Below are 66,323 nucleotides of genomic sequence, written 5' to 3' on the forward strand. Positions count from 1 at the left end.
GTGTCCCACTTGTTGTTGATTCTTCACAAAAAAATACAGTTTTATATCTTTATGTTTGAAGCCTGAAATGTGGCAAAAGGTCGCAAAGTTCAAGGGGCCCGAATAATTTCGCAAGGCACCCCCAGTAATGGGTACAAAATTCTTTGGCTAAATCAAATTATCTGGTGTAACAATCTGTAGCTAGGTGGTCAAGAGAACATTTATATTCTAAAGAAACACAGTAAGTTCAGGAAACAATTCTACAGCCGCCCCACCCAATTCAGATCCCTCCAACTTGAGGAGAGCATATGAGGTATGCGGTCAGCTGTAGGGCTGGCTCAGGGAAGAGGTCGCCCCTGCCTTGCATAGTCCCGTGGGACATCTTAATTGGGCATGGGACACAAGCTAAGGCTTGATCACCCTTTAGCTGGACACCTTTGATGAGGGTGTTTAGTGATTAAAGGCCGAAACACCCACTGATTCGAAGGCACAATACTGAGGATGTGTCCCAAAATTGACATCTTAACCCAGTCTAAGAAATAAACCTCCCATGCCACTCTGTCAACATCACGGCAAATCTCATGTGAGTGCATTCCATCTATTGGCACAATGGACAGTTTTTAACATCTCGTCCCGTGTTTTATGATTCAAAGAAACACAGTAAGTTCAGGAAACAATTCTACAGCCGCCAGAGCCGCCAGTCAGCCAGGATCAGCCAGGAGCCGCCAGTCAGCCAGGATCCGCCAGGAGCCGCCAGGATCCGCCAGAGCCGCCAGGATCCGCCAGAGCCGCCAGTCAGCCAGGATCCGCCAGTCAGCCAGGACCCGCCAGAGCTGCCCCTCAGTCCGGAGCTGCCCCTCAGTCCGGAGCTGCCCCTCAGTCCGGAGCTGCCCCTCAGTCCAGTGGGGCCATTTAGTAGTGTTGCCAATCCTAGGTCGGCGGCGAGGGTCGCCGTTCCTAGAAAGAGACTAAAGCGGACAAAGACTATGGTGGGGTCCACGTCCCGCGCCAGAGCCGCCACCGTGGACAGACGCCCACCCAGACCCTCCTCTATGGATTTGGATGCGCGGCCGGGAGTAAATGTAACAAAGTGTTGGTACCATGTTTCATGAGCTGAAATAAGATCCCAGAAATGTTCCATATGCACACAAAACAATTCTCAAATGTGCACACATTTGATTACATCTCTGTTAGTGAGCATTTTATATTTTGTCAAAATAACCCATCCACCTGACAAGAAGCTGATTAGACAGCATGATCATTGCACAGGTGCACCTTGTGCTGAGGACAATAAAAGACCACTCTAAAATGATCCGTTTTGCCACAACACAATGTCTCAAGTTGAACGAGCATGCAATTGGAATTGCTGACTGCAGGAATGTCCACAAGAGCGGTTGCCAGGTAATTGAATTCAATGCTCTACCATACCCTGCCTCCGTCATTTTAGAGAATTTGGCAGTGCGTCCAACTGGCCTCACAACCACAGACCACAGTATGGTGTTGTGTGGGCGAGTGGTTTGCTGATGCCAACGTTGTGAACAGAGTGCCCCATGGTGGCAGTGGGGTTATGGCATTAGAAAGCATAAGCTATGGACAACGAACTCAATTTGAACGTACAGAGATACCGTGAGGAGATCCTGAGGCCAATTGTCGTGCCATTCATTCGCCGCCATTACCTCATGTTTCAGCATGATCATGCACGGACCCATCGCAAGGATTTGTACACAATTCATGGAAGCTGAAAACGTACAAGGTCTTCCATGGCCTGCATACTCACCGGACATGTCACCCATTGAGCAAGTTTGGGATGCTCTGGATCGATGGATACTGTCGTACGCGTCGATCCAGTTCCTGCCAAAATCCAGCAACTTCGCACAGCCATTGAAGAGAATGGGGGGGGGGGGGGGGGGCAACATTCCACAGGCCACAATCAACAGCCTGATAAACTCTATGCAAAGGAGATGTGTCAAACTGCACTAGGCAAATGGTGGCCACACCAGATACTGACTGGTTTTCTGATCCACGCCCCTACCTTTTTCACAAGGTATCCATGACCAACAGATGCATACATGTATTCCCTGTCACAGGGCCGGTCCTGGCCAGTCTGCCGCCTAGGTGAGGCATATTGCATGAATGAAATTCAGGACATTGAAAATACATTTTCAGGATGTTGAAATCAGGTTAATTTTTGGTTCTGAATGAAAGTTGAAGATACATCATTTACAGACGTCTATGTTGGGACCAAATTAAGGCCGGTCAAGACTGAACCAAATCTGAAACAAACATGTTTGGGCCAAATCGAAGCTTGCAACGTCTGTGGAAATCAAGGCTGGTCTAGACTGCGTCAAAAATAAATAATCCAAAAGACGTCGGCCCGTGCTTATTGGGGTGTAGCCTACAGTGTTGGCCTGCAATGGATTTTTTAAATGCCTGTCCATGTATTAGGACCACTGTTTGTAAAAACAGGCCGTTGCATTGGCTTTATTATTCCTGATTCCTGCGACTCATCAATTTGGCCAGTTAAGCTCTGAATATCAGCTACCCAACTTTATCAGGAGTTATCCTGAGCCTATTACACAGTGGGAAATGCACAATTATTTTAACATGTCAGCAAATGTTTTATTTGATTGGGTGCCATTTAGGTTATTTGATTGGAGAAACCTGAAGTAAAAAGTGTCTGTCTCATTACATTGTATCTCCAGCCTGTAAGCTACAGAAAAGGCCACATACAGTACTCTATACCATATACTATATCTGTTACATGATTTATGTTAGATTTTTAAATGTTTTACTGAATGTTGATGGAGCATAGCAGTGATGCAACAGCACCATTGAGGTGTGCTGCGAATGGACAGAATAAATATTTTACACCCCTGACTTTGACAAAGAAAGCACTGCTTATCACAGGGCGGCTTCAGTGCTGACCTAAAAAGCCCATATACTGGTTGAGAGAAATTGGCAGAATTGTGTGAGGTTCTATGCGTTTAATAAATAAAAAAAATACTAATAATGATGTATGCAGTGACATAACAAGGGCTGGACTTCGGATTTAATAAAATAACTTGGGACCTTTTATATTTACTCAGAAACATCCGTTATGTTCCTGTTGTCAACTTCTGTCTGCAAATGCATTAATAAAAGGTTGTTGAATGATTTAAATTAACCTGTTGAATCTAGGGGTCATTTTATTTTTGGAAAAATAACGTTCCGAAAGTAAACGGGCTATTTTTGAGGACCAGAAAATAGAATATGCATATAATTGACAGCTTAGGATAGAAAACACTCTAAAGTTTCCAAAACTGTAAAGATATTGTCTGTGAGTATAACAGAACTGATATTGCAGGCAAAAGAATGAGAAAAGTCCAATCAGGAACGCAGCGGTTTCTAAATAAGAGTCCCTTCCTGTGCTTCCCTATTGAGCAGTGAATGGGATATCAACCAGATTCCTTTTTCTATGGCTTCCTTAATGTGTCTAGTATCACAAGACATAGTTTCAGGCTTTTATTTAGAAAAATTAGCCTGAGCGACAACATTGCGTCAGTGTCCACCTGATGGCGCTTTGTGTATTTCTCGCGCAAAAGACAGAGGTAGCCATTTTTCCACCCGGTCTTACTGAAAAATGCTCTGTCCCAATTGATATATTATCAAATATAAAACACCTTGAGGATTGATTATAAACGTTTGCCATGTTTCTGTCGATATTATGGAGCTAATTTGGAATATTTTTCGGTGTTGTCATGACCGCAATTTCCGGTCGTTTTCTCAGCCAAAAGTGAAGAACTAACGGAGCTTTTTTTGGCTACAAAAAAATAATTTCTGGAAAAAAGGAACATTTGCTATCTAACTGGGAGTCTTGTGAGTGAAAACATCCTCAAAGGAAGCTCAAAGGTAAACGATTTAATTTGATTGCTTTTCTGATTTTCGTGACCAGATTGCCTGCTGCTAGCTAGGCATAATGCTATGCTAGGCTATCGATAAACTTACACAAATGCTTGTCTTGCTTTGGCTGTAAAGCATATTTTTCAAAATCTGAGACGACACTACATGATTAACAAAAGGCTAAGCTGTGTTTGAATATATTTCACTTGTGATTTCATGAATATTTTCTAGTAAGATTTTTTGTCCGTTGCGTTATACTACTTAGTGTCAGTTGATGACAGTTCTCCTGGATCCGGGATGGGTAGTTACAAGAAGTTAAAGGGAGTCATAATGCTAATTTCGCCATTGAATGACAAGGAAACGAACACCAACACATCAGTGTATTGTACGAAGTTATCAGGCATCAGGAAAGCCGAGATGTCAGAGGCACCTGCCAATAACCTTTTAGCAAATCTAACTTACTAACGTAAACAGCCGTGCCAAGTCTGTCAATGCAGTCATCTAAGGTAGGTAGAGAATCAAACTTTGTAACGGCATTTACACGGCGATAGTCTGTACATAAGCGGGACATACCATCAGGCTTAGGAACAAGAATACACGGGGAACTCCAGGAGCTGTTACTGGGTTTTTTCATGTCATTCTGTAATAAATAAGCTACCTCACTTTTCATTACCTCCCTTTTCTTAGCGTTAACCCGGTACAGATGTTGACATATTGGAGCAGCGTTCCCCACATCCACGTCATGGTCCAAGATGGATGTGCGACTTGGAACGTCCTGAAACACATTGAGACAACTATTTATCAATAGGATAAGATTAGTCTGCTCATTATCCAAATGTTCCATTTGAGAAGTTAACTTTATCAACATTTGAATTACATAAGCGTTCACACTGCTGTAACTCCAACCTGTCCTCCATATCCTCCTCTAGGTCCCAGCCAGGCTTCAGCACCACCGCAGCCACACTGGAGATGGCAGGCTGGACCAGCTTACCTGAGGAGCTGTCTGGAGCACCACGCACATAACATGCTGAAAGCATATTAACATGACACACGGGATCTGGGGTCTATCACATAATTGGTGTCACAGTTTCTTTTCCACAAGATATGGCACAGAAAAACATGCTGACAGATGAGCCAGGGATTTGCAACAAAACTAAAACTTGATCCCCTGGTGCAAAAGAACAGCCAACAGCCTCTTTGGCATAATAATAACTTTTTTTGAGGCAAGGAGAGACTTTTGGGCGTGCAGTCTTTCCCACATCTTACTGGCAAAATCCAACACATTTTTTAGAGGCGCTACTGGCGGTAGGAGATGCTCCTTCAATGCTTTAAGCGGACCCTGTGGGGTGTATCCAACACAAGGTCAGCAGGGCTGAACCCTAAGGACTCTTGTATTGTTTCCCTGATAGCAAATAGGACAAAGGGCACCCCCCCATCCCAATCGGTACTGGAATCCATTGAGTACTTGCGTAGCATTGCCTTTAGTGTCCGCTGCCAGCGCTTGAGTGCCCCTTGACTCTCCGGATGATAGGGACTGGAGACCTGATGGGAAATACACATCATCTTTAACACATTTGAGAACAGTTTTGACAAAGTTAATTCCCTAATCAGTTTGGATTACTTTAGGGAGTCCAAACGTAGAGAAGATCTTCACTAGTGCCTTCACCAGTCTTAGCCCGTATAGTACGGAGGGGGATAGCCTCTGGGTATTGAGTAGCACTGCACATTATTGTTAGTAAGTACTGGTTACCTGACCTGGATTTTGGTAACGGAATCAGGCAGAGAGGCGCACGAGGAACTGTTTGATTCGCTTTCCCAGTGAGTTGACATACATGACAGGTTTTACAAAACTAGACCACGTCAGACTTCAAACCTGTCCAGAAAAAAATGTTGAAGGACTCGGTTATAAGTCTCCGTGATCCCCAAATGTCCGGACCAATCCTGGTCATGGGCGAGTGAGAGTACCTGCTGTCGGAACGGTGTAGGAACAACCACACTAACAGTGTCATGAGCTGCCCATTTATGCATCAAAACCGCTGCCACAACTGGCGCACTAACCAAAATACAGGGGGATGGTCCGCCCAGGTCTTACCTAGTGTGCATAGACACAGTATATACTGCGGGTATATGTATGCCCGCAGGTCTCTTGTCTAAGCACTCCCAAGGTGCCTTCCCCTTCCCCCCTGGGAACAGAAACAGAATAATTATAAACGTAAGTAAACAATTTCACTAATCAAAAACAGTCCTATGACTACAAAATACTTTACAAAAACTTATACAGACTAACAACGAAGCACAGGACATACCAAGAAACTCTCTGAGCAACAACCAACACAGGACATCCAAGAAGCTCTCTCTTCCTAACAAAGGAACTCTGGCTTTTAAAGCTGCAGAAGGAGTCTGTAACTGTAGACAGCTGTAACAAGAGGGCGGGATCAGACCTCCACTCTGCAATGGGGTCGACCAATTAGCTGCTTGGGAGAATCCAGGAAGCCATTTCCTGAAATACACACATATATATATACACAAACCCACAACATAGAAACTGGGGAACGTAACAGAGTTGTTGACCTCACAATAAGCCAGATTGCTGAAACTTGAAGCAGCAGCCGCAACACAATCAATCGGAAATGGTCAGTTTATGGTGCAAATTCAAGTAGGCATAATTCATTTCAACCACCTTCATTTTAATTAGACTTCACTAACAACAAGAGGGCTATGTGTTGGAGCCTATTTCTTCCTATTTAAAAATGAAGAGGTAGGCCTACCTGTTTGACAAATTAAATTAGGCTATAGGCTGCTATATCAATAGAGTTGCCAGTCAATTCCTTACCCACCATACACTCTTTAAATATCCTTCCTCTGTGTCAGTGAAGGGCTATTAAGTTTAAACCATGACTCAAATTTAGGGGGTATGAGAGGGTATGCCATTGGCCTACCTTTTATTAAAGAAAATAACAAAAAGCAGAGGCCTTCCCCAATGTTAACTAAAAAGTTTGAAGAAAAATTAAATGGATCAGATTATATAAAGTGATCTAAAACAGTGCTTTGGCCCACAATGCTTTATGCAGAAACAAGCAATCCGCATATGGGGATATCATTGAATGTCAAAGAATGTGAAACAGAAGCTGAGTTAAAACCTTCTACAGCCGAGGAGATAAAAATAGATTTTACTTGGGAAGTAATCTAATTCTGTAGGTATCAATTGATTAAGCTATTCACTTTTTGTACAATAGAAGATGTTTGAAGCCAGACAGCTTTTAAGGAAACACTTGTGACTTTCTCTCGTTGAGTAAAGCCACAGAAGAAGAGTAGCCAGCGGTTACAGCTTAAAATGTTTCTGTGACAGCCTCACTTTTGAAAGTACCATGCTCAGATGACCAATGACTTCTCAGATTTAATTATTTGCAAACAGGGACAGTTTCATTGAAAACAAGACACTGATTTGGTATTGGAGAAACATGATAGGATGAACACATAGGCCTATCTCTCTGTCCATTCCACACATGGAGACGCATACAAAGCTCTCTCTCGCCCTCCATTTGGAAAATCTAACCATAATTCTATCCTCCTTACAAGCAAAAACTAAAGCAGGAAGAACCAGTGACTCGCTCAATACAGAAGTGGTCAGATGATGCGGATGCTACATTACAGGACTGTTTTGCTAGCACAGACTGGAATATGTTCTGGGATTCATTCAATGGAATTGAGGAGTACAGTATACCACTGGCTTCATGAATAAGTGCATCGACAACGTCGTCCCCACAGTAACCGTATGTACATATCCCAACCAGAAGCCATGGATTACAGGCAACATCCGCACCGAGCTAAAATCTAGAGCTGCCGCTTTCAAGGAGCACAACACTAATCAAATCAAATCGAATGTTTTTTATTTATTTTTAGGGGTGGATCAGCTTAATATTTTGGAAAGAATATTGGTTCCATCAATGTAATTGTCTGCTTCATTTCCAATCCTCCATATATTCTTTGGATAAATATATATATCCGTACACGCATGCATACATATACACATATATTGTTGGGGATGTATCAGAATAGTTGGGTAACATAGATAAGATGTTTTATTTTCATTATATGCTTGTGAGTTACTTCTCATTTAGAATGTATCTTGTTGTACTATAGTGGTGGCCATTTGCAGTTATCCTTTCTCTGTCCTGGGTTCAGTTACTTGGGCCGCAGAGAGGAGAGAGGTCAAGCTTGTCTTCATATGTAAACATATCTTTTAATCCATGTGAAGGGATGATTGAGGGGGAACCAATTATCTCTTGGCTCCACAATGTCTGTGTGCCAGTCACTGTGTCTCTGTGATCCTGTCCAGGAGGGGTGTACTTGATATATGCTAGTGGATGAGGTTTTGTTTTTGGTCCTGAGTGGTACTAAGAGCGAGATAAGAACATAGTTTAGGAGACAAAGCGGAACGATAATTTATAGCCAATGCTGTCTGGCTATGGGATACTCCTCTCTCAAGTAAAGTCTTCCTTTGTAATGTTCCTAAGATCTGTTATTCGTCATGTGAGTTCAGATGGGTGTGTCTTGGCTATAAATGATACTAAGAACTGTTTTGTAAGCACTCTCAGAGAATTCATTTATAGACACTGAATTAATCTGAGAGTCACAGGGTTGTGATGGAGCTCATATAATTAAAGATGGACTTTATGATAACTCTGACTTGTGTGTGGTTTGCTCTCATGATTTGGTAAATACAGGAAATTTCCACTACAATATACATACACATACCTATATAGACATACATACTTTTTTAAAGAATATACCTTTTTATTTTTCCCCGCAAACCCTACCACCGATCCCCCAATTGGAGTAAACTAATAAACACTCGGCTTTTACCTTCAATTTATACATCTTATACACATTTTACAGACAGTCTATTTTACAATAGTTATTTTTTGTTTGTTTTTAGTCCTGCCTCTATTTCTGATGTCCATGCAGTTCTATTTGTAACTGTGCTATTTCCCAAAAGTTCTGAACCTATATACATTTTACAGACCCCGTATGTTTTACATGTTTTATCTTGCTATTAGTCCCACCCTTCAGCTCCAGTCAACCTCTCCCATCTATCTCTACAGCATCCTCCATTTTGGGAAAAAAATTAAAATAATCTAATGTTATTTGTCACATGAGCCGAATACAACAGGTGTGAAATACCTTACAGTGAAATACTTACTTGCAAGCCTTTAAAACTTCTTAAGGATTGGTGTCCCGCTAGCGGGACAACTTCCGGTGAAACTGGAGGGCGCGCAATGCTAAAATCGGTTTCCTATTGAACATACTTCTTTCCAAAAGAAATATTATAGTTTGATTACATTTTAGAGCATCTGAGGAGTAAATAGAAGTGTATTTTGACTTGTTGAAACAAAGTTTAGGGGTATATTTTCGGATTCATTTCTCTGCAAGTTGAACTAGTGGATTACTGAAATCGACGGTGCAAACTAAACAGACTTTTTGGGATATAAAGTATTTTATCTAACAAAACGACACTACATGTTATAGCTGGGACCCTTTGGATGACAAATCAGAAGAAGATTTTCAAAAAGTAAGTGAATATTTAATCATTATATGTGAATGTATGAAACCTGTGCCGGTGGAAAAATATTTTGATGTGAGACGCCATCCTCAAACAATTGCTTGGCATGTTTTCGCTGTAATAGCTACTTTAAATCGGACAGTGCAGTTAGATTAACAAGATTTTAAGCTTTCAGCCAATATAAGACACTTATATGTACATAAATGTTTAAAATCCATCATATTTATGATTATTTATTTGAATTGCGCGCCCTCCAGTTTCACCGGAAGTTGTCCCGCTAGCGGGACACGGATCCTTAATAAGTTTTAAAGGCAATGTAATTGCAATGTAAAGCAATTCAGGCATTCTTGAAAGTGAAGACAATCCTTGACCTGCAAAGATTATTATTGTTGAATTATAATTTTTGTTTTGAGTGGCAGCCCACAGTAACATTTCTGAAATGATGAATTGAAAATATATAGAAAATGAAATTATATTATTTTAAATATTGTACTTGAAACTGGACAGATTTGATCTAGTTTTAGTCACAATAATTTTAGTCCCTAGCTAGCTAACTTTAGTTAATTTATTGAAACCAATATTGTGTATTGGTGTCTAACTTACTGTTGTGTTACAGACGAGACAGAAATGGACATCTCCCTACCCCGTTCGGTCGCCTGGTTCAGCAGGCTCATGGTTACAAGCGTAACCATGCATCCGGAGTCTAATTGTGCTTCCGTGTCGTGTCCGTCAACGTTCACCGGGACCATGGGTGCAGTTGACTCGTGGTGTGCCCAACAGGAGGTGACATAGTTCACGGCGTGACCCACCTCGCCTCCGGGGCTAGCTGATGGCGTCGATTCCTCTCGAGCCGGGCAATTCCAGCAAATGTGCCCCCGGGCACCACACTGAAAACACCTCCTTTGGTCTCCCTCTACCTGGGGTCGTCGGTGACGGGTCAGCCATACCCCCGCCGTCTCTCCACAGGTTTGCGGTCCTTTGCCTTGCCGACTGTCGGTTCGGGGTACACTACAGTGGGGCTGTCCTTCCGTCCCTACGGACGGGTCGCCGACTCGTCCCGGCTCCCACTCAGCAGTGACTGAGTGTTCTTCTGCATCTCCACTGCTTCCAGGAGGCCTTCCAAAGTCTGGGGTGCGCATAAACTCGCTGGGGTAGCGCCCGTAAGAAGCGATCCAGGACCACTTTGTCGAGGATCGATACGTCGGTGAGGAGCCATTCCCTGGTGACGCGCACTATGTCGCTCATCTGTGCTCAGGGTGAGGGGTCGGGTACGAACCTCCAGTCATGGAACCGTTGAGCCCGATGGGCCAGGCTGTACCCATAGCGGCTGATGATCTCCTGTTCGAATCCATCGTAGTTATCCGCCTGTTCGTCGTTCAGGTCCCAATACGCCTTTTGGGCATGCCCAGAGAGGAACGGGGCCAGCAGACTTGCCCAGTACGGCCTTGGCCATCCTTCCCGTAGTGCTGTCCGTTCAAATGTACAGAGGTCATCGTCTTCCGTTAGCTTGATTAAAAACTGGTTGGGATGTGATCCAGGAGATGCTCCTCCTTGCAGCATCCTGACTTCCTCAACGAGGCGGACGTTTTGTAGTCATTTTTCCTTCCAGCATTCGTTCCTGATCCGCCTGTTGTGCTTGTTGGGCCCGGACGAACTGAGCTATCAACTCGTCCATGCTGATACTGTGTAAACGTCAACCCTGATCTGACCATGTTATCAGAGTGCTCGCATTCTCCACCACTTGTGGCAAGACCAGGGGGTTTGGTCAAAACGTTTACATAGATCAGACACGGACAGAGCTCAGTTTCAAGGGTGTTTATTAAATAATAAATCAAAAAGAAAAGGTCTCCCCCATGAGACCCTCTCGGGATACCTTCTCCTGGGCTCCGGATCTTCCTGTATCCTGTTGGGCACACAAACTCAAATCCCTCGGCTTAGCTCGGGTAACCGTATCCAACCACATAGAAGTCCCCTCACTTCCCCTAGTCCTCTCTCTGTGTGCTGCCTTGATTACTCACCAGCTTCCAATCAGCCCAAATTAGTCCTGTCCGGAGAGCCCGTTGAGACCTGGCACGTCCAGCAGATGAAGCCACCGCCTTGTGATGTATACTCCATCTGTTACCAGGCCTCAACGAGTCTCCCCCTGGTGGCTGACCTGCTGTAGGCCACAGGACATATTACCTCAATTACCTCGACACAGGTACCCCCGCACATTGACATTGACTCTGTACCGGTACCTCCTGTATATAGTCTCGCTATTGTTATTTACTGCTGTTCTTTAATTATTTGTTATTGTTATCTCTTACTTTTTGGGGGAAGGATTTTCTTAAAACTGCATTGCTGGTTAAGGGCTTGTAAGTAAGCATTTCACTGTTGTATTCGGCGCATGTGATGAATAAAATTTGATTTGATTTAAATTGATTGCATGATCTCGAACTGTGTTTGCTAGGGATGGGGGAAAAGTGTGACACCACTCCAGCCCCAAAGGATGAGAGTTGCCCATCCCTTTTCTGGAAGTTCTGGAGCAGGTTTTCACCAATAATCTCTCTGTACTTTGCTCTGTTCATCTTACCCCCGATCCTGACTAGTCTCCCAGTCCCTGCCGCTGAAAAACATCCCCACTGCATGATGCTGCCACCACCATGCTTCACCGTAGGGATGGTGCCAGGTTACCTCCAAACGTGATGCTTGGCATTCAGTCCAAGGAGTTCAATCTTGGTTTCAGACCAGAGAATCTTGTTTCTCATGGTCTGAGAGTCCTTTAGGTGCCTTTTGGCAAACTCCAAGTGGGCTGACATGTGTCTTTTACTGAGGAGTGGCTTTCATCTCCACTCTACCATAAAGGCCTGATTGGAAGGTTCTTCCATCTCCACAGAGAATCTCTGGAGATCTGTCAGAGTGACCATTGGGTTCTTGGTCACCTCCCTGACCATGGCCCTTCTTCCCCGATTGCTCAGTTTGGCCGGGCGACCAGCTCTAGGAAGAGCCTTGGTTGTTCCAAACTTCTTCCATTTAAGAATGATGGAGGCCACTGTGTTCTTGGGGACCTTCAATGCTGCAGAAATGTTTTGGTACTCTTCCCCAGATCTGTGCCTCGACACAATCCTGTCTCGGAGCTCTACTGAGAATTCACTCGACCTCATGGCTTGGTTTTTGCTCTGACATAGACTGTCAACTGTGGGACCTTATATTGACCGGTGTGTGCATTTCTGACAAACTAATAAACACTCGGCTTTTACCTTCAATTTATACATCTTATACACATTTTACAGACAGTCTATTTTACAATAGTTATTTTTTGTTTGTTTTTAGTCCTGCCTCTATTTCTGATGTCCATGCAGTTCTATTTGTAACTGTGCTATTTCCCAAAAGTTCTGAACCTATATACATTTTACAGACCCCGTATGTTTTACATGTTTTATCTTGCTATTAGTCCCACCCTTCAGCTCCAGTCAACCTCTCCCATCTATCTCTACAGCATCCTCCATTTTGGGAAAAAAATTAAAATAATCTAATGTTATTTGTCACATGAGCCGAATACAACAGGTGTGAAATACCTTACAGTGAAATACTTACTTGCAAGCCTTTAAAACTTCTTAAGGATTGGTGTCCCGCTAGCGGGACAACTTCCGGTGAAACTGGAGGGCGCGCAATGCTAAAATCGGTTTCCTATTGAACATACTTCTTTCCAAAAGAAATATTATAGTTTGATTACATTTTAGAGCATCTGAGGAGTAAATAGAAGTGTATTTTGACTTGTTGAAACAAAGTTTAGGGGTATATTTTCGGATTCATTTCTCTGCAAGTTGAACTAGTGGATTACTGAAATCGACGGTGCAAACTAAACAGACTTTTTGGGATATAAAGTATTTTATCTAACAAAACGACACTACATGTTATAGCTGGGACCCTTTGGATGACAAATCAGAAGAAGATTTTCAAAAAGTAAGTGAATATTTAATCATTATATGTGAATGTATGAAACCTGTGCCGGTGGAAAAATATTTTGATGTGAGACGCCATCCTCAAACAATTGCTTGGCATGTTTTCGCTGTAATAGCTACTTTAAATCGGACAGTGCAGTTAGATTAACAAGATTTTAAGCTTTCAGCCAATATAAGACACTTATATGTACATAAATGTTTAAAATCCATCATATTTATGATTATTTATTTGAATTGCGCGCCCTCCAGTTTCACCGGAAGTTGTCCCGCTAGCGGGACACGGATCCTTAATAAGTTTTAAAGGCAATGTAATTGCAATGTAAAGCAATTCAGGCATTCTTGAAAGTGAAGACAATCCTTGACCTGCAAAGATTATTATTGTTGAATTATAATTTTTGTTTTGAGTGGCAGCCCACAGTAACATTTCTGAAATGATGAATTGAAAATATATAGAAAATGAAATTATATTATTTTAAATATTGTACTTGAAACTGGACAGATTTGATCTAGTTTTAGTCACAATAATTTTAGTCCCTAGCTAGCTAACTTTAGTTAATTTATTGAAACCAATATTGTGTATTGGTGTCTAACTTACTGTTGTGTTACAGACGAGACAGAAATGGACATCTCCCTACCCCGTTCGGTCGCCTGGTTCAGCAGGCTCATGGTTACAAGCGTAACCATGCATCCGGAGTCTAATTGTGCTTCCGTGTCGTGTCCGTCAACGTTCACCGGGACCATGGGTGCAGTTGACTCGTGGTGTGCCCAACAGGAGGTGACATAGTTCACGGCGTGACCCACCTCGCCTCCGGGGCTAGCTGATGGCGTCGATTCCTCTCGAGCCAGGCAATTCCAGCAAATGTGCCCCCGGGCACCACACTGAAAACACCTCCTTTGGTCTCCCTCTACCTGGGGTCGTCGGTGACGGGTCAGCCATACCCCCGCCGTCTCTCCACAGGTTTGCGGTCCTTTGGCCTTGCCGACTGTCGGTTCGGGGTACACTACAGTGGGGCTGTCCTTCCGTCCCTACGGACGGGTCGCCGACTCGTCCCGGCTCCCACTCAGCAGTGACTGAGTGTTCTTCTGCATCTCCACTGCTTCCAGGAGGCCTTCCAAAGTCTGGGGTGCGCATAAACTCGCTGGGGTAGCGCCCGTAAGAAGCGATCCAGGACCACTTTGTCGAGGATCGATACGTCGGTGAGGAGCCATTCCCTGGTGACGCGCACTATGTCGCTCATCTGTGCTCAGGGTGAGGGGTCGGGTACGAACCTCCAGTCATGGAACCGTTGAGCCCGATGGGCCAGGCTGTACCCATAGCGGCTGATGATCTCCTGTTCGAATCCATCGTAGTTATCCGCCTGTTCGTCGTTCAGGTCCCAATACGCCTTTTGGGCATGCCCAGAGAGGAACGGGGCCAGCAGACTTGCCCAGTACGGCCTTGGCCATCCTTCCCGTAGTGCTGTCCGTTCAAATGTACAGAGGTCATCGTCTTCCGTTAGCTTGATTAAAAACTGGTTGGGATGTGATCCAGGAGATGCTCCTCCTTGCAGCATCCTGACTTCCTCAACGAGGCGGACGTTTTGTAGTCATTTTTCCTTCCAGCATTCGTTCCTGATCCGCCTGTTGTGCTTGTTGGGCCCGGACGAACTGAGCTATCAACTCGTCCATGCTGATACTGTGTAAACGTCAACCCTGATCTGACCATGTTATCAGAGTGCTCGCATTCTCCACCACTTGTGGCAAGACCAGGGGGTTTGGTCAAAACGTTTACATAGATCAGACACGGACAGAGCTCAGTTTCAAGGGTGTTTATTAAATAATAAATCAAAAAGAAAAGGTCTCCCCCATGAGACCCTCTCGGGATACCTTCTCCTGGGCTCCGGATCTTCCTGTATCCTGTTGGGCACACAAACTCAAATCCCTCGGCTTAGCTCGGGTAACCGTATCCAACCACATAGAAGTCCCCTCACTTCCCCTAGTCCTCTCTCTGTGTGCTGCCTTGATTACTCACCAGCTTCCAATCAGCCCAAATTAGTCCTGTCCGGAGAGCCCGTTGAGACCTGGCACGTCCAGCAGATGAAGCCACCGCCTTGTGATGTATACTCCATCTGTTACCAGGCCTCAACGAGTCTCCCCCTGGTGGCTGACCTGCTGTAGGCCACAGGACATATTACCTCAATTACCTCGACACAGGTACCCCCGCACATTGACATTGACTCTGTACCGGTACCTCCTGTATATAGTCTCGCTATTGTTATTTACTGCTGTTCTTTAATTATTTGTTATTGTTATCTCTTACTTTTTGGGGGAAGGATTTTCTTAAAACTGCATTGCTGGTTAAGGGCTTGTAAGTAAGCATTTCACTGTTGTATTCGGCGCATGTGATGAATAAAATTTGATTTGATTTAAATTGATTGCATGATCTCGAACTGTGTTTGCTAGGGATGGGGGAAAAGTGTGACACCACTCCAGCCCCAAAGGATGAGAGTTGCCCATCCCTTTTCTGGAAGTTCTGGAGCAGGTTTTCACCAATAATCTCTCTGTACTTTGCTCTGTTCATCTTACCCCCGATCCTGACTAGTCTCCCAGTCCCTGCCGCTGAAAAACATCCCCACTGCATGATGCTGCCACCACCATGCTTCACCGTAGGGATGGTGCCAGGTTACCTCCAAACGTGATGCTTGGCATTCAGTCCAAGGAGTTCAATCTTGGTTTCAGACCAGAGAATCTTGTTTCTCATGGTCTGAGAGTCCTTTAGGTGCCTTTTGGCAAACTCCAAGTGGGCTGACATGTGTCTTTTACTGAGGAGTGGCTTTCATCTCCACTCTACCATAAAGGCCTGATTGGAAGGTTCTTCCATCTCCACAGAGAATCTCTGGAGATCTGTCAGAGTGACCATTGGGTTCTTGGTCACCTCCCTGACCATGGCCCTTCTTCCCCGATTGCTCAGTTTGGCCGGGCGACCAGCTCTAGGAAGAGCCTTGGTTGTTCCAAACTTCTTCCATTTAAGAATGATGGAGGCCACTGTGTTCTTGGGGACCTTCAATGCTGCAGAAATGTTTTGGTACTCTTCCCCAGATCTGTGCCTCGACACAATCCTGTCTCGGAGCTCTACTGAGAATTCACTCGACCTCATGGCTTGGTTTTTGCTCTGACATAGACTGTCAACTGTGGGACCTTATATTGACCGGTGTGTGCATTTCTGACAAACTAATAAACACTCGGCTTTTACCTTCAATTTATACATCTTATACACATTTTACAGACAGTCTATTTTACAATAGTTATTTTTTGTTTGTTTTTAGTCCTGCCTCTATTTCTGATGTCCATGCAGTTCTATTTGTAACTGTGCTATTTCCCAAAAGTTCTGAACCTATATACATTTTACAGACCCCGTATGTTTTACATGTTTTATCTTGCTATTAGTCCCACCCTTCAGCTCCAGTCAACCTCTCCCATCTATCTCTACAGCATCCTCCATTTTGGGAAAAAAATTAAAATAATCTAATGTTATTTGTCACATGAGCCGAATACAACAGGTGTGAAATACCTTACAGTGAAATACTTACTTGCAAGCCTTTAAAACTTCTTAAGGATTGGTGTCCCGCTAGCGGGACAACTTCCGGTGAAACTGGAGGGCGCGCAATGCTAAAATCGGTTTCCTATTGAACATACTTCTTTCCAAAAGAAATATTATAGTTTGATTACATTTTAGAGCATCTGAGGAGTAAATAGAAGTGTATTTTGACTTGTTGAAACAAAGTTTAGGGGTATATTTTCGGATTCATTTCTCTGCAAGTTGAACTAGTGGATTACTGAAATCGACGGTGCAAACTAAACAGACTTTTTGGGATATAAAGTATTTTATCTAACAAAACGACACTACATGTTATAGCTGGGACCCTTTGGATGACAAATCAGAAGAAGATTTTCAAAAAGTAAGTGAATATTTAATCATTATATGTGAATGTATGAAACCTGTGCCGGTGGAAAAATATTTTGATGTGAGACGCCATCCTCAAACAATTGCTTGGCATGTTTTCGCTGTAATAGCTACTTTAAATCGGACAGTGCAGTTAGATTAACAAGATTTTAAGCTTTCAGCCAATATAAGACACTTATATGTACATAAATGTTTAAAATCCATCATATTTATGATTATTTATTTGAATTGCGCGCCCTCCAGTTTCACCGGAAGTTGTCCCGCTAGCGGGACACGGATCCTTAATAAGTTTTAAAGGCAATGTAATTGCAATGTAAAGCAATTCAGGCATTCTTGAAAGTGAAGACAATCCTTGACCTGCAAAGATTATTATTGTTGAATTATAATTTTTGTTTTGAGTGGCAGCCCACAGTAACATTTCTGAAATGATGAATTGAAAATATATAGAAAATGAAATTATATTATTTTAAATATTGTACTTGAAACTGGACAGATTTGATCTAGTTTTAGTCACAATAATTTTAGTCCCTAGCTAGCTAACTTTAGTTAATTTATTGAAACCAATATTGTGTATTGGTGTCTAACTTACTGTTGTGTTACAGACGAGACAGAAATGGACATCTCCCTACCCCGTTCGGTCGCCTGGTTCAGCAGGCTCATGGTTACAAGCGTAACCATGCATCCGGAGTCTAATTGTGCTTCCGTGTCGTGTCCGTCAACGTTCACCGGGACCATGGGTGCAGTTGACTCGTGGTGTGCCCAACAGGAGGTGACATAGTTCACGGCGTGACCCACCTCGCCTCCGGGGCTAGCTGATGGCGTCGATTCCTCTCGAGCCGGGCAATTCCAGCAAATGTGCCCCCGGGCACCACACTGAAAACACCTCCTTTGGTCTCCCTCTACCTGGGGTCGTCGGTGACGGGTCAGCCATACCCCCGCCGTCTCTCCACAGGTTTGCGGTCCTTTGGCCTTGCCGACTGTCGGTTCGGGGTACACTACAGTGGGGCTGTCCTTCCGTCCCTACGGACGGGTCGCCGACTCGTCCCGGCTCCCACTCAGCAGTGACTGAGTGTTCTTCTGCATCTCCACTGCTTCCAGGAGGCCTTCCAAAGTCTGGGGTGCGCATAAACTCGCTGGGGTAGCGCCCGTAAGAAGCGATCCAGGACCACTTTGTCGAGGATCGATACGTCGGTGAGGAGCCATTCCCTGGTGACGCGCACTATGTCGCTCATCTGTGCTCAGGGTGAGGGGTCGGGTACGAACCTCCAGTCATGGAACCGTTGAGCCCGATGGGCCAGGCTGTACCCATAGCGGCTGATGATCTCCTGTTCGAATCCATCGTAGTTATCCGCCTGTTCGTCGTTCAGGTCCCAATACGCCTTTTGGGCATGCCCAGAGAGGAACGGGGCCAGCAGACTTGCCCAGTACGGCCTTGGCCATCCTTCCCGTAGTGCTGTCCGTTCAAATGTACAGAGGTCATCGTCTTCCGTTAGCTTGATTAAAAACTGGTTGGGATGTGATCCAGGAGATGCTCCTCCTTGCAGCATCCTGACTTCCTCAACGAGGCGGACGTTTTGTAGTCATTTTTCCTTCCAGCATTCGTTCCTGATCCGCCTGTTGTGCTTGTTGGGCCCGGACGAACTGAGCTATCAACTCGTCCATGCTGATACTGTGTAAACGTCAACCCTGATCTGACCATGTTATCAGAGTGCTCGCATTCTCCACCACTTGTGGCAAGACCAGGGGGTTTGGTCAAAACGTTTACATAGATCAGACACGGACAGAGCTCAGTTTCAAGGGTGTTTATTAAATAATAAATCAAAAAGAAAAGGTCTCCCCCATGAGACCCTCTCGGGATACCTTCTCCTGGGCTCCGGATCTTCCTGTATCCTGTTGGGCACACAAACTCAAATCCCTCGGCTTAGCTCGGGTAACCGTATCCAACCACATAGAAGTCCCCTCACTTCCCCTAGTCCTCTCTCTGTGTGCTGCCTTGATTACTCACCAGCTTCCAATCAGCCCAAATTAGTCCTGTCCGGAGAGCCCGTTGAGACCTGGCACGTCCAGCAGATGAAGCCACCGCCTTGTGATGTATACTCCATCTGTTACCAGGCCTCAACGAGTCTCCCCCTGGTGGCTGACCTGCTGTAGGCCACAGGACATATTACCTCAATTACCTCGACACAGGTACCCCCGCACATTGACATTGACTCTGTACCGGTACCTCCTGTATATAGTCTCGCTATTGTTATTTACTGCTGTTCTTTAATTATTTGTTATTGTTATCTCTTACTTTTTGGGGGAAGGATTTTCTTAAAACTGCATTGCTGGTTAAGGGCTTGTAAGTAAGCATTTCACTGTTGTATTCGGCGCATGTGATGAATAAAATTTGATTTGATTTAAATTGATTGCATGATCTCGAACTGTGTTTGCTAGGGATGGGGGAAAAGTGTGACACCACTCCAGCCCCAAAGGATGAGAGTTGCCCATCCCTTTTCTGGAAGTTCTGGAGCAGGTTTTCACCAATAATCTCTCTGTACTTTGCTCTGTTCATCTTACCCCCGATCCTGACTAGTCTCCCAGTCCCTGCCGCTGAAAAACATCCCCACTGCATGATGCTGCCACCACCATGCTTCACCGTAGGGATGGTGCCAGGTTACCTCCAAACGTGATGCTTGGCATTCAGTCCAAGGAGTTCAATCTTGGTTTCAGACCAGAGAATCTTGTTTCTCATGGTCTGAGAGTCCTTTAGGTGCCTTTTGGCAAACTCCAAGTGGGCTGACATGTGTCTTTTACTGAGGAGTGGCTTTCATCTCCACTCTACCATAAAGGCCTGATTGGAAGGTTCTTCCATCTCCACAGAGAATCTCTGGAGATCTGTCAGAGTGACCATTGGGTTCTTGGTCACCTCCCTGACCATGGCCCTTCTTCCCCGATTGCTCAGTTTGGCCGGGCGACCAGCTCTAGGAAGAGCCTTGGTTGTTCCAAACTTCTTCCATTTAAGAATGATGGAGGCCACTGTGTTCTTGGGGACCTTCAATGCTGCAGAAATGTTTTGGTACTCTTCCCCAGATCTGTGCCTCGACACAATCCTGTCTCGGAGCTCTACTGAGAATTCACTCGACCTCATGGCTTGGTTTTTGCTCTGACATAGACTGTCAACTGTGGGACCTTATATTGACCGGTGTGTGCATTTCCAAATCATGTCCAATCAATTGAATTTACCCCAGGTTGACTCCAATCAAGTTGTAGAAACAACATCTCAAGAATTATCAATGGAACAGGATTCACCTGAGCTCAATTTCGAGTCTCATTGCAAAAATACGTATGTAAATAAGGTATTTCTGTTTTCTCTTCGTCATTATGGGGTATTAAGTGTAGATTTTAGAATAAGGCTGTAACGTAACAAAATGTGGCAAAGGGAAGGGTTCTAAATACTTTCCGAATGCACTGTATAGGCTACGTTCCATGTTGTTCCCTATAATAAAATGTCAAACATGGACACAACAATTCAATAGAAAGAGAAATAATCTACACAATAATTTGTTAAATGGGCCTTTTCCTATAATGGTAACTCAATCAGGCAACCGGTACTCAGTGCTGAACAGTGCTGAAATAGCAGCTGTGTTGGGTCTCGCCCCTCTATTCATCTGCTGATTAAATGGACAAGGGGAACCTGATTAGTAATCCTAGATAATCAATGCTACTCTGAGAAACTTTGTGAATACAGGCCTAGATCTTCCCGAAATGTTAGGTGTGTGTGAGTAAGTTAGTGGCAGGTAGGGGTTACAGGCAGTGAGACAAGTATACTGCAAGTGTGTGTGTGGTGGCGTGGCCAGTCATATGTGGGTTGTTTGTGTAGCCTCAGGCATTTGGCTCTTAATCTGAAACTCTCACCATTCTCTGTACCTCTTCACTGTCACTGTTGAGTGATGTAATTCTCTGACACCTCTTCTCTCCTCCTTTCCTGAGCCCATGCCCTCGACAGACAGGATAGCAACAACAGCAGAGCTACAGCACCCCTCATTCTGAAATGACACCTAAAATGCTCAGATTACCAATGGTTAAGTAGGTAGCTAGGATTTATCAGTTAGCTAACCATTTACAGTAACAGCAGTTCATTCATAAGACAAAAACACACTATCTTTGTTGGGACTACCTTATGATCTTAAATCTACAGCAGAAATAAAGAAATATCACTTTATATTGGCATTAATAGATGAATTAATAGAAATGAATACATGAATTAATAGATAATAGATTCATACAATGAAGTTAAAGGGTGAACTATTTTGAAGGGACATGAAGTGTTGGCTGTGCATTTAGCAAATGACAGGCATTCCACATTTAACACCCCACCCGGTTGATATGCAAAAACGTTTAAAGCCATTTTCAGTTTTTGCCGTTTTCGTGTTGCTGATTGCTCCATTTTAACACAGAAAAGGAATTAACCACACGTACATGGGCCGTTACTGCATAACATTTATCATTTTGTATTCTTCAGGTAATCTAACCTAGCATGCATAAAAAAAACGTCTGAGTGGAGTCCTCTCATCTATTTTTCAGGGGAAACGGAAGTTAGGTCTGTATCCCTGAAAACCCAAAACATCCACTTTTTACCCGAAAACATCAGCTTTTTACCGAACCTGTGGAGAGTTTCTTTCAGGAAACAAAAGATACATTTTGTTTGGCCTTCGCTCCACCCCATTCCTCTTATTTTCTTTCAACCACCTCACACTTGCGCCCTTCTCTCTCTCTCGCTCTCAGCTCTCCCACTCCCATAAAATGCAGTGACAGTTGCATTCTGTGTGTGCATGCATGTGTGATAGAGATAGTCGAAATAGAAAGTGAGAGAGGGAGGGAGAGTGAAGGAGCAAAGGGGAATGCTTGCCACTGAGGGGCAGGGAAAAGGAATAAGGAAATTGAAGAAGCCGCCGTATGCTGTGGATTTTTATGAATATCTTGCTTGAAGTGAATATAATTTTTTGGGAAAAAAGATGGGAAGCTCGCATTTTCTGAACAAAGGCTTGCCGTTAGGTAAACATTCAGCTTTCATTTGGTGCATTGGACCACATGTTAACTGTGATGTGTGGTGTGTACACAGTGTACTGTACAGTATTCTTCCTTCCCTTCCCCCTCTTCCTTTCCCCCTCCACTCTCTCCCTCTCTCTCCATTATCTTCATCTCTACCATTCAGCAACTTACAATGCTGTAATAGCTTGCTTTCAACCTTGAATATGTTTCTGTTGATGCCTTGTATGCTTAGCCTAGGGGTGAAGGACAGAAATGCTATTTCCCTTCAAAAAATGTAAGGGCTGGCAAGGAGACACACAGCACATACATCCTAAATGGCCTTCCCGTTCATTGTGCAGTTGGGAACGGTGTTTCCAGTTCCATCTGACTTGCTTCCCAATTTTCCTTTCAGGGAAGAAAGAAACATTGATTCTAGAACAGTCTACTATGGGAATACTTCAGATTCAGGAAGGATAGAAAACAGCTTTGTAGGTGCTTAGTAGTCATGCTAGTATTGTGAATACTTCCATGTCTTCATTTTTTAAAGTTGACCTTTATTTAACTAGGCAAGTCACTTAAGAAATCATTCTTATTTTCAATGATGGCCTAGGAACAGTGGGTTAACTGCCTTGTTCGGGGGCAGAATGATAGATTTTTACCTTGTCAGCTCAGGGATCCGATCTTGCAACCTTTCAGTTACTAGTCCAACACTCTAACCACTAGGCTACCTGCCGCCCCATACTGGTGTCTGTTACTTGGATGTATTTTGTATTGTATTCACAACATCAGCATATTTTCTACAATGGGGGTCTTGTTTGTTGCTTGATCTTTTTCTATTATTATTATTATTATTCAAGTCTGGGCTCGTAGGTGTGTTCAGTTCAGTGATCAATGGATCGTGTCTTATCTTGTTATTAAAATCAGGCTAATTGACAAAGATACCAATTCACCCCTGGGGTGCTCAAATTGGCAGAATTACCCCCATGCAAAGATCACATGTCAGTATTGCCATGGAAATGCCATTAATATTGGTGATAAGACAATTCATTGTTTGTTAATTTATTTGAATTTGTATCATGTTGGCTTAGCTAATAGTTTTTGTATTTTCATTAATCTAAAACACAAATGTCAAACGTGGCTGATAAAACTCTCCAGTAATCGAGCTAGGCATATACATTCATCCTCATTTTCATGTTTGTAGTGAATTACACCCTGTGGCAGATCAGTCCAGTTGTGATCTAAACGCAGACAAGCAAGACATGGCTTAATGATCCTGTTTACCTGTGTGATTGTGTTTGTGTGTTTTCTCACTTGTGTCTGAGTGTGTGTGTGTGCGTGCGTGCGTTCGCGTGACTGACTGGGTGTGTGTATTGGTGTTTGTGTCTCTCGGTGAGTATGCATGTGTCCGCCTGCATGTGTGTATGCTGGTGGCGGGATGAGGTAGAGAGGGAATGAGGGAGGGAGCTGAAGGAGAAGAGAGGGGTGTGTCTATACTCCCCTGGCTCGCCTAGGAGGGAGATTTCCTGTGGGAACAGAACAGTGGGTTGAGACAGTCACGCCATGTTTGTTTATGCCAGATTGGCTATGATCATAAATCACATAGCCTGAGCTGCTCACAGGTGCACAGTTTTTTTCCCTTCTTTATGGTGGTTACAGTTACGATGCTACCTTTCCTATCAATGCAAATATGGGTTTATTGGGCTGTATTGAAAAATAATGTATACGAGGACATCTTAAATAAGTGGGGAAATAAATTAAATAGAGCTATGTTTGAAGCATTTCATATTTGCATAGTAAAGGACAGCTCGGATCAAATCAAATCAAATTTGATTTGTCACATGCGCCGAATACAACAGGTGTAGTAGACCTTACCGTGAAATGCTTACTTACAAGCCCTTATTGACCAACAATGCAGTTAAGAAAATAGAGTTAGGAAAATATTGACAAAATAAAATTGAAATAACAATAAAATTGAAGTAACACTATAAAATAACAATAACGTGGCTATATACAGGAGGCACCGGTACCTCCTGTATATAGTAATTTGTACATGGAGGTAGGGGTAAAGTGACTATGCATAGATAATAAACAGCGAGTAGCAGCAGTGTAAAAACAAAGGGGGAGGGGGTGTCAATGCAATAGTCCAGGTGGCAATTGATTAATTGATAAGCAGTCTTATGGCTTGGGGGTAGAAGCTTTTAAGAAGCCTTTTGGACCTAGACGTGGTCTCTCTGGTACCGCTTGCCATGCGGTAGCAGAGAGAACAGTCTATGACGTGGGTGACTGGAGTCTTTGGCAATTTTTTGGGCCTTCCTCTGACACCACCTAGTATATATGTTCTGGATGGCAGGAAGCTTGACCCCAGTGATGTACTGGGCCATACGCACTACCCTCTGTAGAGCCTTACAGTTGGATGACGAGCAGTTGCCATACCAGGAGATGCAACCGGTCAGGATGTTCTTTATGGTGCAGCTATAGAACTTTTAGAGTATCTGAGGACCCATGCCAAATCTTTTCAGTCTCCTGAGTGGGATTTATCATTGTCTTTCCCTCTTCACGACTATCTTGGTGTGTTTGGACCATGATAGTTTGTTGGTGATGTGGACTCTAAGGAACTTGGAACTCTCGACCCACTCCACAACAGCCCCGTCAATGTGAATGGGGGCGTGTTCAGCCCTCTTTTTTCTGTAGTCCACGATCAGCTCCTTGCTCACATTGAGGGAGAGGTTGTTCCCCTGGCACCACACTGAAAGGTGTCTGACCACTTCCCTATTGGCTGTCTCATCATTGTCAGTGATCAGGCCTATCACTTTGTCGTCAGCAAACTTAATGATGGTGTAGGAGTCGTGCTTGACCGCGCAGTAGAACAGGGAGTACAGGAGGGGACTGAGCACACACCCAAGGGGCCCCTGTGTTAAGAATCAGCATGCCGGATGTGTTGTTGCCTACCCTTACCACCTGGGGGGTGGCCCGTCATGAAGTCCAGGATTCAGTTGCAAAGGGAGTTATTAAGTCCCAGGGTCCTTAGTTTAGTGATGAGCTTTGAGGGCACTATGGTGTTGAACGCTGAGCTGTAATCAATGAATAGCATTCTCACATAGGTGTTCCTTTTGCCCAGTTGTGAAAGGGCAGTGTGGAGTGCAATAGAGATTTCATTATCTGTGGATCTGTTGGGGCGGTATGCAAATGAGGGGGGGTCTAGGGTTTCTGGGATAATGGTGTTGATGTGAACTATGAGCAGCCTTTCAAAGCATTTCATAGCTACAAATGTGAGTGCTACGGGTCGGAAATCATTTATGCAGGTTACCTTAGTGTTCTTGGGCACAGGGACTATGGTGGTATGCTTGAAACATGTTGGTATTACAGACTCAGACAGGGAGAGTTTGAAAATGTCAGTGAAGATACTTGCCAGTTGGTCAGCGCATGCTCGGAGTACACGTCCATGTAATCCGTCTGGCCCTGTGGCCTTGTGAATGTTGATCTGTTTAAAGGTCTTACTCATATCAGCTGCAGAGAACGTGATCACACAGTCGCCGAAACAGCTGATGATCTCATGCATGTTTCAGTGTTACTTACCTCGAAGCGAGCATAGAAGTTATTTAGCTCGTCTGATAGGCTTGTGTCACTAGGCAGCTCTTGGCTGTGCTTCCCTTTGTAGTCTGATATAGTTTGTAAGCCCTGCCACATCCAACGTGCGTCAGAGCCGGTGTAGTACGATTCGATCTTAGTCATGTATTGATGCTGTTTGATTGCCTGTTTGATGGTTCGTCGGAGGGCATTGTGGGATTTCTTCTAAGCTTCCGGGTTAGAGTCTCTCGCTCATTGAAAGCGGCAGCTCTACCCTTTAGCTCAGTGCGAATGTCGCCTGTAATCCATGGCTTCTGGTTGGGGTATGTGCGCACAGTCACTGTGGGGACGACGTCATCGATGCACTTATTGATGAAGCCAGGGACTCATGTGGTGTACTCCTCAATGCCATTGGAAGAATCCTGGAACATATTTCAGGTTCTGCCATGAAAACAGTCCTGTAGTTTAGCATCTGCTTCATCTGACCAATTTTTTATTGACCGAGTCATTGGTGCTTCCTGCTTTAATTTTAGCTTGTAAGCAGGAATCAGGAGGATAGAATTATAGTCAGATTTGCCAAATCTGAGGGCGAGGGAGAGCTTCTCTGTGTGTGGAGTAAAGGGGATGTAGAGTTTTTTTTCCCTCTGGTTGCACATTTAACATGCTGATAGAAATTAGGTAAAACTGATTAAAGTTTCCCTGCATTAAAGTCCCCGGCCACTAGGTGTGCCACCTCTGGATGAGCGTTTTCCTGTTTGCTTATGGCGATATACAGCTCATTGAGTGTGGTTTTAGTGCCAGCACAAGACTGTGATGGTATGTAGACAGCTACGAAAAATACTGATGACTACTCTCTAAGTAGATAGTGTGGTCTACAGCTTATCATGAGATACTCTACCTCAGGTGAGCAAAAGCTCGAGACTTCCTTAGATATCTTGCATCAGCTGTTGTTTACAAATATGCATTGGCCCACACCCAGTATCTTACCAGAGGCTGCTGTTCTATCCTGCCGATAGAGTGTATAACCCGCCAGCTGTATGTTATGAATGTCGCCGTTCAGCCACGACTCTGTGAAACATAAGATATTACAGTTTCTAGGACATAGGTGCTTTCAGTTCGTCCCATTTATTTTCCAGCGATTGAATGTTAGCTAGCAGTACGGATGGCAAAGGCAGATTATCCACTCGTTGCCTGATCCTCACAAGGCACCCCGATCTCTTTCCGCAAAATCTCTGTTTCTTTCTCCAGCGAATGACGGTGATGAGGGCCTGTACGGGTGTTTGGAGTATATCCTTCCCGTCCGACTCATTAAAGAAAGATTCTTCATCTAATTTGAGGTGAGTAATCGCTGTTCTGATGTCCAGAAGCTCTTTTCTGTCATAAGAGATGTTAGCAGCAACATTATGTACAAAATAAGTTACAAACAATGCGATTAAACAAACAAAATAGCATGGTTGATTAAGAGCCAATAAAAAGGCAGCCATCTTCATCAAAAAAAGTGTTAAGTTTAGGGTTAAGCTTAGGAGTTAGGTTAATGGCTTGAAGTTAGGGTTAGGGGAAGAGTTAGCTAACATGCCAAGTAGCTCCAAAGTAGCTAAAAAGCAGTAAGTAGTTGCAAAGTTGCTAATTAGCTAAAATGCTAAAGTTGTCCATGATGAGATTCAAATATGCAACCTTTAGGTTGCTAGACATTCGCGTTACCACCCGTTTTTTTTTAACTGTCTCAACAGAATGAAACAAAACATGTTTTTATAGGCTATTTAAAGGACATGTAATTGTGGCTAATTTAGACAATATGTTGGTGGTGGTGGCTGTGTGGGTGGTTAAACAGCCAATGCATACGGTACATTTCTCAAATGTCCGATAATTTAAGATCTTCCAGGTCACTTGTCTGGGCTTTTGGCTGATAAAGAAATTGGAAAGCCGATGAATAAGATTGGCACCCCAAAAAAATCGCATTGCGAAATAACGTTTTTTTGCCTGCTCATTGGTGAAAATACCAGTAAATGTAAATATATTTGACCGGTCGTGCTTATCAGTCTATGGGTTAATTTGCATAATTTAGTGGAATTAAAATGCAGTGTGTGTATATTCATTCGTTCTGTATTTTATTTATCACAAGCTCACAGCTAAGTCTTTGAGCTGAAAATCTGTCAGACAGTACTTTTATAAGCCCAATCATTGCGCAAAAGTTCTAAATGCAATCGTTTGTTAAAAAAAGTTATTATGGCCACGATTATTAAAAAGAGATACTATTTTTAGCCCTATTTCTCATGGTAGCCTAATTGATACATCCTTCCCATTCACCATTCAAATGCATATTTTATTTTTATTTTATTTAACCTTTATTTAACTAGGCAAATTCTTATTTACAATGACGGCCTACCAAAAGGCAAAGGCCTCTTGCGGGGATGGGGGCTGGGATTAAAACAATTAAATACATAAAAATATATAGGACAAAACACACATCACGACAAGAGAGACAACACAACACTACATAGAGTCCTAAGACAACAACATAGCAATTCAGCAACACATGACAACACAGCATTGTAGCAACACAACATGACAACAACATGGTAGCAACACAACATGGCAGCAGCACAACATGGTAGCAGCACAAAACACGGTACAAATATTATTGGGCACAGACAACAGCAGAAAGGGCAAGAAGGTAGAGACAAAAATACATCACACAAAGCAGCTACAACCGTCAGTAAGAGTGTCCATGATTGAGTCTTTGAATGAAGAGATTCCGATTAAACTGTTCAGTTTGAGTGTTTGTTGCAGCTCGTTCCAGTCGCTAACTGCAGCGAACTGAAAAGAAGAGTGGCCCAGGGATGTGTGCTTTGGGGACCTTTAACAGAATGTGACTGGCTATGGAGGATGAGGGCTGCAGTAGATATCTCAGATAGGGGGGAGTGAGGCCTAAGAAGATTTTATAAATTATCATCATCCAGTGGGTCTTGCGACCGGTATACAGAGATGACCAGTTTACAGAGGAGTCTAGTGTGCAGTGATGTGTCCTATAAGGAGCTTTGGTGGCAAATATGATGGCTGAATGGTAAAGAACATCTAGCCGCTCAAGAGCACCCTTACCTGCCGATCTATAAATTACATCTCCGTAATCTAGCATGGGTAGGATGGTCATCTGAATCAGGGTTAGTTTGGGAGCTGGGGTGAAAGAGGAGCGATTACGATAGAGGAAACCAAGTCTAGATGTAACTTTAGCTTGCAGCTTTGATATGTGCTGAGAGAAGGACAGTGTACCGTATAGCCATACTCCCAAGTACTTGTATGAGGTGACTACTTCAAGCTATAAACCCTCAGAGGTAGTAATCACACCTGTGGGGATAGGCATTCTTCTTACCAAACCACATGACCTTTGTTTTGGAGGTGTTCAGAACCAGGTTAAGGGCAGTTGAACACTAAGAAAACTTTGTTATAGAGCGTTTAACTCAAAATCCCGGGAAGAGCCAGCTGAGTATAAAACTGTATCATCTGCTTATAAAAGGATGAGAGAGCTTCCTACTGCCTGAGAGATGTTGTTGATGTAAATTGAGAAGAGCTTGGGGCATAGGACCGAGCCTTGGGGTACTGCCTTGGTGACAGGCAGTGGCTGAGACAGCAGATGTTCTGACTTTATACACTGCACTCTTTGAGAGAGTTAGTTAGCAAACCAGGTCAAAGACCCCTCAGAAACACCAATACTCATTAGCTGGCCCACAAGAATGGAATGGTCTACCATATCAAAAGCTTTGGCCAAGTCAATAAAAATAGCAGCACAACATTGCTTAAAATCAAGGGCAATGGTGACATCATTGGCAGGAAGACAGATTTCATCAGCGTGTAACTTTGCAATGATCTGGAGGCAGTATGCATTTTGAAAACATATGTATCTTAATTTTACTACCTGAAAATTTTACTACCTATTACTACCAAAGTATCCTAGGCAAAGTATGACCATATCCGTGGAGGCAATTATTTGATAATTATATGCCATTGAAACCAGTAGCCTATTTCTCTCACGTTCTATTGTTATTGCGTCTTTAGATTTCCCCTCTTTCTACATTTCTAATGGATATTTTAATCTCTGTCACTTTGACAAGTGTTTTCTGCTAATTGTTTTATGAAACTAACATTCGCGCGTAGCCTATGGCCTTGTGCGCATTGCTGCGCTTATAATGTGATGAAATAATAGTTGATCAACATTTTAAGCAAAACATTCTGATCTAATGCATCAGACTTATTGCTTTTTAACTTTTTTTTTAGTGTAGCCTAGTGGTTGTATGAATTTGTGATCTATCGTTCCACAATTGTTCCAGAGTTTCTTAGGAATAGGCTATTTCTTTCTCGACAAGCTGACCAGCAGAATAGGTAATTTTTTATACTATGGGGCATAATAGATTGACATAGGCTAGTGATTTTGCTGTTCATTATTCATCTTGTTGGCTGGGGAAAATGTGTACAGCTATTCTAATATCTTCAATGCACATCGGAATTTGGTAAGAAGCCTTTCATTGCATTCTCGACTTGCATGTTTTGTTAAGATAAATTACCATAATTTAAATGTGATTTCTGTCATTCTGAGCACAGTGAATGGACGTCCTAATCAGGTTACGCACCTAATGCATATGGATCCAGTAAATTTCTCAAATGTCTGGTCAATTAAAATGCTGCCGGTCATATGTCAGGCACCACATTTTCATAACGGCAACCCTGGTTCGGCGCCATATACAGTGCATTCGTAAAGTATTCACACCCCTTGACTTTTTCCACATTTTGTTACGTTACAACCGTATTCTAAAATGATTAAATTGTTTATTTCCCCTCATCAATCTACAATCAATACCCCATAATTACAAAGCAAAAACAGATTGACATTTTTGCAAATGTATATTAAAAAAAACGGAAATATCACATTTACATAAGTATTCAGACCCATTGCTCAGTACTTTGTTAAAGCACCTTTGGCAGTGATTACAGCCTTGAGTCTTCTTGGGTATAATGCTAAAAGCTTGGAACACCTGTATTTGTGGAGTTTCTCCCATTCTTCTCTGCAGATCCTCTCAAGCTCTGTCAGATTGCACAGCTATTTTCAGGTCTCTCCAGAGATGTTCGATCGGGTTCAAGACTTGTTCCCGAAGCCACTCTTGCGTTGTCTTGGCTGTGTGCTTCGGGTTGTTGTCCTGTTGGGAGGTGAACCTTTGCCCCAGTCTGAGGTCCTAAGCCTCTGGAGCAGGTTTTCATCAAAGATCTCTCTGTACTTTGCTCCATACATCTTTCCCTTTATCCTGACTAGTCTCCCAATCCCTGCTGCTGATGCTGCCACCATCACGCTCACCGTAGGCAGTAGAATGGCCTCACTGATGAGCTCAGTGACTTTCAACGTGGTACCGTCATAGGATGCCACCATTTCAACAGGTCAGTTCGTAAAATTTCTGTGGTAGTCCACACAAGCTCACAGAACGGACCGCCGAGTGCTGAAGCATGTAGCGCGTAAAAATCGCCTGTCCTTGGTTGCAACACTCACTTCCAAACCACCTCTGGAAGCAACTTCAGCACAAGAACTGTTCAGCGGGAGCTTCATGAAATGATTTGCCACGTCCGACAGACAAATCTGGGTTTGGCGGATGCCAGGAGAACGCTACCTGCCCCAATGTATAGTGCCAACTATAAAGTTTGGTGGAGGAGGAATAATGGTCTAGGGCTGTTTTTCGTGGTTCGGGCTAGGCCCCTTAGTTCCAGTGAAATCTTAACGCTACAACATACAATGACATTCTAGACGATTCTGTGCTTCCAACATTGTGGCAACAGTTTGGGGAAGGCCCTTTCCTGTTTCAGCATGACAATGCCCCCATGCACAAAGCGAGGTCCATACAGAAATGGTTTGCCAAGATCGGTGTGGAAGAACTTGACTGGATTGCATAGAGCCGTGACCTCAACCCAATCTAACACCTTTGGATGAATTAGAACACCGACCTCACTAATGCTATTGCGGCTGAATGGAAGCAAGTCCCCGCAGCAATGTTCCAACATCTAGTGAAAAGCCTTCCCAAAACAGTGTGCCTCTTGAGTGGCGCAGCGGTCTAAGGCACTGCATTGCAGTGAGGCATCACGGGTTCAATCCCGGGCTGTGTCGCAGCTGGAGACCCATGAGGTGGCACAAAATTGGCCCAATGTTGTCGGGTAAGGGGAGTGTTTGGCTGGCCTTGTCCCATCACACTCTAGCAACTCCTGTGGCGGGCTGGGCGCATGCACTCTGACACGTTGTACAGTGTTTTCTTTGACACGTTGGTGCGGCTGGCATTCGGGTTAAAGGAGCAGTGCAGCTTGGCAGGGTCATGTTTTGGCTCCCGACCTTCATCTCTCCTGAGTCCATACAGGAGTTGCTGCAATGGGACAAGACTGTAACTACCAATTGGGGAGAAAAGGGGTAAACAATTATAAAAGTGGAGACTGTTATAGCAGTATAGTGGTGACCAACTCCATATTAATGCCCATGATTTCGGAATTAGATGTTTGAGTAGGTGTCCACATACTTTTGGTAATGTAGTGTATGTTTCCAAATATTTCTACATTAATGTGGATGCTACCATGATTACGGATAGTCCTGAATGAATCATCAATATTGAGACGTGAGAAAGTTACAAACATTCAAATATCATACCCCCATGACCTGCTAACCTCTCACCATTATAATAGCAGGGGTTAGCATTTTTTGGGGGGGTTATGATATTTGTGCGTCACTGTCAGTAGTATGCATTTGCATTCCAAAACGGTATTGTATTTTGAAATTTGTGAAAGGCAAATTCACAGCCACAGCTAACCATATTATTTCAACCTCATAGTGTGGAAAGATATATAAAACACAGTGAAATCAAATTTTTGACTGCACTGGGCCGTTAAAACTGCAACATTTTCTTAATGCCCCAAGTCATTTATGACTTAGTTACCACTTTCACTGTAATTTTCAATTTGATTAATTGCAACATCAGGGGGTATATTTCTCATTTAGTGACACATTTTGAGAGGTTTGAAGTCACAGTATGAAAAGGTCTGCTTCTGGTGGCTTGTAAAAAAACATGCATAAAGAAAACCTTTAACATTTTTAATTGCTTTCCAGAGTCATGGATGCAAAATTTCCTTTTTAAAACTGGGAATAATTAAGAAACCAAGTATGAGACCCGATTTAGGATTTTTTTTTACTAGCATGGGATTCATTAACATACCAGCTAACAACTGGATTTGTGGTGGATTGTAGGTGGAAAAGTATACCAAACATTAGGAACACCTTCCTATTATTGAGTCCCCCCCCTGCAGATGTGCTTCCCACAGTTGTGTCAAGTTGGCTGGATGCCCTTTGGGTGGTGGACCATTCTTGATACACACAGGAAACTATTGAACATGAAAACCCCAGCAGCGTTGCAGTTCTTGACACATGGTAGCAGATGCGCTTGGCATCTGCTACCATACCCCGTTCAAAGGCACTGAAATCTTTTGTTTTGCCCTCCATGTCTCAATTGTCTCAACGCTTAAAAATCCTTCTTTAACCCGTCTCCTCCCCTTTATCTAAACTGACTGAAGTGGATTTAACAAGTGACATCAATATGGGATTATTGCTTACACCTGGATTCACTTGCTCAGTCTATGTCATGGAAAGAGCAGGGGGTTCTTAATGTTTTGTATACTCAGTGTATATGCTCATAAACACAACTGCAATTTTCCCACACTACAATGTCAAATTCACAACCCATACCAGTAAAATATGATGTCAAATACAGTATGTTTTACCCTTCCACTCTCTCTGTCTTCAGGCATTCGACCGCCTATCATGAATGGGACCATGAACCCACGGCCCCTGGTGGCCCTGCTGGACGGGCGTGACTGCACAATAGAGATGCCAATCCTTAAAGACGTGGCCACTGTGGCCTTCTGTGATGCCCAGTCCACCCAGGAGATCCATGAGAAGGTGCTGCCCTGCCCTGCCTTGCCCTGTCCCTCCATGCCAAATGATTATCTCTCTGCTCAGCTTCATAATTCAAAAAATACTCCCTGGCTTAAAACCAGTATTTGTTGACCATCCTATAAGCAAGACCTTGTGCTGCTAAACAAGCTTGTTAACATACCATAACTAATGATGTCCTAAAAACAATGGCCAGGCTGTTACGACCATCTCTCTCTCTCCCTTTCTCAAAACACTTTTAGATTGGTGTATTGTATTGTGAATTGTTAGAAACTACTGCACTGTTGGAGCTAGGAACACAAGCATTTCCCTACACCCGCAATAACATCTGCTAAATATGTGTATGTGACCAATACAATTTGATTTGAAAGATTAGCTTCTACTACAAGAGCCCAATGGAGAGCCCATGTCAGGGGAGTAAACAACACAGCCACAGTTAATTCAGTTTGCTTTTAATTCTGATGACACATTAGTTCAAAGTGGTCTATTTCTCTTAGGGAAGGGTGCTATACAACTGCCCTCTGTGCACTAAACCTGAGAGCTTTCTGTTGACAGGTACTGAACGAGGCTGTAGGAGCTCTGATGTACCACACCATCACGCTAATGAGGGAGGACCTGGAGAAATTCAAGGGCCTTCGGATCATTGTCCGCATAGGCAGCGGCTTCGACAATATCGACATCAAGTCGGCTGGAGATTTAGGTGAGGCCCTGCATTACTCTTTCTCAACTTTATACAGATGTCCACCCAAAGAGGGGCGGCAGGGTAGCCTAGTGGTTAGAGCATTGGACTAGTAACTGGAAGGTTGCAAGTTCAAACCCCTGAGCTGACAAGATACAAATCTGTCGTTCTGCCCCTGAACAGGCAGTTAACCCACTGTTCCTAGGCCGTCATTGAAAATAAGAATTTGTTCTTAACTGACTTGCCTGGTTAAAAAAAAAAATGTAGGCATGCAGGCTTACTAGGTCAAATATTATATCATTTTCTGCATGTTATGGTATTCCATTTAAAACAAAGTGCAACTGCTCAGATCTCCATAATAAAAACAACTTTTTGATATAGTAAACTATACTTACCTTACGTTACTCCACCTTACACTACGAGTAGCTGTTTACAATAGCCCTCTCCCCCAATAGGGATAGCAGTGTGTAACATGCCAGCAGCGTCGGTGGAGGAGACAGCGGACTCCACACTGTGTCACATCCTGAACTTGTACCGACGAACCACGTGGCTTCACCAGGCACTGCGCGAGGGCACCAGGGTACAGAGCGTGGAGCAGATCAGAGAGGTGGCGTCCGGTGCGGCGCGGATGCGCGGGGAGACACTTGGCATCATCGGCCTCGGTTAGTCAGAGATCTTTCAGTACAATATTGTATTACACTACCCAACTAGGTATTAGCTGAAGATACGATTGTGGATAATTGGTTGTTAAGATATGGGTTTGTTCAATAGTGTTCGATAGCTTTTCTATATGCCATTGTTTGCTGTGAATTGTTACAAAACAGGCATGGTATATGCTGTAAGGATTTAACCTTTATTGCATCCCTTTGGTGTAATTACAGTATTTACATGTCTGTGAATTACTCAAATGTCCATGTTGTGTTGTGTATCCTCAGGCCGTGTTGGCCAGGGTGTAGCACTCAGAGCCAAAGCGTTTGGGTTCAATGTGATCTTGTATGACCCATACCTGTCTGACGGGGTGGAGCGAGCCCTGGGCCTGCAGCGTGTCAACACCCTCCAGGACCTGCTTTTCCACAGCGACTGTGTCACCCTCCACTGCAGCCTCAATGAGCACAACCACCACCTCATCAATGACTTCACCATCAAACAGGTCAGGGACATGACGCACGTACACACACAATCTAAATTAGGCCTACAAAAAGGGGGGACACATATTGTACAATACAGGTGGACAACTTTGATTTAAGAAGTGGGGGGAACATATTTGATAAAAATAGCCTACCTGACCGCTCAGAGGCGTACTCATAGTCCTAAAGCACTTTAAAAAATAAAAAATATATTTTGATTTAACACTTTTATTTCATAGTTTTGATGTTATTTCATACTTTTGATGTCTTCACTATTATTCACTATTAACCTGAGTAAGTGTGCCTCTGGTAATCAGCCTCTGGTAAGACACGGGGCGTGGGCCTATGCATATTTGTAAACAACAGCTGGTTACACGATATCTAAGGAAGTCTCGCCTGAGGTAGAGTATCTCATGATAAGCTGTAGACCACACTATCTACCTAGAGAGTTTTCATCTGAATTTTTCGTAGCTGTCTACTACATACCACCACAGACCGATGCTGGCAATAAGACCTCACTCAATGAGCTGTATACCTCCATAAGCAAACAGGAAAATGCTCATCCAGAGGCGGTGCTCCTGGTGGCCAGGGACTTTAATGCAGGGAAGCTTAAATCCATGTTACCAAATTTCTAATCAGCATGTTAAATGTGCAACCAGAGGGAAAAAAACTCTAGACCACCTTTACTGCACACACAGACGCGTACAAAGCTCTCCCTTGCCCTCCATTTGACAAATCTGACCATAATTATATCCTCCTGATTCCTGCTTACAAGCAAAAAAATTAAGCAGAAGCACCAGTGACTCAGTCAATAAAAAAGTGGTCAGATGAAGCAGATGCTAAACTACAGGACTGTTTTGCTAGCACGGACTGGAATATGTTCCGAGATTCCTCCGATGGCTTTGAGGAGTAGACCACATAAGTCACTGGCTTCATCAATAAGTGCATTGATGATGTCGTCCCCACAGTGACTTTTAAAGACCTTTAAAAGAAAGACCTTTTAAAGGCAGTCACAAGGCCGCAGGGCCAGACGGATTACCAGGACGTGTACTTCGAACTTGCGCTGACCAACTGACAAGTGTCTTCACGGACATTTTCAACCTCTCCCTGTCTGAGTCTGTAATACCAACATGGTTCAAGCAGACCACCATAGTCCCTTACCACCAAGGACCCTGGGACTAAACACCTCCCTCTGCAACTGGTAAGGGTAGGTAACAACACGCTAGCATTTGGCATGGGTCCTCAGATCCTCAAAAGGTTTTACAGCTGCACCATCGAGAGCATCCTGACAGGTTGCATCACTGCTTGGTATGGCAACTGCTCGGCCTCCGACCGAAACGCACTACAGTGTGTACGGCCCAGTACATCACTGGGGCCAAGCTTCCTGCCATCCAGGACCTCTATACCAGGCGGTGTCAGAGGAAGGCCCTAAAAATTGTCAAAGACTCCAGCCACCCTAGTCATAGACCGTTCTCTCTGCTACCGCACGGCAAGCGGTCCCGGAGCGCCAAGTGTAGGTCCAAAAGGCTTCTAAACAGTTTCTACCCCCAAGTCATATGACTCCTGAACATCTAATCAAATGGCTATCCAGACTATTTGCATTTGATTTGTGTCCAAACTTTTGACTGGTATTGCATATGCGGATTATAATGTTGGTCTGTCAAAACTACAGTCAGATCTTATAGCATCAAATGAGAATGTGATTAATAATAACATAAAATGTGTTTTCTATTGGGTGATTACAACATACATTTTACAAGTAAGAACCACTCACTGATATCTGACTTTTTGAAGACTTTATACTCCAGCTATATGTATCCCTTCATCTATAAGCCCACTAGAGAGACCAGTTTATCTGCCACCCTTATTGATAATATTTTTTACAAATTCTTTGAATAATGTCGCTAATACAGGTTTACTTTATCCTGACATTTCTGACCACTTTCCAATTTTCCACTTCTCTTTGGCAGCTGGAAATGAACCAATGAGAATGATTAGTAGCATTAAATGTAGAATATTTAACAAAATGAATTGTGCTTTAAAATGTTGATTGATGATATTTCATAGGAAAATGTTTATAATCAGGCCGTTGTGGAGTGTGCTTACCAGACTTCTCACATCTTTCAACTCTGTTTTTCACCTCTGCTTTCCCTGAGTTAAACCACGTGAGAGCACTAGAAGGGTTCTGGAAACCTTGGTTTATAACCAGTCTCAAAAAATCCGCAGTAAAAAAAAAAGGTTGTGTAAAAGGTTTCTCACAAATCCCTCTCCCCTGAATTCTGGAAATTACAAAAAGTATGAGAACAAATTTACGCACCTACTTTGGATATTCCCCAAAATATATATTTGACTAACTAATTCCAAGAATACTTAAATAATATAAAGTCAACTTGAAAAATCTTTAAACAACTATCCCATCAAAGTGATGAAATCTGTTGGCATCTGTCACGACTTCCGCAGAAGTCGGCTCCTCTCCTTGTTCGGGCGGCGTTTCGACGTCACCGGCTTTCTAGCCATCGCCGCTCCATTTTTCATGTATCCATTTGTTTTGTCTTGTTTCTTGCACACCTGGTTTTCATTCCACAATTACACTACACGTATGTATTTCTTTGTTCCCTCTCACTTCTTTGTGGTAGATTGTTTGTGTGTTACGTGTTTTTGAACGCACTAGGCTTGTGTGCGTTTTTCCCGTGTTATTTCATGAAGCCTGTTTTGTGTATATTTGATGTGTTGCGACTGTTTTGCGCATTATACACTTTGCCTTGTTGGCTGGAGGTTTTTTGGACACAGTTGCGTCAGTCCGTATGTCTCTCCTGCCGAAATAAAGTGTGCACCTGTTCACAATTTTCTGACCCCCTGCACCTGACTTCAGCACAAGTACGCACACGCCTGACAGTATCATCAGAAATATTAGTGGTTTAGTTCATCAGGCTCGCTTCCTAACTCTTTACTACAGCTTAATTTACCCATATCTCATTTACTGTAATATTGTCTGGGCCAGTACATATGCCTCCAACATGCACACATTACTCATCATATAAAAGAAATGTGCAAGACTAGCCACCTCTAATTACCTGGCTCCATCTGCTCCTTTTTTTAAGAAACTCAATATCTTGTATATTTACCACAATGTATGTCAATTATGCATTTTCATCTACAAATACTCATACCTCCCAGACAGTTTACCTAAACCCTTCAATGGATTTTTATAGGTTAATTCTGAAATCCATCTATATAACACTGTGATAACCTTCACCCTCCCCACTGCCACACCTCACATAGTCAATTCTCTATCAGATACAGAGGTACCATACTCTGGAATTCTTATCTTCACATTGCCAAAACCTCATCATCCCTCAATAACTTCAAGCAAAGACAGGGGGTCAGCCTGATGAACCAAACTACTCATCAGTAATCTCCTCCATGTATCCCATCTCTCACACACTCACATCCACACATGCACACATAAACAAATTATATACTGTTTATTATTTTTTGTGATTGCTGATCAGTTAATTTGTACATTTATGATTAGTGGGTTTTGTTATCTGTTTTAACAAACATGTTACATTTTTGTACTTATGTATTACATATACACCTGCACACCATTTTGTATTTATTTGTTTTTATCTGTATTGTTGTTCATCACTTATTTGCTTTGGTGCAAATAAATGAAACCTAAACCTACTAAGACATTTAATTTACATTTGTGCACTGCATTGTTTATATATTTTATATGGTGTGTTGTAGATGCGCCAGGGTGTGTTCCTGGTTAACACGGCCCGAGGGGGGCTCGTGGATGAGAAGGCCCTGGCACAGGCCCTGAAAGAGGGGAGGATACGAGGGGCAGCCCTGGACGTCCACGAGACAGAGCCCTTCGGGTTAGCTCCCTTTACATTATTCTTATATTCTTATACTGTCTTCATTTTGATAATATTTTTTTCCTACTGTGTTGAGGTGAGTCTAATATTACGCAACCATGTTTCCTTTTTCTCAGCTTCAGCCAGGGACCTCTGAAAGATGCTCCTAACCTGATATGTACTCCCCACGCTGCCTGGTACAGCGAACAGGCTTCTATTGAGATGAGAGAGGCGGCAGCCCGGGAGATCCGACGAGCCATTTCAGGTAACATACCTGTTACACTAATAATGGGTATTCTTGGGTTGATTATTGTTTTCCCCAAAGGGAAATGTATCAGGCTCCCAGGCTCCCCTCTCACTAATAAACAACAGCAAAGCCACAATAACAAACTCTCTCATAACGGCGTTGTGCTTCATCAATGACTGTTTCCTGCTTCCAGGTCGTATTCCAGACAGCCTAAAGAACTGTGTGAATAAAGAGTTCCTGTCCCAGACTACTCACTGGGTCAATATGGACCCTGCTGTCATTCACCCTGAGCTCAATGGGCCCTACAGGTATTGAACCCACTGTTGATAAAGTAAAGTAGATACCGGTACTGTATATGCATTTACTAGTGCTATAGCATTTTCTGATTCATCCTCTCCTTGTCTCAGGTACCCTCCTGGTGTTGTGAGTTTGGCCTCTGGGGGGCTCCCTCCGCCTATAGAGGGAATCGTTCCTAATGCCGTGCCCATAACACACAGCCTGCCTAGCGTCGCCCACCCCTCTCACGCCCCTTCGCCGGGCCAGCCAGGCAAAGCAGAGTCAGACAGAGAGCAGCACACCAATGACCAGTTGTTGTAGCCCCGCCCCACAGTGCTCTCTGTCCAACCAAAATAACTCTACTCGTCTTCATTCGTTCGAAGAGGAATGGAGTTGAAGCCTCATAGGTTTCAAACAGCTGCCATAAAACAGACAGACTCACAGAGGTCTATTACAGTTCATCTGGTCCAACCATAGTGGTAATCTTTTTCAAACATTTTTTTTTGCAGAAAAAAAAAATAATAATGTGGATTTGGAAAGAGAAAATACAAATATCTTTTAAAGAGAATCCTGCTGTTTAGACTGTAGTTTGACCTAGTAAAGTGGACTGTTGCTGTGTCCTATGGGTTCATCGTTAAAGCAGAAGTAGTTGATTATAACATGAATAACCTGTTTGTGTACAGTTTTTAGAACTATGAAAACAATATTTATATTGCAGTCTAATAGAAAAAAGGGTGAAAACTAACCAACTGATTTTTAAAAGTTTTTATATATTCCCCAACAAGCCCCAAAAGAGGAAGCTTTTGCACAACTTCTCAGGAAATGTAATTTCTCTAGTTATTTTCCATTTATGCCAGATAGTGCTTTCTTTTTCTACCTGCCTGCCTGTTTTGTTTATATTAGCAAACATACTAACCCATAAGAGTCTAAGCCGGGGGAGGAGGTGGGTTCTACTAAGCTATATGGAATTGTTTTAAGAAGGTCACACCAAAGATAATTTTGCTATTTGATTTTGAATTTTAAGACCCCTTGAAGTATCAACAAAAATTTTGATTTAAAAAAATAAAATCATTTTAAGACAAACTTCCTTTCGATTTTTTGTGGGGGGACTATCTGTTGTTCCATCTGTTATTCGATGCGTTTGTATGGACTAATAAGCAGTAAGGCTAAATAAAAATTGTAGATATCAAAAAATATATATATATATATATTTGATGTAAAAAAATGTATTTAGCCTTACTTCTATTAGCCCATACAAATGCATTGATTAACAACATATGCACTACATGCAAAAACAGATAGTCACCCCCCAAAGAATCTAAAGAAAGTGTCTGCCCTATACATGAGAGGCCTGTGAGTCTTCTGAGGCCTGTGAGCAAAACAACCGACTTACTGATTGATGTACAGTACTAGTCAAAAGTTTAGACACATCTACTTATTCAATGGCTTTTCTTTATTTTTACATTTTCCACATTGTAGAATAATAGTGAAGACATACAAACTATTAAATAACACATTTGGAATCATGTAATAACCAAAAAAGTGTTAAACTAATAAAAATATATTTTATATTTGAGATTCTTCAAAGTAGCATCCTCTCAACCAGCTTCATGAGGTAATGCACCTGGAATGCATTTCAATTAACATGTGTGCCTTGATAAAAGTTAATTTGTGGAATTTCTTTCCTTCTTAATTGGTTTGAGCCAATCAGTTGTGTTCTGACAAGGTGGGGGAAGGGGGGTTGGTATACGGAAGATGGCCCTATTTTGTAAAAGATCAAATCAAATTTTCCTGGTCACATACAGGTGATTTGCAGATGTTATTGCGGGTGTAGCGAAATGCTTGCGCTTCTAGCTCCGACAGTGCAGTAATATATAACAAGTAATATCTAACAAATTACAAAACATATACCCAATACACACACATAAGTAGGAATGAATTAAGACTATATACATCTGGATGAGCGATGTCAGAGCGAAACTGAACTACAGTAGAATAGTATAGAAAACAGTATATACATTTGAGATGAGTAACGCAAGATATGTAAACATTAAGTGACTAAGATACCGTAGAATACAGCATATGATATGAGTAATGCCAGATATAAGTAAACATTAAAGTGACTAGTGTTCTATTCCTTAAAGTGGCCAGTGATTTCTAGTCTATGCCTATAGGCAGCAGCCTCTAACGTGCTAGTTTAACTGTCTGAAGGCCTTGAGATACAGTGGGGAAAAAAAGTATTTAGTCAGCCACCAATTGTGCAAGTTCTCCAACTTAAAAAGATGAGAGAGGCCTGTAATTTTCATCATAGGTACACTTGAACTATGACAGACAAAATGAGAAAATAAATCCAGAAAATCACATTGTAGGATTTTAATGAATTTATTTGCAAATTATGGTGGAAAATAAGTATTTGGTCACCTACAAACAAGCAAGAATTCTGGCTCTCACAAACCTGTAACAACTTCTTTAAGAGGCTCCTCTGTCCTCCATTTGTTACCTGTATTAATTGCACCTGTTTGAACTTGTTATCAGTATAAAAGACACCTGTCCACAACCTCAAACAGTCACACTCCAAACTCCACTATGGCCAAGACCAAAGAGCTGTCAAAGGAAACCAGAAACAAAATTGTAGACCTGCACCAGGCAGGGAAGACTGAATCTGCAATAGTTAAGCAGCTTGGTTTGATGAAATCAACTGTGGGAGCAGTTATTAGGAAATGGAAGACATATAAGACCACTGATAATCTCCCTCGATCTGGGGCTCCACGCAAGATCTCACCCCGTGGGGTCAAAATTATCACAAAAATCCCAGAACCACACGGGAGGACCTAGTGAATGACCTGCAGAGAGCTGGGACCAAAGTAACAAAGCCTACCATCAGTAACACACTTCGCCTTCAGGGACTCAAATCCTGCAGTGCCAGACGTGTCCCCCTGCATAAGCCAGTACATGTCCAGGCCCGTCTGAAGTTTGCTAGAGAGAATTTGGATGATCCAGAAGAAGATTGGGAGAATGTCATATGGTCAGATGAATCCAAAATATAACTTTTTGGTAAAAACTCAACTCGTCGTGTTTGGAGGACAAAGAATGCTGAGTTGCATCCAAAGAACACCATACCTACTGTGAAGCATGGGGGTGGAAACATCATGCTTTGGGGCTGTTTTTCTGCAAAGGGACCAGGACGACTGATCCGTGTAAAGGAAAGAATGAATGGGGCCATGTATCGTGAGATTTTGAGTGAAAACCTCCTTCCATCAGCAAGGGCATTGAAGATGAAACGTGGCTGGGTCTTTCAGCATGACAATGATCCCAAACACACCGCCCGGGCAACGAAGGAGTGGCTTCGTAAGAAGCATTTCAAGGTCCTGTAGTGGCCTAGCCGGTCTCCAGATCTCAACCCCATAGAAAATCTTTGGAGGGAGTTGAAAGTCCGTGTTGCCCAGCAACAGCCCCAAAACATCACTGCTCTAGAGGAGATCTGCACGGAGGAATGGGACAAAATCCTAGCAACAGTGTATGAAAACCTTGTGAAGACTTACAGAAAACGTTTGACCTCTGTCATTGCCAACAAAGGGTATATAACAAAGTATTGAGATAAACTTTTGTTATTGACCAAATACTTATTTTCCACCATAATTTGCAAATACATTAATAAAAAATCCTACAATGTGATTTTCTGGATTTTTTTCCCTCATTATGTCTGTCATAGTTGAAGTGTACCTATGATGAAAATTACAGGCCTCTCTCATCTTTTTAAGTGGGAGAACTTGCACAATTGGTGGCTGACTAAATACTTTTTTGCCCCACTGTAGAAGCTGTTTTTCAGTCTCTCAGTCCCAGCTGTGATGCACCTGTACTGTCCTCGCCTTCTGGGTGATAGCAGGGTGAACAGGTATTGGATCGGGTGGTTGATGTCCTCAATTATCTTTTTGTCCTTCCTGTTACATCAGGTGCTGAAGGCGTCCTGGAGGGTGGGTAGTTTGCTCCCGGTAATGGGTTGGGCAGGCCGCACCACCCTCTGGAGAGCCTTGTGGTTGCGGGTGGTGCAGTTGCCGTACCAGGTGGTGATACAGCCCAACAGGATGCTTTAAATTGTGCATCTTTAAAAAAAAAAAAAAATAATCCTTTATTTAAGCAGGCAAGTCAAGAACAAATTCTTATTTTCAATGACGGCCTAGGAACAGTGGGTTTAACTGCCTGTTCAGGGGCAGAATGACAGATGTGTACCTTGTCAGCTCGGGGGTTTGAACTTGCAATCTTCCAGTTACTAGTCCAACGCTCTAACCACTAGGCTACCGTGCCGCCCCGGGGTCTGTAAATGTTTGTGAGAGTTTTATGTGACAAGACTAATTTCTTTAGCCTCCTGAGGTTGAAGAGGCTCTGTTGCACCTTCTTGACCACACTGTCTGTGTTGGTGGTCCATTTCAGTTTGTCAGTGATGTGTACGCCAAGGAACTTGAAGCTTTCCACCTTCTCCACTGAGGGCCCATCGATGTAGATAGGGGGGTGCACCCTTTGTTGTTTCCTGAAGTCCACGATAATCTCCTTTGTTTTGTTGACGTTGAGTGAGAGGTTGTTTTCCAGGCACCACACTCTCAGAGCCCTCACCTCCTCCCTGTAGGCTGTCTCGTTATCGTTGGTAATCAAGCCTACTACTGTTGTGTCGTGTGCAAACTCGTGTGTGCAAAAAGTAATGGGTGAACAGGGAGTACAGGAGGGGGCTGAGCATGCACCCTTGTGGGGCCCCAGTGTTGAGGAGCAGCAGAGTGGAGGTGATGTTTCCTACATTCACCACCTGGGGGCGGCCTGTCAGGAAGGCCAGGACCCAGTTGCACAGGACGGGGTTCAGACCCAGGGCCTTGAGCTTAATGATGAGCTTGGAGGGTACTATGGTACCATCCTCTTATCCAGATGGGATAGGGCAGTGTGCAGAGTGATGGCGATTGCATTGTCTGTGGATCTAAAGGGGTGGTAAGCAAATTGAAGTGGGTCTAGGGTGGCAGGTAAGATAGAGATGATTTGATCCTTGACTAGTCTCTACGGGTGCTACTGGGCGATAGTCAATAAGTTCAGTTACCTTTGCCTTCTTGGGTACAGGAACAATGGTGTCCATCTTGAAGCATGTGGGGACAGCAGACTGGGATAGTGAGATGCCCATAAACACACCAGCCAGCTGGTCTGAACATGCTCTGAGGACGCGGCTAGGGATGCCGTCTGGGCCGGCAGCCTTGCGAGGGTTAACACGTTTAAATGTTTTACTCACGTCGGCCATGGAGAAGGAGAGCCCACAGTCCTTGGTAGCGGGCCGAGTTGGTGGCACTGTGTTATCCTCAAAGCGTGCGAAGAATGTGTTTAGCCTGTCCGGAAGCAAGATGATGGTCTCGGCAACGTGGCTGTTTTCCTTTTGTAGTCTGTGATTGTCTGTAGTCCCTGCCACATACGTCTCGTATTTGAGCCGTTGAATTGCAACTCCACTTTATCTCTACACTGACGTTTAGCTTGTTTGATTGCCTTGAGGAGTGAATAACTACATGGTTTATATTATTTTTATATAAAGTGCCTTGCGAAAGTATTCGGCCCCCTTGAACTTTGCGAACTTTTGCCACATTTCAGGCTTCAAACATAAAGATATAAAACTGTATTTTTTTGTGAAGAATCAACAACAAGTGGGACACAATCATGAAGTGGAATGACATTTATTGGATATTTCAAACTTTTTTAACAAATCAAAAACTGAAAAATTGGGCGTGCAAAATTATTCAGCCCCCTTAAGATAATACTTTGTAGCGCCACCTTTTGCTGCGATTACAGCTGTAAGTCGCTTGGGGTATGTCTCTATCAGTTTTGCACATCAAGAGACTGAAATTTTTTCCCATTCCTCCTTGCAAAACAGCTCGAGCTCAGTGAGGTTGGATGGAGAGCATTTGTGAACAGCAGTTTTCAGTTCTTTCCACAGATTCTCGATTGGATTCAGGTCTGGACTTTGACTTGGCCATTCTAACACCTGGATATGTTTATTTTTGAACCATTCCATTGTAGATTTTTCTTTATGTTTTGGATCATTGTCTTGTTGGAAGACAAATCTCCGTCCCAGTCTCAGGTCTTTTGCAGACTCCATCAGGTTTTCTTCCAGAATGGTCCTGTATTTGGCTCCATCCATCTTCCCATCAATTTTAACCATCTTCCCTGTCCCTGCTGAAGAAAAGCAGGCCCAAACCATGATGCTGCCACCACCATGTTTGACAGTGGGGATGGTGTGTTCAGCTGTATTGCTTTTACGCCAAACATAACGTTTTGCATTGTTGCCAAAAAGTTCAATTTTGGTTTCATCTGACCAGAGCACCTTCTTCCACATGTTTGGTGTGTCTCCCAGGTGGCTTGTGGCAAACTTTAAATGACACTTTTTATGGATATCTTTAAGAAATGGCTTTCTTCTTGCCACTCTTCCATAAAGGCCAGATTTGTGCAATATACGACTGATTGTTGTCCTATGGACAGAGTCTCCCACCTCAGCTGTAGATCTCTGCAGTTCGTCCATAGTGATCATGGGCCTCTTGGCTGCATCTCTGATCAGTCTTCTCCTTGTATGAGCTGAAAGTTTAGAGGGACGGCCAGGTTTTGGTAGATTTGCAGTGGTCTGATACTCCTTCCATTTCAATAGTATCGCTTGCACAGTGCTCCTTGGGATGTTTAAAGCTTGGGAAATCTTTTTGTATCCAAATCTGGCTTTAAACTTCTTCACAACAGTATCTCGGACCTGCCTGGTGTGTTCCTTGTTCTTCATGATGCTCTCTGCGCTTTTAACGGACCTCTGAGACTATCACAGTGCAGGTGCATTTATACGGAGACTTGATTACACACAGGTGGATTGTATTTATCATCATTAGTCATTTAGGTCAACATTGGATCATTCAGAGATCCTCACTGAACTTCTGGAGAGAGTTTGCTGCACTGAAAGTAAAGGGGCTGAATAATTTTGCACGCCCAATTTTTCAGTTTTTGATTTGTTAAAAAAGTTTGAAATATCCAATAAATGTCGTTCCACTTCATGATTGTGTCCCACTTGTTGTTGATTCTTCACAAAAAAATACAGTTTTATATCTTTATGTTTGAAGCCTGAAATGTGGCAAAAGGTCGCAAAGTTCAAGGGGGCCGAATACCTTCGCAAGGCACTGTATGCCAAAGCTTTCATAAGTCATACCTGACATAGTGTATGTCAAGACATGTCCCATGATAAGATAATGACAAAGTGTCAATCACAATGTAGCACAAATGAGCTATTTCCTAGAAAACCCCTAAGCTACAGAAAACCAGAGAAATAAACTGACTCCAGAAATAGTAAGCAATAGCAATCATAACCTACATCTTTGCCATTGGTGGCTTTCGCTTCATATATATTCCTGGTTGTTTCTCAGGTTGGTCTTAATTCAAACCATTGACAACTGATGGAAAATTACTGGGAAAAGTAACAGGAAAAAGAGAAAGACAGGTTCTTGGCTTTTGATGAATGACAGTCTTTGCGAGTAGGTTTCACGATGGTACAGTGAACATGAGTTAATAAGTGAACTATTTCATGTTTCTTTATCAATACATGTAGGCTTCTACTACTGGCCAGGCAGGCCTATCAGTTTCTCTGTTGTCCTTGGGTACACCCTCAAACTCACAGTTTGGGTGGTCAGTCGCAACAACAGCAGGTGTAAGTTTTCACACCAGAGTAATCTGCACACGAGCAACCATAAGGCTCATTATATTCATTTAAGTTAGTCACATCTTGTAAATCCAAATGAATGTGAGGGGCATTGGGCTGTGGATGCTGTGTTACCTAGTGCTGACGGCTGCTATGTACTTTGATCTGGGTGAGCAGGAGGAGAAATGCCTCATCGAGGAGATTCCAGGCGACATGCTGGTCACAGGTGAGTTCTGTGGGCAGTTGGAAAAGAGGACACTGTTCTGCATGGTTGAATTTCACTGTGCTGTATCTCAGCCGCCTATCAGAAAAACACAAAAAAAGTTAAATGGATTAGCAGAGATCATGATGACATCATCCAGGAGGCATATGAAATTTGATATTCTAATAGTATTTACATCTGGAGAGGGACAGGCTTAATTTGCAAAATCCTCTACTGTTTATGTAATAATGGTTCAACCCCAAGCAATCTAAAGCACACTGAGTTGTAATAAAACACTTAGAATATTGCCTCATACTGTCTGTGTTGTGTTTTTCGCAGGTTATTTTATTTTGGAGAATTGGGATGCAAAAAATAACCTTAACTCCCCTCATCTTGGCCTCACTATCACTGTGCGAGATCCAAACCATGACGTACGTAGGTTTACAGAGCAGTTTACGACCCAGCCCACTCCCTAAACAAAAACATATGTTTGCTTGTACTGATTACATAAAAACATTCCTTAAACAAAGAGAACATACTCTTCATCTTTTTCTCCTCTTTGGTTCCAGATACTGATGAAAAAAAGATATGGCAGATTTGGAAAATTCACATTCACATCCCACGCTTCTGGCCCACATTGGTTGTGCATGCAGTCCAACTCAACAAGGTTTTCAGTTTTTGCCGGTGAAAGGCTGGTGAGTTCATCCACACTTATACTTTGAATGCACTGAGTCTGCTGGACTGGGTTTGTATTTATTATGGAACCCATTAACTGCTGCCAAGGCAGAATTAAGGCAGTTCCTACCATTTTAAAAACATTACAATACATTCACAGATTTTAGAACACACAGTGTGCCTTCAGGCCCCTACTCCACCACATATCTACAGTTCTAAATCCATGTGTGTGTGTGTATAGTGCGTATGTTATCGTGTGTGTGTGTATGCATGTGTCTGTGCCTATATCTTTTTTTTGCTTCACAGTCCCAGCTGTTCCATAAGGTGTTTTTTATCTGTTTTTTTAAATCAAATTTTACTGCTTGCATCAGTTACTTGATGTGGAATAGAGTTCCATGTAGTCATAGCTCTATGTAGTACAGTGTGACTCCCATAATCTGTTCTGGACTTGGGGACTGTGAAGAGACCTCTTGTGACATGTCTTGTAGGGTATGCATGGGTGTCCGAGCTGTGTGCCAGTAGTTCAAACAGACAGCTCGGTGCATTCAACATGTCAATACCTCTCATAAATACAAGTAGTGATGAAGTCAATCTCTCCTCCACTTTGAGCCAGGAGAGATTGATATGTATATTATTAATATAAGCTCCCTGTGTACATCCAAGGGCCAGACGTGCTGCCCTGTTCTGAGCCAATTGCAATTTTCCTAAATCATTTTTGTGGCACCTGACCACATGACTGAACAGTAGTCAAGGTGCGACAAAACTAGGACCTATAGGACCTGCCTTGTTGATCGTGTTGTTAAGAAGGCAGAGCAGCACTTTATTATGGACAGACTTTTCACCATCTTAGCTATTGTTATATCAATATGCTTTGACCATGACAGTTTACAATCCAGAGTTACTCCAAGCAGTGTTGTCATCTCAACTTGCTCAATAGACACTCTGGTTTTACTCAAAGTCAGTGGCATATCGTTAGTAAAGATTTTTTTTTAAATCAAGGGGCCTATACAGCTACCCTGGGGAATTCCTGATTCTACCTGGATTATGTTTGAGAGGCTTCCATTAAAGACATTATCGATCTCTGTGTTCTGTTAGACAAGTAACTCTTTATCCACATTATAGCAGGGGGTGTAAAGCCATAACATACGTTTTTCCAGCAGCAGACTATGATCGATAATGTCAAAAGCTGCACTGAAGTCTAACAAGACTTAATTTTATCATCAATTTCTCTCAGCCAACCATTACTGAACAATGTTCTGATATCTCCATCGCAGAGGATTCATTTTGATGTTCAGATGGGAGAGCACTCCATTGACCCCAGTGTTGAGAGACACAAAGACACAGTCCAGACCATGGAGTACAGCCTGGAGCACCTGAGGGACCAGATCCTATACATCACCAGGCAGCAAGACTTCCAGAGGGTAAACCCTACAGACTTGTCAAAAATGCAAAGTATCACACACATAGGAAATAATCACAAACAAACACTTTATGAAAGAGTCATTTTCAAAAATTCTGAACAAAGCAGACTAGTATTTTGATCAGAACTACAGATGTATTGTTTGATGAAGACAACACATATTGCATTGAGCTACTATGCCTGCCCTATTCAACTAAGAACGGTCCAAAATGAACTATGCACCACTACTTTTTTAATTCACAGGAAAGAGAGGAGACTTTCCGTCAGATCAGTGAAGAAACCAATGGGAAGGTTTTGTGGTGGGCTGTTGTGCAGACTTCCGTTCTACTATCAGTTGGATTTTGGCAAATCAAAAGACTGAAAGACTTCTTGATTGCAAAGAAGTTGGTTTGATATGCTTGGCTTTAGGGCTGGATTTATATCTTGCAGTACAATGCAAAGTGGCTACTAGAGTCAACAGCTATTCCAAAACTAGACTTTACATCAGGGCTGATGCATCTGTATTACTGTACATTCTTCTTGAGACAATGTATGGATTAATAAAAATGTGCTTTGTTTAATCTTACACACCTATGCTATTTTGTATTATTATTACTTGACTGTAATTTCTATGAATTATAACACACATTATTTTTTATGGGTGTAGATTTCTATCAACATTTTGTGAATATATAAGTTGTGAGTCACAAACAAAAGATGTTGTGCAAATACAGAATTAAACTTTCAAATACAAATCAGTCTGTAATTACGCCCATATAATTTCACAAACTTACACTACCGTTCAAAAGTTTGCAGTCATTTAGAAATGTCCTTCTTTTAAAAAAAGAAAACATTTTTTTTGTCCATTCAAATATCATCAAATTGATCAGAAATACAGTGTAGACATTGTTAATGTTGTAAATGACTATTGTAGCTGATTTTTTTAATGGAATATCTACATAGGCGTACAGAGGCCCATTATCAGCAACCATCACTCCTGTGTTCCAATAGCATGGTGTGTTAGCTAATCCAAGTTTATCATTTTAAAAGTCTAATTTATCAATAGAAAACCCATTTGCAACTGTGCAAACAGTCTCCACGTCAACAGTGAAGAGGCTGGGATGCTGGCCTTCTAGGCAATGTTCCTCTGTCCAGTGTCTGTGCTATTTTGCCCATCTTAATAATTTATTTTTATTGGACAGTCGGAGAAATTGAACTGTTGACGTTGAGACGGATGTTTTGCGGGTACTATTTAATGAAGCTGCCAGTTGAGGACTTGTGAGGCGTCTGTTTCTCAAACTAGACATTAAACTAGACAAAAACTAGACACTAAAGTACTTGTCCTCTTGCTCAGTTGTGTACCGGGGCCTCCCACTACTCTTTCTATTTTGGTTAGAGCCAGTTTGCGTTGTTCTGAGAAGGGAGTAGTACACAGCATTGTACAAGATCTTCAGTTTCTTGGCAATTTCTCGCATGGAATAACCTTCATTTCTCAGAACAAGAATAGACTGATGACTTTCAGAAGAAAGTTCTTTGTTTCTAGCCATTTTGAGCCTGTAATTGAACCCACAAATGCTGATGCTCCAGATACTCAACTAGTCTAAAGAAGGCCAGTTTTATTGCATCTTTAATCAGAACAACAGTTTCCAGCTGTGGTAACATAATTGCAAAAGGCTTTTCTAATGATCAATTAGCCTTTTAAAATAATAAACTTGGCTTAGCAAGCACAATGTGCCATTGGAACACAGGAGTGATGATTGCTGATAATGGGCCTCTGTACGCCTACGTAGATTTTCCATTGAAAATCAGCCATTTCCAGCTGCATTAGTCATTCACAACATGAACAATGTCTACACTGTTTTTGTGATCAATTTGATGTGATTTTAATGGACCAAAAGATTGCTTTTCTTTCAAAAACAAGGACATTTCTAAGTGACCCCAAACTTTTGAATGGTAGTGTATGTAATGATCCAAAAGCAAATGAGTCATCATTAACAAAAACAAATTATGATTAGCAAGTAAATGCAAATACATTTTTTTCTGGTTAACACAACATAATTTAGAAACATATTTCTTAATTTGCAAACGCAACAGGGGTCAAAAATATGTTTTTATGAATGTCAACATTTGTGACTCCACAGATTTAATTTGTGACCCGCATCTTACTTATTTGTAACTTACTTGCATTACATTTGTGAGGTGTGAGAAAGCAAAGGAGGAAAGGAAAGGGAACTAAGAAATGAGGAGAATATGCCAGGGAAGGAAAGAGAGCCAGGAAAGGAGGAGAGAAATGGAAGTTAGGGAAGGAAAGGGAGAAAGAAATGGAGGAAAGGAAGCTAAGGTCAGAGGAAAGAAAAAAGTTAGAAAGGATAGGAGGAAAGAAAGCTAGGAAAGCAAATGATTGGAGGAACAGAAGGAAAGGGATCAATGTAAGCAAGCTAGGAAAGGAGGAAATTAATATAGGAAAGGAGGAAAGGGTAATTGTGATATATGTGTTTTTATTAGAACTGAGGATGTCCTACTCTGGATTCCGTATCTTTATCTGCATAAACTGATCTGTAAAATTTCACAAATGTGTGAAGCAACTCACAAATGGGAGTCAACTCACAAATGTAATGCAAGTCACAAATATGTCAAATGTAGGTCACAAATGTTATCTGTGGAGTCACACATCTTGTCATATTCACAAAAACATATTTGACCACTGTTGTGTTGAATTTGCTTTTGTTAATGATGCCTAATTTGCTTTTGGATATTGACATATGTTTGTTTAACTATATGGCATATTTACTGACTGAATTGTATTTAAAAGTTGCATTCTATATTTGCACAACATTTTTTGTTTGTGACTAACTACTTATATATTTTAAACATTTTGATAGAAATCTATCTCCATATTTTTATCCAAAACGTCAATAATGACGTGGCCGGCCAATCAGAAAGCGATCCAAAATCAAAACAAACCGAAAATCTGAAACTAGCTAATAAGCTAAAAGCCAGTAAAACGACACGGAAAGTATTTTGAAAGCTTGCTAATTCAACAGAGAAACAAAGAAACCGTTATGTAAGTCAGATGTTGATCCGTCTTCAATAAAATATCCGTTACTTTGAACATTTTGCTAATAGCTTAGCTAGCTGTAGAAAATGCCTTACTGGATCTGCTGTAACTCCTGCTTCAACCTCCCTGGTCCTGACTGCCAACTAGCTGTTGCCAGCTGTGGTCATGTCATCTGCAACGTGTGTTTTCAGAAAGGTAGCAAGTTCAGTCTCTATTTGATTGTGCTAATGCACCCTGTTATGTCTCTTGTGAAATTAAGTTCAACATATCATTGCCTAACTACTGATGATATAGGCCTAACGTCATATGAACCAAAAATATATTACTTTGTCAGTTTGCTGCAGTTCTGTCTTTTTCAAAACAGTTACAGGCTAAACTTGAAAACACTGTCCTCTGCTGGTCTTTGTCTGATGTTACAGAAACAGTTTGGCCAAAAGAAAAAATGCTCCATGCAGTTTGAGGGCCTCCTAGTAGTGTAATACTCTGCTATTCTATTGTATATGGTATTGTTCCAATAAACACATTTTCATTTTTCTTTCAGGCAAACAAGGGGAATGCATGATATGTAAAGCAAAATGTCAAGTTACTCCTCTCTCAGACAAAGTAAGCAGCGATATCTTATATATCTGTCTATTTTTATTGAACCTTTATTTAACTGGCAAGGCTCATAAACAAATCAATTTGATGGCATACATAAGTCTATTTGATGGTAGCCATAACTTTACAATCTTGACTTTCACAGAGTAGTGCAGAAGTGAAGGCCCTCTTCTCTGACATCAATTCTGTTGCAACCAAACACTTCACAGAGATAAGCAAGGTATTGCTCATGATGCTCATAGGCAAATAAGTAATTATTGATAGCAATCATTTTCAAACACATTTTCAAACACTGTACTGCATGTTTAAAAACAACATATATATCTACCCTATTACTGTAGGTGTTACTATTCCAGGCAAGGCACCAAAAGAGGCTGTTGGTGCATTACCAGAAGAGGGTAAGAGGAACATTTAGTCGTACCTCTTATTATTATTATTATTAAACCACTTTAATGGTAGCCTATATCTTGTGGTGTTACAATCTCAAACATCTGTGCAAATTTTTTCACAACCCATTTAGAATGAAAAGTTAGAACAAGTTTTACTCAAGATGAAGCAAGAAATTCAGCAAATGTCCAAGTAAGAATGCAAATTATTGACATAATTCAGTACCACATACAGTGCCTTTTTCCCACATTTTGTTGTGTTACAGCCTGAATTTAAAATGTATTCAATTGAGCTTTTTTGTAGTGATGCACTGATACTACATTTTTGGCCGATATCGATGTCCGATATTTTCCTTGCCATAAAAAAACGATACCGATAACCAATGTTTATAATTTTAGAGGCCTTTTAAGCATTCTAGTATAGTTAAATAGTTAACACACACACATGGACACATCGGTCTAAGGCACTGCATCTCAGTGCAAGAGGCGTCACTACAGTACCTGGTTTGAATCCAGGCTGTATCACATCCGTTTGTAATTGGGAGTCTCATAGGGCAGCGCACAATTGGCCCAGCGTAGTCCGGGTTTGGCTGGGGTAGGCCGTCATTGTAAATAATAATATGTTCTTAACTGACTTGCCTAGTTAAATAACACACACATTTTGTTGGCATTTACGTATGTCCCCATTACCAGTAAAACATTTATTTCACTTACTTGCTGTGCTGTTTCGTTGTTCATTTGTTAAGTCGTTTCATTCTCAACCAGGATTGCATCATACATGTCAAGAAGTGAAGTTTCAGCTCCGTCTGTCTGTGGCTTCTTCCTCGGTGCGCACTGTCACCGCACCGTTTCCATCTTGTCCAGCTGTGTATGTAACATTTCACGTAAACCCTGTTTCTTTTCTGCATCAAAGTAACGGTCCTTGTACATTGAGCATGGTGGCGACACAGTAAAGAGAGAATGTCACCAAATCGCTTGTTCACAGCCTGTGTGGGCAGTTTTGTTGCCGGGGCAAACTGTTGTCAAGGGCAACTGTTTCATTTGCCAATGTGGGCCAGTAAAAACATCCATCTCGTCGGGAAAAGGGGCCGTCTTCACTCCATAGAAACTAGTCAGCACTAACATCGCACACTAGCTGCTAGCTAACTGGTTAGCTTAGCATTGACAAAGTCAGAATGGGCATGTTCACTCCACTGTTATGTGACAGAATCGGTGGCGTTAGAATTAGGAATTAGAATACGAATACTACACTGAACAATAATAGAAAGGCAACATGTAAAGTGTTTGTCCCATGTTTCAAGAGCTGAAAAAAAAGTTCCCCGAAACTTTCCATACAGCATATCTCAAATTTTGTGCACATTTGTTTACATCCCTGCCAGTTTTGTTGAGCAGGCGTTTCAATGCCAATGACAGAGGGTATCACGTCTGATGCAGGCGCAGTTGATTAGCTTATTTCTCGAGTCAGTTGTTCGAATGGAGCTAGCTAGTGTGTTCATGTTTCCAAGTTTCAAACATGTTCTCAAATGCCATTGAAATGGCAGCAGTAGTATGACCACCAGCATATTCATGAGCATGCAATACGACTTTCCTCAGTACGAAATCCTCGACGACCCACTGTGCTGTCAGACTCAACATGCTCATGGAGCTGATATCACTGGTCCAAATGTCAGTTGTGAAGCTAAAAGCAGTGACGTTATTGCTGTGTAGCTCAGGTAGGGCAGCATCTGAAAAATAGTACAACAAAAAAATGTGTACCGGTGCTCGACCAGTCGGCGAAAGCCAACATCACCCACGACAGAGAACGGTTGATTGTCAAGTGCAATGAATTCCATTATCTTGGCGTTAATGTATTTCGCCTTTGAGTTGTCTCGCTTAAATGTCCTTACTCTTTGAAATGACTACTCGACTTGTTGACTGATCGATCCACACAGCAGACATCGTGAGCTAGATTAAGAATGCTGTGTTGCACGTGTAGCGCAAAATTTTACGTGGTGTCATTACATCATGAACCTACGTTATATACAGTGCCTTGCGAAAGTATTCGGCCCCCTTGAACTTTGCGACCTTTTGCCACATTTCAGGCTTCAAACATAAAGATATAAAACTGTATTTTTTTGTGAAGAATCAACAACAAGTGGGACACAATCATGAAGTGGAACGACATTTCTTGGATATTTCAAACTTTTTTAACAAATCAAAAACTGAAAAATTGGGCGTGCAAAATTATTCAGCCCCTTTACTTGCAGTGCAGCAAACTCTCTCCAGAAGTTCAGTGAGGATCTCTGAATGATCCAATGTTGACCTAAATGACTAATGATGATAAATACAATCCACCTGTGTGTAATCAAGTCTCCGTATAAATGCACCTGCACTGTGATAGTCTCAGAGGTCCGTTAAAAGCGCAGAGAGCATCATGAAGAACAAGGAACACACCAGGCAGGTCCGAGATACTGTTGTGAAGAAGTTTAAAGCCGGATTTGGATACAAAAAGATTTCCCAAGCTTTAAACATCCCAAGGAGCACTGTGCAAGCGATACTATTGAAATGGAAGGAGTATCAGACCACTGCAAATCTACCAAGACCTTGCCGTCCCTCTAAACTTTCAGCTCATACAAGGAGAAGACTGATCAGAGATGCAGCCAAGAGGCCCATGATCACTCTGGATGAACTGCAGAGATCTACAGCTGAGGTGGGAGACTCTGTCCATAGGACAACAATCAGTCGTATATTGCACAAATCTGGCCTTTATGGAAGAGTGGCAAGAAGAAAGCCATTTCTTAAAGATATCCATAAAAACTGTTGTTTAAAGTTTGCCACAAGCCACCTGGGAGACACACCAAACATGTGGAAGAAGGTGCTCTGGTCAGATGAAACCAAAATTTGACTTTTTGGCAACAATGCAAAACGTTATGTTTGGCGTAAAAGCAATACAGCTGAACACACCATCCCCACTGTCAAACATGGTGGTGGCAGCATCATGGTTTGGGCCTGCTTTTCTTCAGCAGGGACAGGGAAGATGGTTAAAATTGATGGGAAGATGGATGGAGCCAAATACAGGACCATTCTGGAAGAAAACCTGATGGAGTCTGCAAAAGACCTGAGACTGGGATGGAGATTTGTCTTCCAACAAGACAATGATCCAAAACATAAAGCAAAATCTACAATGGAATGGTTCAAAAATAAACATATCCAGGTGTTAGAATGGCCAAGTCAAAGTATAGACCTGAATCCAATCGAGAATCTGTGGAAAGAACTGAAAACTGCTGTTCACAAATGCTCTCCATCCAACCTCACTGAGCTCGAGCTGTTTTGCAAGGAGGAATGGGAAAAAATGTCAGTCTCTCGATGTGCAAAACTAATAGAGACATACCCCAAGCGACTTACAGCTGTAATCGCAGCAAAAGGTGACGCTACAAAGTATTAACTTAAGGGGGCTGAATAATTTTGCACGTCCAATTTTTCAGTTTTTGATTTGTTAAAAAAGTTTGAAATATCCAAGAAATGTCGTTCCACTTCATGATTGTGTCCCACTTGTTGTTGATTCTTCACAAAAAAATACAGTTTTATATCTTTATGTTTGAAGCCTGAAATGTGGCAAAAGGTCGCAAAGTTCAAGGGGACCGAATACTTTCGCAAGGCACTGTACGAACAGTTCTCATCTATCTCTGTTATATCGGTTTTGCACATCGGCGTTAAACTAGACATTGGGCCGATACCGATGTTGGCATTTTTTGCTAATGTCGTCCGATTCCGATATGTTCACCAATATATCATGCATCCCTAATTTTTGGTCAATAGCATACACACAATACCCCATAATGTCAAAGTGGAATTATGTTTTTCGAAATGTTAAAACATTTATTAAAGCTGAAATGTCTTTAGTCAATAAGTATTCAACCCCTTTGTTATGGCAAGCCTAAATAAGTTCAGGAGTAGAAATGTGCTTAACAAGTCCCATAATAAGTTGCATGGACTCACTCTGTGTGCAATAATAGTGTTTAACATTATTTATGAATGACTACCTCATCTCTTTACCCCACACATACAATTATCTGTAAGGTTCCTTAATCAAGCAGTGCATTTAAAACATAGATTAAACCACAAAGCAGACATTGAGCATGGTGATGTTATTAATTACGCTATGGGTGGTGCCTCTATACGCCCAGTTACTACAAAGATACAGATGTCCTTCCTAACTCAGTTGCTGGAGAGGAAGGAAACCACTCAGGGATTTCACCATGAGCAACAGTTAGAGTTTAATGGCTGTTACAGGAGAATTATAAGGATGGATCAACAACATTGTAGTTACGACAATACTAACCTAATTGACAGAGTGAAATTAAGGAAACCTGTACAGAATAAAAATATTCCAAAACATGCATCCTGTTTCCAACAGGCTAACTAATACTGCAAAAAAATGTGTCAAAGCAATTCACTTTTATTCCTGAATACAAAGTGATGTGTTGTATTTGAATTGACCCAAACATATTACTGAGTATCAATCTCTATTTTTTCAAGCATAGTGGTGGCTGCATCATGTTATGGGTATGCTTGTAATCGTTGAGGACTGGAGAGTTTCAGGAATACAAAGAAACTGTCACGGCTTTCTTCCTGGGAAGGAGAGGCGGACCAAAACGCAGCATGGTTATAGTTCATGGTTCTTTAATCAGAAAACTCAAACATGAACAAACTACAAAACAATAAACGTGAAAACCGTAACAGTCCTAACTGGTGCATAAAACACAAAGACAGGAAACAATCACCCACCAAATACCCAAAGAATATGGCTGCCTAAATACGGTTCCCAATCAGAGACAACGATAAACACCTGCCTCTGATTGAGAACCACTCTAGGCAACCATAGACTTACCTAGACAACTAAACTGAACGCAACCCCATTAATCTAATAAACCCCTAGACAAGACAAACACAATAAATCACCCATGTCACACCCTGGCCTAAACCAAAATAATAAAGAAAACAAAGATAACTAAGGCCAGGGCTTGACAGAAACGGAATGGAGCTAAGCACAGGCACAATCCTAGAAGAAAACCTGGTTCAGTCTGCTTTACACCAGACACTGGGAGATAAATTCACCTTTCAGAAGGACAATAACCTAAATCACAAAGCCAAATCTTCATGAGTTTCCCAAAAAGACAGTGAATGTTCGTGAGTGGCCGGAAATCTATGGCAAGACCTGAAAATGGTTGCCCAGCAATGATCAACAACCAATTTTACAGAGCTTGAATAATTTTTTAAAGAATAATGTGCAGATGTTCCACAATCCACATGTGGAAAGATCTTAGAGACTTACCCAGAAAGACTCACAGCTGTAATCGCTGCCAAAGGTGCTTCTACAAAGTATTAACTCAGGGGTGTGAATACTGAAGTAAATTTGATATTTAATTTTCAATAAATTTACAAACACATTGTCACTTTGTCATTATGGGGTATTGCGTGTATGCTATTGAAAGTATGGGTAAATTCAGGCTGTAACACAACAAAATGTGGAATATGTTGAGGGGTATTAATACTTTCCGAAACTGTACTGTATAAATGACTGCTTAGTACAATTTAAAAACTTTTATTTTCCAGAAAAATTACAGCGCAGAATGCATATATTGCCAAGCTGGAGAGCACTCTTCAGCATCAAAGGTATTTATCTTTATAGGTGTTACTGCGTTCTACTCACAAGGTGTCACTATTGTCAGCTTTGTTTCTCAAACATGAGACCATGGAGGGGACTAATTTGTTATCAACATATTGTTTATTCAGATTAACCCGTTAGTATTAATGGCACCTTGTGACTCTCTGCTGCTCTCTCCCTCGCTCCGCTGACACTAATGTCGTGTTCAAATCAACTGGGAAATCGGAAATCTCTGACTTCCGACTTCAGTGCGTTCAAGACAACTGAGAAATTAGAAAAAAACTAGATCCGACTCGGAAAAATAATTTTGAACTGTCACCCAATTCGGAATTCCAAGTTGGAAACTCTGTCATCTTTCTAGAGCTCCGACTTAACGACCAGAAGATCACTGACGTCATGATTTGGCCTTGTTTATTCCCCCAGTTGTCTTGAAAGCACAATGACCATCAGATGCAGGTACCATCAATCCAGTAAACAAATAAAGCAAATTATTTCAATTTATGCTCAGCTGTGCCTCGCAAGTGCTACACCAATTGATTTATTTTGTTATCAAAGCTGGAGTTTTGAAATATAATATGGTCTGAGAATAACAATATTGGCAGGCCAGGCATATAACCAATATGCTGTGATACTGTATTAGGCCTACTGCACAAACCTCATTTTTATTAGGTTAATGTACATTTTTAAACACAACTTAAAAAATGTATCTTGAAAAGTTTGGTGACCACTGGCCTAGCTCATATTAGCTTTAGCTGCTGTTTGGTTTTGCCCTGCAGTAGCACACCCGTCTCACCTGAATAAGCCGGGGAGGCTTGTGAACATTATGTCTGAGTGAGCATTTCCATAATCTTTCTTCCTGGGTTCTATGAGAATTAAATGCGACATGCCATGTTATGTGATTTCCCCTCAGGGCAGAAAACATTGAAGTGGATGGCAGGGGTCTGTTTAGGAAAGTATGTGAACCTTTTCAATTCAAATATGGTTCATTTTGACATTGAATTATTGCACTACAAATGCTTACTTTGTTTAATATTAAATTAAATGTTTACCCTGAATCCAAATCGTTATTTGATGTTTGTGCCAGTGATGAAGGCTACAGCATACTGAAACGGTCATTGGTTTTAATGATAGAAATGTATGTTTGTACAAACTGAAGTCTTCCTCTCCATTGAACAGCCGGAGATCTCTGGAAGTGTCCAAAGGCTGGCCTTCATCAGTCCTCCACAGGATGGCTGTGTAATAAACATGAAGGGAGACAGAGAGTTTTTTCAAGCACAGGGCGCAGCAGGTGTTTATTGCAAAGGACTACAGGAGGAGGCAGGTAGCTGGGTCCAGGGGCAGACAGGTGGTCATACACAGGGGGTCCAAAATGGCAACAGTACAGGCAGGGAAAAGGCTAGTAACATAGTCAAGGTAGATAACAGGAAATCCGATAAGCTAAAGTAAAGGCAGGGAATAGGCAAAAGGCGTCGTTAGTGAGGCAGGCAAAAACTATCATACACAGGATGTGTAAATCACAGGAAACCCAGCGCTCTGAAAGATGTGTGTCACAAAATAAACAATACCTCACAGTGATGGGGTGCAAAGAACTGAACTAAATGGTGTGTGGTCATGACATACAGGTGTGTGAACAGGTGATTAGAATTCAGGTGATTGGGATCTGGAGAGTGAGCTGCGTTCAGGGGATCTAGGTGTTTGAGAGTGTGAGCTGGAAAGTGGGCTGGAAAGTGAGCTGCGTTCAGGGGATCTACGTGTTTGAGGGTGTGAGTTGGAAGCAGAAGTTACAAGTTGGATGGGTACATCTGCTATACCACTGTACACACACACACAAATAATTGTTCTATATAGTGCCAAATAATGGTTCTTTGGTTTGTAACTATAGTGGATCCCTTTTTGTTGCTGTTCCCTTTTTTGAAAGTTCTATATGGAACTTCTGTGGTGCTATAAATAACTTTTTAATAAGGGAAAAATCTAAGAACCTTTTGAAGAACTATAAAGTTAAAAAAAATTCTGGTTAGCCATATTATATATCCATAGGGTGTTATTATTGTATTAATTCACAAGTTGAATCAGGTAGGCTAACTTTGGAACGGCTGTGGATCCCCGAAGAGAGAATTGAGAACCACTGATTTAGTCAACTGTTCTCAATTGACATAAGGCCTTGCAATAACATAACACAACAGATTAGATCAACTGGAATGACGCTCTCACTCACGGTTGCACAAAAGAGCTGTGAGCAAACCACGTCCCAAAATATTCTAATGAGCTACCGCCCCTACATTTTAATTATCGCTAAAAGGTTAAAGAACCCTTTTCTGAACTGCAAAAAAAACAATGAACGGTTCAAAGAGTTCTTTAAGTCATTATGGATCACCCTTACCAAAAAACCCTAGAGGAAACCTCTTTTCTAAGTGTGTACTCTACTCATAGACAGTCAGGCAGATAGATATCCGTGGAGCTGTTCACTGCTAACATAAGAGCACAACGCTTCAATGGATTCAACTTCTGTATGTTTCCATTTATGGTTAGTAGACTCTTCTATGAGTCTGACTGTAAGCACTATATGTGAGTTTTAGCATTCGATATTTAGGGTGTTACTGAACTTGTGGTGTATAAATTCTAAATATTGTATCTTTAGGTACCGTCTTAGATCGATCAACCAATCAGAACACCCTGGTCAACCACTCAGCTCGCTCGGTCACTGTCAGGTATCACTTGTTATAATCAGATCATTATCATAACCTTAGGATTTATACACCAGTGTGCCTTGACACAATAAAATAACTTTGATACCTTGAATTCTTTCCTCCCAGCCATCTGGCAGAGATGCAAATTACCCCTAACCTGCCTTATCGTAGGGACACAGGGTAGGAGACGCCCATGTTCAAGCCCTCCTCGGCCTACGGACACCCCTTCATGTCCTCTCTGGGGGCCACCTGCCCTCCACCATAACACCGCCAAGCGCCAGCCATCATGATGGCACATGGAGACATCTCTGATCCACTTCAATGCTCTGCACGAGTGACTTAGCTGTAGATGAGCTGTGGAATAGGAAGTATTGGTCTTAAATTGAATCCACTACACAGGGTTAAGAAGAGGTTTGAAGCTGTTGGGTTTGTTTGTACTGTTGCGTGTACATTGTCATTTTAATGGCTACATACAGTATTATTTAATTGGTTCAATGAAGTTTGTCACAATAACAAGTACTTTTTTTAAAACAAAACAATCAAATGGATATCTCAATAATGAATTGGCCAGTAAGACACTGAAATCACAAAATCTGTACTGTAACTACTGTACCCCTGAGTCATCAATCATTAACAAACTGCTCATCTGATTGGCATGTTTAGAGGTTGTGATTTGCAGTATAATTAGCTGACAAAAAGTTATGCTCCCTATACTGTCAATGCATTTGTCCACAAAAGGTAGGTAAACTGGCAAGCAAAAAAAAATATGGGGTAAAATGTGTTTACCCTACACTACTGTTCAGGCTCAGTTGCCTTACTGACGCCAGCTACCTGTGATGTGAACCAGTGGCCAGTGGGTGACACTATAATCCACTATGCTACCATGGACTCAGCCTCTGATTTCAACACTTTTCTTTAGGGGAGAATTTGAATACAACTTTTGGGGATAAGGATCTATATTGTGGATTTGTTGTATTTGGAAGAATATATATTGCCTCTAGGGTGGTCTATGAGTAAAAAGAGGAGCAGGTAAAGGGCAGGGTGGTTGTGGCGGGCCCACTCATGTTCTGTTAGTCACACACTCACCCAGATGTCCCGCATGTGAAGGGCCTTTGAAGGCCCTGACTCCATCCCATGCTTGAGTGATGTCAGCGGGGCTGTGGAAAGATTCCTTTCCTGTCAGACAGCTTGGCAGGATGTGTGAAGAAAGGCCGAAAGACAACACCGAGATTAGGCCGCTTTTGTCACGGCTCCGTGGCAGACTTTAAAGGCCTTGGCTACTTTCCCATCACACAGATTTCTTTTCTCACTCTGCATCCCTCTCTTTTCACCAGCAAGGTAAACATTTGGGTAAACCATGACCTCTTTAGCTTTTTTGTGTGTTTTTATTTTCCCGGTTTTAAATGATAGCTTTGTTGATGTGTAGGCCATTCTGAATGTCATTGTAAAAAGAGGGAGGTATGCAAACAGAGGGGTTTATTCTCTGCCAGGTATTCACAGGTGTGTCCTTCATGGACGCCGACTTCATTCACCTGATGCTTCCTTTCAGTGAGGACCAGTAAAGACCTCTGGACACTTTTTCATCACCACAATACAATTGGTATTTGCACAAGTGCACAGGAATCTGGTACATGGGTTCACACGCTTTCTTCAGCACATTTGTTTGTTAAACATTTGAATCAAAGCATGTCCACCATCAGTATCAAAATATATTAGTGATTTGGTTTTAAAAAGACATAATGTCACTGATTGTTCCAGAATGAGACAATTCTCATTGATGCCTCCTCTTCACTCTGTCGTCCTCATTGACCAGCTGTGAACTCGACACCAATGTCTTTCAACAGCACATGTCTGCCTGAATCATCCTGCTGAGAGCTTCTCAAATCTGAGTCCGCACGTAAGACTTGTTCATCTATCATCTAGAACAAAAATACTGACAGACAGCTAGATTACCAGTTGCTCTGACTACCCCATCTTTTAACAGCAAAAATGCATTTTAAATAGTACATTCAAGTTTTCAATGATCTCTGTTTCCATGTTTACATTTTGTTTAGAAAATTTTGAAAATACTTATTTATTTTCAGAAGTTTGAAGTAACGAATTAGAACTGCTCTTGTTCCTGTAATTGAGTAGCTTTTAAGAGTATTTTTCAAAGTCAGTAATTGTACTTCTACTTGAGGAAAAAATATTTAAAATGACAGTATTTAAAGGTCCCCCAAGAGGAAGTTGCCGGCACTATTACAACGTAATTTCATGTACTAGAGAGGAAATACACGTTTAGGTTCCACCTCCGAAGAGTGACGAAGGCTACTTATACATATTCACAAATTGGGTGTGGGGATTTCCGCATGGAGTTGATAAACATAAACAAATAGGGCACTGACAGCTGCCAGTATAGCGAGCATAACCTTACCTAGCTAGCTAGCTATCTTGCTAACCTTATCTAGTTAGCTAATGTTATGTTGTTGCTGCTTTTTTTCTTATTCAAAAGATTAGCCAGCTGGCTCTATGGCTGTTTCTGAAGCTGCTTCAAGGCAAAGAGTGGCTACTTTGAAGAATCTCAAATATAAAATCTATTTGGATTTTTTTGAACACTTTTTTGGTTACTACATGATTCCATGTGTGTTATTTCATAGTTTTGATGTCTACACTATTATTCTACAACATCGAAAATAGTAAAAATAAAGAAAAACCATGGAATGAGTAGGTGTGTCCAAATTTATGATTGGTACTGTATAGACACTACCATTCAAAAGTTTGGGGTCACTTAGAAATGTCCTTGTTTTTGTAAGAAAAACAACAAAACTGTCCATTAAAATAACATCAAATTGATCAGAAATACAGTGTAGACATTGTTAATGTCGTAAATTACTTACGTAGGCGTACAGAGGCCCATTATCAGCAACCCTCACTCCTATGTTGCAATGTCAAGTTGTGTTAGCTAATCCAAGTTCATCATTTTAAAAGGCTAATTGACCATTAGAAAATTCTTTGGCAATTATATTAGCACAGCTGAAAACTGTTGTCCTGATTAAAGAAGCAATAAAACTGGCCTTCTTTAGACTAGTTGAGTATCTGGAGCATCAGCATTTGTGGGTTCAATTACAGGCTCAAAATGGACAGAAACAAAGCACTTTCTTCTGAAAGTCGTCAGTCTATTCTTGTTCTGAAAAATGAAGATCTCGTACAACACTGTGTACTACTCCCTTCACAGAACAGAGCAAACTGTCTCTAACCAGAATAGAAAGAGGAGTGGGAGGCCCCGGAGCACAACTGAGCAAGAGGACAAGTACATTAGTGTCTAGTTTGAGAAGCAGACGCCTCACAAGTCCTCAACTGGCAGATTCATTAAATAGTACCCGCAAAACACGAGTCTCAACATCAACAGTGAAGAGGCGACTCCAGGATGCTGGCCTTTTAGGCAAATTTCCTCTGTCCAGTGTCTGTTCTTTTGCCTATCTTAATATTTTATTTTTATTGGCCAGTCTGGGATATGGCTTTTTCTTTGCACCTCTGCTTAGAAGGCCAGCATCCCGGAGTCGCCTCTTCACTGTTGACGTTGAGACTGGTGTTTTGCGGGTCCATTTAAGGAAGCAACATCATGGGTAAGCTTTGGCCATCATCTTTCAGCTTGAAAAAAGTGGATTTCTACTAGTGTGGGCGTACTTGAGTAGTACTCAGTAATCTTTCCACCCCTGATTTTAATTGCTTTGAATGTTTAATTTATTTTCAAATGTTAATAGTACATTCTTATATATATCCTTAATGTTTTCTACATACAGATGTGCCTTGTTGCAACTCATAAAATAAATGAACTTAGTTCCTACTGTACATTAATTTCCTCTCTTCCTTTTTCGATGTAATGCATGGAGAAGATCATGTCTAACAACGTTCAAGTAACCTTAGCGAAATTAGCTAATTATCAAGGTCAATCTTTTT

General features: G+C 42.1%; 2 protein-coding genes and 1 long non-coding RNA gene across 6 annotated transcripts; all 3 read left to right on the forward strand.

Moving 5' to 3' along the window:
* The first annotated feature begins 22,071 nt into the window (after positions 1 to 22,071).
* On the forward strand, positions 22,072 to 41,614 carry LOC110512013 (C-terminal-binding protein 1). Of its 2 annotated transcripts, XM_036942664.1 has the most exons (10): positions 22,072 to 22,345; positions 27,137 to 27,225; positions 33,706 to 33,860; positions 34,410 to 34,554; positions 34,989 to 35,195; positions 35,469 to 35,683; positions 39,411 to 39,541; positions 39,658 to 39,785; positions 39,961 to 40,075; positions 40,175 to 41,614. In XM_036942664.1, the coding sequence occupies exons 3-10, from the start codon at positions 33,723 to 33,725 to the stop codon at positions 40,362 to 40,364; spliced, it is 1,269 nt and encodes a 422-aa protein (XP_036798559.1). In that variant the 5' UTR covers positions 22,072 to 22,345; positions 27,137 to 27,225; positions 33,706 to 33,722; the 3' UTR covers positions 40,365 to 41,614. The 2 variants fall into 2 exon arrangements, with proteins under 2 accessions (XP_036798559.1, XP_036798558.1); XM_036942663.1 differs by lacking the exon at positions 27,137 to 27,225.
* si:ch211-255i20.3 (transmembrane emp24 domain-containing protein 11) lies at positions 40,386 to 50,621 on the forward strand. Of its 3 annotated transcripts, none has more exons than XM_036942667.1 (6): positions 40,386 to 40,522; positions 47,911 to 47,959; positions 48,275 to 48,366; positions 48,505 to 48,630; positions 49,885 to 50,031; positions 50,274 to 50,621. In XM_036942667.1, exons 2-6 carry the CDS (start codon positions 47,947 to 47,949, stop codon positions 50,421 to 50,423), a joined length of 528 nt encoding a protein of 175 aa, XP_036798562.1. In that variant the 5' UTR covers positions 40,386 to 40,522; positions 47,911 to 47,946; the 3' UTR covers positions 50,424 to 50,621. The 3 variants fall into 3 exon arrangements, with proteins under 3 accessions (XP_036798562.1, XP_036798561.1, XP_036798560.1); XM_036942666.1 differs by lacking the exon at positions 40,386 to 40,522 and adding an exon at positions 47,706 to 47,742; XM_036942665.1 differs by lacking the exon at positions 40,386 to 40,522 and having other exon boundaries at positions 47,753 to 47,959.
* A 2,262-nt stretch (positions 50,622 to 52,883) lies between these two features.
* LOC110488511 lies at positions 52,884 to 60,740 on the forward strand. The gene is made up of 5 exons (XR_005035891.1): positions 52,884 to 53,670; positions 53,810 to 53,884; positions 54,006 to 54,062; positions 54,185 to 54,243; positions 59,646 to 60,740. It is a non-coding gene; the product is annotated as an uncharacterized LOC110488511 (long non-coding RNA).
* The last annotated feature ends 5,583 nt before the right edge of the window (positions 60,741 to 66,323 follow it).

Source organism: Oncorhynchus mykiss, chromosome 14 (assembly GCF_013265735.2).
Source record: "Oncorhynchus mykiss isolate Arlee chromosome 14, USDA_OmykA_1.1, whole genome shotgun sequence".
NCBI lineage: Eukaryota > Metazoa > Chordata > Actinopteri > Salmoniformes > Salmonidae > Oncorhynchus > Oncorhynchus mykiss.

Bases quoted from the DNA above. Each gene is read 5' to 3' on its own strand.
- LOC110512013 (XM_036942663.1), top strand. From the start codon at position 22,306: ATGGGAAGCTCGCATTTTCTGAACAAAGGCTTGCCGTTAG. The intron at 35,684-39,410 runs GTCAGGGACATG...GGTGTGTTGTAG, and splicing joins ATGACTTCACCATCAAACAG to ATGCGCCAGGGTGTGTTCCT. The intron at 39,786-39,960 runs GTAACATACCTG...TCCTGCTTCCAG, and splicing joins GATCCGACGAGCCATTTCAG to GTCGTATTCCAGACAGCCTA.
- si:ch211-255i20.3 (XM_036942665.1), top strand. From the start codon at position 47,830: ATGAATGTGAGGGGCATTGGGCTGTGGATGCTGTGTTACCTAGTGCTG. The intron at 47,960-48,274 runs GTGAGTTCTGTG...TGTTTTTCGCAG, and splicing joins AGGCGACATGCTGGTCACAG to GTTATTTTATTTTGGAGAAT. The intron at 50,032-50,273 runs GTAAACCCTACA...TTTAATTCACAG, and splicing joins GGCAGCAAGACTTCCAGAGG to GAAAGAGAGGAGACTTTCCG.